The sequence below is a fragment of the Silene latifolia genome, chromosome 7, assembly GCF_048544455.1.
Source record: "Silene latifolia isolate original U9 population chromosome 7, ASM4854445v1, whole genome shotgun sequence".
NCBI lineage: Eukaryota > Viridiplantae > Streptophyta > Magnoliopsida > Caryophyllales > Caryophyllaceae > Silene > Silene latifolia.
The window spans coordinates 3,909,756-3,981,844 of NC_133532.1; the positions used below are offsets into that span (position 1 = coordinate 3,909,756).

General features: G+C 37.6%; 5 protein-coding genes across 5 annotated transcripts; 2 read left to right on the forward strand and 3 right to left on the reverse strand.

The window, feature by feature from the left end:
* Nucleotides 1–3,878: 3,878 nt before the first annotated feature.
* On the forward strand, nt 3,879–6,516 carry LOC141590824 (uncharacterized). The gene is made up of 2 exons (XM_074411371.1): nt 3,879–4,020; nt 5,502–6,516. The coding sequence occupies exons 1-2, from the start codon at nt 3,985–3,987 to the stop codon at nt 6,306–6,308; spliced, it is 843 nt and encodes a 280-aa protein (XP_074267472.1). The 5' UTR covers nt 3,879–3,984; the 3' UTR covers nt 6,309–6,516.
* An 8,832-nt stretch (nt 6,517–15,348) lies between these two features.
* Nucleotides 15,349–18,002, reverse strand: LOC141590825 (uncharacterized). Its single transcript, XM_074411372.1, has 6 exons — nt 17,856–18,002; nt 17,694–17,765; nt 16,771–17,129; nt 16,595–16,692; nt 16,380–16,445; nt 15,349–15,524 (listed from the first exon to the last, which is right to left on the reverse strand). Exons 1-6 carry the CDS (start codon nt 17,910–17,912, stop codon nt 15,391–15,393), a joined length of 786 nt encoding a protein of 261 aa, XP_074267473.1. The 5' UTR covers nt 17,913–18,002; the 3' UTR covers nt 15,349–15,390.
* Nucleotides 18,003–19,410: 1,408 nt separating this feature from the next.
* On the reverse strand, nt 19,411–21,730 carry LOC141591431 (glutelin type-D 1-like). Its single transcript, XM_074411747.1, has 3 exons — nt 21,378–21,730; nt 19,952–20,672; nt 19,411–19,830 (listed from the first exon to the last, which is right to left on the reverse strand). Exons 1-3 carry the CDS (start codon nt 21,571–21,573, stop codon nt 19,680–19,682), a joined length of 1,068 nt encoding a protein of 355 aa, XP_074267848.1. The 5' UTR covers nt 21,574–21,730; the 3' UTR covers nt 19,411–19,679.
* A 1,394-nt stretch (nt 21,731–23,124) lies between these two features.
* On the reverse strand, nt 23,125–34,436 carry LOC141591432 (UDP-galactose/UDP-glucose transporter 5B-like). Its single transcript, XM_074411748.1, has 11 exons — nt 33,990–34,436; nt 32,717–32,830; nt 32,474–32,566; nt 32,327–32,392; nt 25,747–25,845; nt 25,563–25,642; nt 24,800–24,912; nt 24,512–24,600; nt 24,315–24,401; nt 23,927–23,995; nt 23,125–23,829 (listed from the first exon to the last, which is right to left on the reverse strand). Exons 1-11 carry the CDS (start codon nt 34,098–34,100, stop codon nt 23,716–23,718), a joined length of 1,035 nt encoding a protein of 344 aa, XP_074267849.1. The 5' UTR covers nt 34,101–34,436; the 3' UTR covers nt 23,125–23,715.
* Nucleotides 34,437–36,808: 2,372 nt separating this feature from the next.
* On the forward strand, nt 36,809–38,431 carry LOC141591430 (glutelin type-D 1-like). Its single transcript, XM_074411746.1, has 3 exons — nt 36,809–37,114; nt 37,222–37,942; nt 38,037–38,431. The coding sequence occupies exons 1-3, from the start codon at nt 36,919–36,921 to the stop codon at nt 38,188–38,190; spliced, it is 1,071 nt and encodes a 356-aa protein (XP_074267847.1). The 5' UTR covers nt 36,809–36,918; the 3' UTR covers nt 38,191–38,431.
* The last annotated feature ends 33,658 nt before the right edge of the window (nt 38,432–72,089 follow it).

The window sequence follows — 72,089 nt, forward strand, 5'->3', positions numbered from 1 at the left end:
TGATAATAGACTGACCCAATACTTTTTAAGACGTTTATAAATAATAAGCCAATATTTTATACAGCGTATTGGATCACTTTATATTTGGGCGTAACTTAATAAGTAGCACATAAATTATTATATTAGGGCCATGTTTTTTACATATTCCTTCAGCATGGCTTGTAGCATATCTGACATGACAATAAAATCGAGGACCTTTGAAAATAGAGGACTGTTTAACCCATTTTGCAATTAACTTTTCACAAATTCTCATTTGTGACATGCACTATCCGTCACTTTGGAGTGACGGATACCATTTTACCTTACAAAGTACTCACTTTTTCTCTCTCTTCAACACTGTTCATGTGGTCCCCTTTCTCCACTAACCCATTTTATTACCATTTTTACTCACAAATTATCCGCCACAAATAATAACCCGTCACAAGGGAGACCAATTGTTAACTTTTCCTTACATACAATTACTAATAGTTTGTCAGCTCATATGCCCTTGTACGCAATTGAGGTTAAAGCCTTTGTAGCGATATTTTTTTCTCTATTTTTCGTTATGTTTAATTCCCTTGGTTGCCGTGAGTAAGCTAGTATGGTGGATAGCTTCCAAGGCAGACTATTTATGGGTCAGGTGGGTCAATCAAATCTATATAAAAAATGACTCATGACAAGGATATAGCCCTAAAACTGATGCTAGCTGGTATTGGAGAAAACTATGGAAGATCAAAAGTACTCTATCAGACTATTACAATCAACATCAGTGGACAACACAAAGAGGTCAGGAATATACAGTGGCCAAGGGGTATGAATGTCTCAGGGATAAGGGAGATATTGTTCCCTGGAACAATATAGTCTGGTCAAAGTGGACACTGCCTAAACACGCCTTCATCTCGTGGTTCTATCATCATAAGGCCATGAATACAAAAGCAAAACTTAAAAGATTGGGAATTTGTGAAGAGGATACATGTTACATTTGTGGCAGGACCAGTGAAACAATAGATCACCTTTTCTTCGATTGTGAATACAGTAGAAGACTCGTGGACTGTCTAAGTCGGTGGATTGGAGAAAGCTTACCTACTCAAGACATTCTGGAATGGAGATTACGGTTGGGAGGATCAAAACTTCGAAAAGACTTCATAACCACCATTTTGAATGCATGCATCTATCAAATGTGGCACCAAAGGAATTCTTGCAGATATGAGGCAAGGATTCTGAGACCGGAGAAAGTGATGCAATTAATGATTGATGACATGAGAATAAAATATTCTGGGTTTCGCCATCAATTATCAGATGAGGATGGGAGATGGATTCGGGCGATTGGTTTGCAGTAAGAGGAGTTTCAGATCGAAGGAAATGAGGTTTGAAGATTGATGAAAGGGAAAAGTATAGGAGTATGAAGACGACATCTGATTTTTGTTGTCACCTATTAGGGCATTAGCAATAGAGGTTTGTCAAAGGGTTTGTAGAATGACGTGTCAATTATTTTAGAGGTTTGTCTACAAACCCTCTATTGTTGGACATGGGTATTGAGGTTCATGGATGAGAGGGGTTACAATATAGTATACAGGTTTGTGGAGAGAGAAGGTGAGAGAAGAAATAGTATAGTGGGCCATATTATGAACCTTGGAGAGGTTTATCTATTGTTGGTATGAGGTTTGTGAGTAAATGAGTTTGTATATTGTCTTATGTGGCATGAGAACAAACCTATTGAAGGTTTGTCTATTGCTAATGCCCTTAGGTTTTGTGTTGGGCCGTCGTTTGTTTGGCTGTCTTTGTATGGGTTGCTAGGTGGGTTCGTCCTAACTCAATCCAAAACCGATGTATTTTGTTATCCGATCCTTAATATATTTCTTACGTTTTATCGAAAAAAAATAATTCCCTTGGTTTTATTATGGCTTAGCATTTAGTTAAGGAGACTATGAAATATGAAATGAAATTGTACAATCATAATTTATAAGAGCAAAGTATTAGCTTAAAGGAGAGCGTTACTCTGTTGTGCGAACAAAAGTCTATTGTAAGTTCTTGGCAAAGCGATTGCATTTAACTCACTATTATTTGAAAATTTGATGTAATATACCCCTGATTTTTTATATGGAAGTGTATTCACAATAGGATTAACTCGACATTGCATTCAACAAGCAACAACTAAAAACTCGCTCCTCCCAAAGGTGAAGTTCTATAGAAATAAAGTTGTACTCCGTATCTTATTTTAATTTAATTACTATCTTTTGAGGCAAATACAAGAGAAACGAATGAACTCTCAATTATATAACAATATAATTGCGTGGATTAATTAATTAAAAATACTTTTGACAAAAATTTATAAATTCACGAGTATTTGATGAGGTTTTATTAATAAAATCAATTTTTGCAAAAGAGGAAAAGATCGAATTACAAAAGTAGTCGCATTTTTAATATAGTGAGATAAATCTTAGTATACAATCACAATAATAATAAGGTAACAGTGTACGTTAGCATGGAAGTTGCTAACTAGATTCATTGTACTACGACACTACGTGAGCCAAGTTAGTACACCAATTATTTAATTATGGTCAGCCGATTATAGTCTACATAAACTACAATAATCGTAATTTAGTAGCTTTGTCGGTTTTCTGAAGTAAAGTTAAGCCGCTAATAATACGTAGACATACATTCAAAGGAAGCACACTCTTCTGCTTTTGCAACAATAATAATAATGATTTTGACCAAAAAAACAATAATAATAATAATGATTAGTGTATGAACAAAATTAAGAGGATAACTTAATTAACTTAGTTAATTATCTAATCAAAATACACTGCGTTCGTGAGCTTGATTTGAAGAATTGTTGAGATGAATACTACCTCTGTTCCGGTCATTTGTTGTTATATTCCATTTTGGGTTGTCTCAGTCAATTATTATCCTTTTTATTTTAAATAGAATGAATTTGATGAATAATTTTATCATTTACACTCAATCTGGTCCACTTGTCATTTAGTAATTTTAGGTTATAGGTAAAGAAATGAGAAAAGTTGGTAGGGTTTGTCCCCATAGTAAAATCAAGGAATATTTAAGCAAGTCACATAAATAATGTGGTGGTTGGTTTCTGTTATCTCGGGCAGTTAACCTTGCACCTGAAGTCCCTTCCGGCTGCGCCTCCCGCATTATCCATTGGATTAGTATAAGTTTTATTATAATTGTGTCAGTTAATTATGCACTTAGAGACGACATTAACCTCATAGGCTATTGTTATTTTGTAGTACTTATGAACACTTTGATCAACAAATAAGGAGTTGTATCGGTGTAATCAGAGCTTTTGAGTTTCAGTCCTAAGTAATGTGGTAGTGAACTTAAATCGCATAAGTTATCGTTCATGTAATTTCATCCGACCTAATTTCAGGTTACTTCAGTTCAGTTCAGTTCAGCTCAGCTCAGCTTCATTCGATTCAGTTCAGTTTAGTTCTTCTCTTCACAAATTCTTAATTCAGTTCAGTTCAGTTCAACTCTATTAAATTAAGTTCACTTCAAACAGTTTTAATTCAAAAGAATAGGACGGAAACCAAAAAATATAGGAAAAAAAAGTCAAAAGACTAGAGAATGCAACTCACATGAGAAGAAAATGTTGACATATATAACCCATAGACAAAGTAGCATGAAACAAGGGGAGTGTTTACCATAAAAACACCCTTACCTTAATTAATCTAACTCCTATTAAGTAAGTTTCCTATTCTTCAAAATATTAACCTATGAAATTTTAATAATTTTTAGGTAATAATGTCTTCCTACCTTAAATAATTCTATAAAATTTCTATTTATAAAATCGGTGATATGAATTTGGTCTGCCACTTATTTTGTCCTTATTAGACCTTCATTTCACACTTGCATTTCTATAAATAACTCAACTTGTCAATTTCTCCAAACCCTTCAACTTTTCTCACTTCATTTCTCCTCTAAATTTTCTCACTTTTCTCTTAATTTTTAGTCTATTATAACTTGCTTAATAATTGAAGAGCAACAATGGAGGATTTTGGTCATGCATGGACATTTCATGAGGTGTGTATTTCTTTTTTCTTTTTTTTTTTTAACCCTTACCCTTTCTGCCTCGGTCATTTGCTTACATTTTGTATTTACTGTGAAATTTTTTTTAAGTAAAGGCAAACAAATGAATGGGACAAACATACCATTTCGTTATGTTTGTAATTTTTTTTGTTGTATAGGTTTGTAATGTGTCTGAAGAATTAAGATAATACATGTTAAAAAAGACGATAAATTGTAGTAAAATGGTAGTTTTATGATTTGCATTTTCAAGTTAACACCACCCGTACTTTAATTTAATTTTCTTATTCTCCTCGTAAATTTGTCATTTTTATGCACTAGTAATGGTTTTTCTATCTAGTGAAATCAAGTTTTCTCAATTGCTTGGATATTCAAAGAAATCAAAAATCCATGGGTTCAAAACATATTAACATAATGTAGAAATTAAATTAATGCTTTAGCAGATTGTTTTTTGTTATACTCCGTATTTTTTATCATCAAATTTGTTTATCTTAAGACCTAAGAGCTAAATTTATATTATAATTTACATTTTAATAAATCATTTTCACATCTCAGACACTCACCTCAACTTTCAATTCCTATCAAAATACACGGAGAAAATATTACAAAACATATATTCATATGAAACTAATGAAAGCGATATTCTAAGAAATGTAGGCCCTGTTTTGCAAACAGTAGAACCAGATTCATGATAGCGGATAACGTTAGCAGAATACGGTTAGCAGATTTCAATAGCATGTTTTACTATCAAACAAATCAGCAGAATTAGAAAATAGTGTTTGATAAATAGCAGATTTTAAGATAATTAGAATGATTTCATGAATAAAGTGAATATGCTTATGCAATATGCTGTTATTAACACCATATTCAAAAACAGTAGATTCTGACCAATATCTATCAGAATACGCCGTTTACCAAACACATGAAAATAGTAGATTGTTTGGTCAAACTACTAATTAGGTCGGAATTTACTAATTTCGCTCAATATGTTGTTTACCAAACAGGGCCGTAATGGTGAAGTATTTATAATTTTGAGCAATAATTACTTCGCAAAAACAAAAATGTCATGTATATATACTCATATAAAATGGAGTGAGTACCAATTATTGTTGTCAATTTAAATCGTATATGAAATTAAAGGTACAAAAAATTGGCAATTTTACAATGTCTGATAAAACAAAAACAAAAAATACTGATTTGACTTAGATTAACTATACAAGTATCTTTCATGGGTCCTTTTATTCAATGATAAGATCTCCCCTTAAAGATTTTTCTTTTTGATGAAAGTTACATTCCATATAATATAATTCAAAATTTGTCCAATTTTTTGGTTTTTCTGAAGTACGAAGTACTATATTTACAAACCCATGATTAAAACCGTCTAAAATAAAATTACACTCACAACCGAGTTAAATATGCCTAACCGTCATAAGCAAGACCTACTGATTAACTAATACGCCCCATTTTTTTCTTAACAGAGTGTTGAAGAGCTAAAACATAAGCTGGAGTACGTGACATATGAGCTAGAAATGACACGAAAGATAACAAATGAAGAAATAATGAAAAACAATGAGAATATCAAGAAACTTGCTCAACTCTTACGTATAACTTGTATGGAAAGAGATGAGGCAAAATCCAAATTGAACAAACTCCAACAAATTTTAGCATTTAACAACAATAATAAGCCATTAAATGTTGATCAAATTATAATTCCGACGACACCGTTTTCACCTGATACTCCTCTTTCGACGAATCATCCTTCCTTAGCTAAATCTAATAGCTCGTCGTTCGAGATTGAAGATTGTGGGACCCCTTCTAGTAACATTTGCTTTGGTGGGGCCGTTTCTCGGGAGACCAAAGTCGTCGAGGAGCCTACACTGATAATTGAGGGTTTGGCAAAGGGTAGGCCTCGGCCACATCAAGGGAAGCTCTTACAAGCCGTGCTTGAAGCAGGACCGCTTTTACAAACATTGATGGTTGCCGGGTCACTTCCACAATGGAGGAACCCGCCAGGCATATTATCCCAGCAAGTTCCTCTTGTGCAACCTAAGTGTAATTCAAATGTGGTTGGGTTTATAAGTCAAAATAATAAGAAGTTAGTCAACGGGTCGGGTGATATACGGTTTTATGGTCAGGTTACGGGCGGGTCAATGGGTGTTAGCCCGAACCCTATGTTGAATTTCGGTAATGGGTCATTTGGTGGGTCTTGTTTAGTAGATAGGAACATGATGTCCTCTAATGTGAGTTTTGATTGTCCGACTCCTAAGAGGCAGAGAATACTATGAACTTGATTTCTTTTCTCCTTAATAATATTCTTGTATAAATTTTGAAGTGCTTGTAAATTTATGATTTTAGAATTATGATATCATATCGGTTGAAGTCTACTTCCTTTGTCCCGGTCATTTGTTGTCCGTTTGAGATTATTTACTGACTAAGTAGTCTTGCTTAGGACGGGGATGTACGTTTTCCATAAAATGAATTCAAATATTATCACGTGATGCTAATAGGGACAAAATCTTTGTCATTTCTTAGGCTACCTGTTATATAAATTGTTATGCATGTATTTGTCCTGCTTTAAGATTACACAAATTCTTGTTTGTGACGGCACCTATCCGTCACAAACAAGAGACGGATACCATTTTACCTCACAAAGTACCCACTTTTTCTCTCTCTGCAACACTATTTATGTGGTCCCCTTTCTCCACTAACTCATTTTGTTACCATTTTATCTCACAAAATATCCGTCACAAATGGTAACCCGTCACAAGGGAGACCAATTGTTAAGATTAAGATTTAAGACGAATATCTCCGTCTTAAACAAGAATTTGAGTTATTTCAGCATGTATATATCGTTCAAATGTGTGTCGGCATGCAACCTTTTAGACTTGATTACAATATTCAAACATCCAACTTTATACAAGACTTTAACACTTATTATTTCCACAAGTGTAGTAATCTTTAGAAGAATTATTCTAGCTCGATGCTACTCTTTTTAGAAATATAACTTTATTGTCTTATGAAAATTGAATTAATTAATAAGAAACTAATTAAGAAAGTAAAACTTTAGGGAAAATCTTTGACCATTTTCATCATTAAAGATGAAATTTTGGAGGGGCCTTTGTGCTTCAAAGTTATTTGACTGGTTCGGAAGATAGTTGGTGTTTGGTTTGACTTTAAGTTAGTAAAGTGATTATACATTTATACTTGTATAAGCAAGGATAATTAAGATGAAAATATATCGGAGGGAAAAAAGTGTAATTAATTAACGGAAATTAAAGGATGTTGACGAGATAATTTTGTTTTTTGACAACTAAAAAAATGTAATTACATAATGTAAGGACTCACTAAACCCTTTTTTCACTCATACTGTAATTTAAAACCGGGTGGACAATAATTATCTTTCATTGGATAATTATCACAAACAAAAACCAATGCAATACTTCTATTTTTTCCTTCCATTAAGTTACCTTTGTGTTAAAATTGGACAACTATCTTACATTGGATGTATACATCACCTCTGTTGGATTAATCTCCCAAAAACTCCAACAATTAAATGTTGAAATAAAGTGCTAAATGTTTCATAAGCTAATACGTAAATTATTTACGTTTTGGAAGAAGAAATATATAATGCACAAAAGGTTATGAGATTGTTTTAATGAAAACAATTAATGGTTTACTAGAAGTTATGAGAACTTTTAGTATAAATTGATGTTGATGCTAATAGTTTTAGTACACAAAATCTGTCACTTTATTAATTTGCCGTCGACAATTAATCGGGATGGAGGGAGCATAATATTATTATCACAAAATCTCATTGAAGACGGCACGTATCCGTCACTTTGGAGTGACGGATACCATTTCCTCTCACAAATGACCCAAATAGAGGAGAGAGGGAAGCACATGGGGGTGTCCCCACCTTGTCCCCCCTATCCGTTTTGTGAGTTGCATTACCCGTCACTTGCTCCGACCCATCTTCAGCAAGACTTGTTGTATTATTATAGGTATGCCTACCTACGTTACATGGGATGGCCGGCTAAATGGCTAATAGTCTAACACTGCTAGACTGCTAGTTACTACGTCTCCCATGTGCAGCCGCATAACGCGATGTAAGGACTATCACCTACTCTTAGACACTTCCTTTTTTTATTCTTAGGCATTAATCGTTCTTAAAGTTAAACTTTAAGACGGGTTTAGTATCATATCATTTGGGTATATAAGATACATATATTGTTTTTCCTATGCATTATTATATACACAAATGATATGTACTTAACCCATTTAAGTTTAAAAGTTAAGACATATATTATCGTCTTAAGACTTAAGAGAGACTCACTAGATATCTTAAACTCCGTATAACTAGGATAACTATTCTCTAGCTAATTTTGCACTTTATGTTACTCTACCGACTCTTGTCGTTTTATGGTTGAATGAATGGTGTTACTGTATTGCAGTTGACGAGCAGTAATAATAAAGTTAAAACGACAGGTAAAGTCGTTACACCCGTTGCGAATCCTACGGACTTGTCTCCACTTTTAGGGCCATCTTTAGGTGTTACCACTTACCAGTTACCACTATAATTATTTTTTTGTTTTTTTGTTTTTTGACAATAATAAACCTTATATACCACTATAATTAATACATCCATTCAAGTCAAACATAACTACAGTGAATTTAGCTTGTAGTAATAACCATTATAACTAATAGAAATTGATACTCGGAAATCTTTCATATATTATTTTGGTTGAACCAATTGTACGTAATACACACATATGCTAGGCTATTTATACAAGCTAAGAATCTCGTATTTACGGAAACAAACTACCTCACAACAGCTATATTTACATAACAGCTATATTTACATATAAGGCAAATATCAATCAAGGTGAATAAGGATCCCTTGATTGTGTGTATGTGCAACGGCTGTTTAGAGAAAGGAGTTGTGGTTTATTACCCCCCCCTCAAGTTGGCGCGTGAGGATCTGAAACGCCCAACTTGGGTAGTAATTCTTCGAAAGGAGCACGACCCAAGGCTTTAGTAAAAATATCCGCGAGTTGGTGCTTTGTATGGACGTAGCTGGGAGAGAGCATTCCTTTTTGTATTTCATCACGAACAAAATGGCAGTCGATTTCTATATGCTTGGTTCGTTCGTGAAAAACGGGATTGCGGGCGATGTGGAGAGCGGATTGGTTGTCACAGTGGAGTCGGATGGGGCGATTTTGAGACACACCAAGAAAGTCGAGAAGACCTTTGAGCCATTTGAGCTCGCAAGTAGCATGTGCCATAGAGCGGTATTCGGCTTCGGCGGATGAAAGTGAAACCGTTTTCTGTTTCTTAGTCTTCCACGATATCGGGGATGTGCCAAGGAGAACCAAATAGGCTGAGATTGAACGGCGAGTAGTTGGACAAGCCGAATAATCAGCATCACAATAGGCTTGCAAGCGGAGGTCACTGGCAGTTTTGAGAAGTATGCCTTGGCCCGGCGCAGTTTTCAGATAGCGCACAACCCGGAGTGCCGCGTCCCAGTGTTCCGTTGTGGGAGCGTGCATAAACTGAGCTAGGATATGGACCGAGTAAATTAATTCAGGACGGGTGATTGTTAAGCAAACAAGGCGACCCACAAGACGCCGATATGGCTGAGGGTCTTTAATTGGCGCGGCTGTGGAGATGCCCAATTTGTGATTGGGCTCCATAGGAACATTTGCCGGTTTGCAGCCTAATAATCCGGTCTCCGTTAAAATATCTAGTGCGTGCTTGCGTTGAGAAACGAATATCCCGGTGTCATTGCGTGCAATTTCAAGACCGAGAAAATATTTGAGAGCCCCCAAGTCTTTCATGTGAAAGCATGTACTCAAGTACCTCTTAAATGTGTCGATAACAGTAGCATTGTTTCCACATATGACAAGGTCGTCGACGTAAATTAAAACATGAATCTCAGTGTCGGCTTTAAGCATAGTGAAGAGGCTATGATCATACGGACATTGTATAAATCCATAGGAAATAAGAGCGGAAGCAAGTTTTGCATACCAACATCGAGGGGCTTGTCGGAGGCCATACAATGACTTGCGCAGACGACACACTTTCCCGGTGGTGTCGGTCGAGAACCCAGGTGGTGGCTTCATATACACCTCCTCGGAGAGGTCACCATGTAAGAACGCATTATGAACGTCCATTTGATGAAGGGACCATTTTTTGGCAGCTGCCACGGCGAGTAAGGTACGGACCGTGACGAGTTTGACGGTGGGAGCAAAAGTCTCAGTATAGTCGATGCCTTCAATTTGTTTGTTTCCCACGACAACTAACCGAGCCTTATATCGCTCTATCGATCCATCCGCATTATATTTGATTTTATACACCCACTTGGAGCCAATTGCCTTCTTGTTTGGGGGAAGTGGCTCAAGTGTCCATGTATTGTTTTTTCCAAGGGCGTCAATTTCGAGACGCATTGCTGCCTTCCATTCCGGTACCTGTATAGCTTCATTAAAATGTCGAGGCTCGTAATTTTTGGTCACGGCCGATAAGAAGAGTTTGTGGTTAGTGGAAAAAGTAGCATAATTAATAAAATGAGTAATAGGAAACGGGGTACCTGACGATGTTGATGAAGCTTGTGAGGCGGGTGAGGGACGTTTGTGTTTGACGAAGTCTTTGTGTCGGGAATTTGGGAACTTTAAGCGGTGGCCGCGTCCCATGTCTGACTCGGGCTGATTTGGGTCAGGTGTATCGTGATGAGCGAGGTCTGATTCGGGAGAGGTAGTGGTGGTAGTGTCGGCATTTGTTGAAGTAACGATGGTGGTGGAGTCGGGTACGGTATCCGTGGATGGTGTTGTGGCGTGTTGATTTGCGTTGGTAGCGGGTGTGGAGATGGAGGAGCTGGTAAGGTCGTTGTGTGCTGGAGTGTTATTATCAGTTGGTGAATTAATTAAGGCAAGCTCGTCTATGGGAGTGAGGGCATCAGATATAAAAGAGTCGGTGGCATCCAAGTTTTCATGAATATTTAAAGAATGATATGGAAATTGGTCTTCAAGAAAGACAACATCACGGGACTCAAAGTAAGCCCCGGTATCAAGATCGTAAAGACGCCACCCCTTTTTGCCGAATGGATAGCCTATAAAAAGACATTTACGGCTTCTAGGGGCGAATTTGTCGCGAGAACGATTAATATTGCGGGCGTAGCAAAGACAACCAAAGACACGGATATTTTCCATGGATGGTGTTTTATTAAAAAGGGCCTCGTAAGGAGTTTTACCATGAAGGAGTTTTGATGGGGTGCGGTTTATTAAGTGTACCGCAGCTAAGACGCATTCGCCCCAAAAAAATATGGGTAAGCTAGCTTGAAATAATAAGGCACGGGCAACGTTTAAAATGTGGCGGTGCTTACGTTCGACGCGGCCATTTTGTTGAGGCGTGTCAATATTAGAACTTTGAAAAAGAATACCATTAGTAGTGAAAAAATTTTGAAGACATGTAAATTCGGTGCCATTGTCGCTACGGAAAATCTTAATTTTCTTTTGAAATTGACGCTCAATCATAGCGAAAAATTTTTGCAAAGTTTGTTGTGTGTCACTTTTGCGACGCAATAAATAGACCCATGTGGAACGGGAAAAATCGTCAACAATAGTTAAAAAATATTGCGAACCACATGGGTCTGGCCTTACCCACGGTGGAGGAGAGAAGTCTAACTCACAAGCCCAAGAATGCTCTTATCTCCCAAAATCAATTGGCAATGGGAGAAACACCCCTAGGCCTTATAAGATAGACAATCTCGTGAGCCCACTTAAAGATCGGTCTGGAGGGACTGGACATCCTCACAGCCGTCACAGTGCTCACTCGACCCGAGGGACTGGACTTCCTCATGCTGAAACCGGAGGGACTGGACATCCTCACGGCGGGTCGGTGCACATAAAGGCTCAGTTTTAAACACGAGACCCAGGTCTTTTTTTTTTTTGCCTTGGGCTCTGATACCATAATAGAAATTGATACTCGGAAATCTTTCATATATTATTTTGGTTGGACCAATTGTACGTAATACACACATATGCTAGGCTATTTATACAAGCTAAGAATCTCGTATTTACGGAAACAAACTACCTCACAACAGCTATATTTACATAACAGCTATATTTACATATAAGGCAAATATCAATCAAGGTGAATAAGGATCCCTTGATTGTGTGTATGTGCAACGGCTGTTTAGAGAAAGGAGTTGTGGTTTATTAATAACCTCATTAAAATATTAAATTATGGGTGCGTTTTATATATACACAAATTTTTTCGTTAAAAACTCTATGTGGTCATTTTAAATTTATAACAACGGGCTAAATTTCATAGCTAACAACTTTGAATTTATCATTCCTTATAACTTTCAGTTTTATCATTATAAATAGAGAGTTGTGCTTTTCTTATGCAAAGTAGGATTATAGTTTAATAACAAGTTCTTAGTATGATGATTTCGTAAGACTTGTGTTTTTTTTAGTTTTAATTTTGACAACTTATTAAAATAAGGTAAAAACTCGAGATTTTAAGATGAAAATTTGTGTTTTGGGTGGAGCGAGTGTAAGATTGACGTTTGTATGTTTGCTAGATGAATGATGACAGCAGCGGTCTCGTGCATTAGGGGCGGTATAGTGTTGAAGATACGAGTTGCTGAAGGTGTCAATTACAAAGTCGCTCCATATAATTGGTTTTTATTTCTTTTTTTCTTATTTGATATTTTGGGCTTTTAGTTAAATGGAATGGTCTCATGATATAAAACCGTCTTATATAACAATTTGTGTTGTCGAGTTGTATCACTCATTGTAAATTTGAGAAGTCCACAATGTAAGATTGCTGGACAAATGCTCATTCCATAATATACAAGCCCAATAAGATCGAAGTCACCCGAAATCCACCACCATTACTTAACTCTTCTCTCTAATATGGCTCCATTAATTGATTAGTCAAATATCATAATCCCTTAAACAAACATTAACCAATCGTCCCTCCAACTATTTAACTAATCTAAACTTATCTCACTCATTCGAAAGGATGAAATAGGTTGGTCATACCCATGATCAATCTAGTTTTCCAAAAAAATAAAAAAAAATAAAAAAAACTTGCCAATAAATAATTGTTCAAAAATCGCCAAAATTTGTCCCATCACATCCCTTTTGTTCCCCCGTAATTAATTCCTTCACCTCATTTCACTCCATTTCTCTTAAGACATTTAGATGCGTCTATTTCAAATCATTTACCTTTTTGATTAACCTCAAAACATTTTTATATGGTGTGCAATAAATTGATGTGCGATTTACGACGCCTTTTATTCCAAGGTCGAGTTGGCTCGAAAGTGGGTAATAGAATCTCAGTATTGGCAGTTCAACGATAACTTTAAAATCGCTCACGATTTTAGGAGTACATGGTTAGAAGGGTTATTATTATAACTTAAAATGACTATGTGATGGTTTAGATAACAAGTTATATTAAATAGTCATTTATAACTGTTCTACGGAAGCGTGAATACCTTGTGTTGGGCCTCTGCTGCTTTTGTGTCCACTACCCATAATAGAACGATATTGTTCGTTTTGGGCAAGCCCTCACGAATTTACTCTTGGGCTCCTTCCTCAACGCCTGGTCAAGTGAGTGCCCTCACATGCTCCTGAGCCTGCATGTCCATGTACCCTTCTTGAGAATTTGCTACACATGCACACCGAACATCCTCTCCATCCAATATACACATCATCTCCATCAATATACCCTGGACCAGGTCTGCCACTTCAAAAGTCCTAGAACACAAACGGTCTCTGGGATCCAACCTGGAAAGGACCCACCAGACCTATGGCATGCACCTAATCTGATAAGGGTCCACCTGATCAACAATTCTAGTACAGAAATGGTCTTTGTCCCCACAAGACTTATGACGCTTTTCATCTATTTAGCCATGGACCGGGCTTGCTCAAAGACTCACCTCGAGCTAGGAATTACATGCCTTACAGTGTACCCCTTCAAGTCTTGGGCCTGCTGATTCATCCTCGTGTCTAGCCCAAGTCGAACCTTGGGCTCTAATACCACTTGTTGTGCAAAAGCGTGAATTATTCAAATCAGATAATTAAGCTTAGGTCCACATTCGTACTTTCCATCCAATCTGATAATTAAGCTTTTATTTTTTTTAAAAGCAAGCTCAGCGGCCTTACAAATGAAAAATCTAACATGATAAAACTTGAAAAGAAGTGATTTTAAGTGTTAATAATAGACATTATTTATTTCACTTACCAAGTTTAAGAAGTTATTTAAATATGGTTGTATTATTGTGTTTACCAAAATATAGTTTGCTAGTATAGTTCTTGTATTAGAGTCTTGTATTTGTCAAGGGTTGTGTTAGAGAAAGTTGTAACTAAAATATTGCCATTAAACATTTTATTAAACATTTTTACATTTAATAAATCTATTATTACAAAGTTTTGTATTTAAGAGTAATTTTGAATCACCTATAGTAGTTGAGAATTAATTTTTTGTGTTTTTTTTACGAAATTAGGCCTAAATGTGAGTTACATAAAAAGTATTTTAGATGTCTAATATTTTATAGAAAGTTGATTTGGAAAAAAATATTTAGAAATTGATTTAAAAAATTAACAAATTACATCCCTATATTTCTTGATTTTTAAGATAATAAAAAATTATTATAAATGGAATAAGGTTAGTCAGAAAGATTTTATAAGAACAACATTGAGTATTTTTTAGCAAGATTTGGGCCCACTTATTTCAATAGTTAGAATTTGTCAAGAGTAATAATAACATTGAGTAAGAATTTTTAAGTAGTGTGAATCTTTTAGTATATAGAGGATTATTGATTTTTTTTTTTATGAGGATCAGTTGAAAAAGATCGTATCACATGTACAGGAAGTTTAAGGAAAGTATTGTGTATTAATTCCAATTAGCGTATTTTTTTCTCAAAATAGACTAATTACAATATTTTTTTGCTGAAAATAGAAGCGGTTTAATTCCAAATAGAAGAGGATATTTATTAATTGACTACAATATATTATTGCTGAAAATAGAAGATGATATTTTTGCGCAAGGAAATAATTGAGCAGGAAAAATTGAGCGTGATTACTCTAGACTTATTAATCTTTTAGTCTATAGGGATTACATAATGGCGAAAACTCCATTATCCTATCATTTCTCACTATTCACCAAGTCAGTGGCGAAAACTAGTTCTTATTGAAAACATAAATTTAAATGGAATTCGTGATTTTTCACGGGGCACAAAACTAGTTCTTATTGAATACGCTAGGATGATGGATTGATTAGACCTGGAAAACGGGTCAAATGGGTTAGGTTTGGGTCGGGTTATTTTGGGTACTTTTGATCGAGTCATTTTCGGGTGAGCTATCCCTAATTCTTCATTGCTAATTCTTCATAACTGTTGGGGAGAGCCTCTTCACTAGCCATCCCTAATTCTTCATTGCTAAAATGTGGATAATATTTGCCATCATATGGGAGAGCTTGGCCATTGATAAAAGGATCCCCTAATCAAAGAAAACAAATAATATGATAAATAATAACGAATTATAAATGGATTCAGATCTAAAATTCAGAACTATGTAATGCAGCCAACAGGCCTGTCCACAACACCATAGTAGTCAAAATTCCGATGCAGATCGCAAATTTGTACAATTCTACTACTGATAAAGTCAAGCCCTATCCCCATCCTAGGGCATAATACACAAAGCAACTAACTACTATGTCATTATTAATTTACATTTTTGTGTACATAAGGGGGTTCGAAATATAATCATTCACGATAAGGTAGTGAAAGTAATTAATAGAACCGTCTTATACTGATCAATTGGTATTAATTTACATTTTTGTGTACATAAGGGGGTTCGAAATATAATCATTCACGATAAGGTAGTGAAAGTAATTAATAGAACCGTCTTATACTGATCAATTGGTATTAAGTTGAGGATTCATGCTTGACATAATTACACACTTTGATTGACTTTATTATTTGCTTAGTTTTAGTTCTTTCGATTCATTTAACCGACAAAATCCCCCCCCCCCCTAAATTGGTTACTTTACATTATTACACACTTTGATTGACTTAGTCAATCCTTGTGAGTTCGACCCTTAATTTCGCTATATTGATATTTTAGTAGTCTAGTTTTTTTTTTTTTTTTTTTTTTTTTTTTTTTTTTTTTTTTTTTTGAGTTATATTTTAGTAGTCTAGTTAAATAAGTAATTATAAATACATTTGATAGGCATACGACTTTCAGCCTCTCAAATACTCCCTCCATTTTCCTATTTTCACCCCATTTAATTTTAAAGGTCAAAGTTTCCGACAACTATGAATTAGCTAAAGAGAGAAGCGAAGAAATACTTACATGGGTACCTCCTCTCTTTAATATCCACAAACTCATCGGGATGGACAGCACTAACATTTGGTAGAGCTGTTAAAAGAGAGAGGGAAAAAAAGGGTATTAGCAAGATTCCTTTCTTTAATATTCACAAACCCATGGTTATATGTTAACAAAAACTTATTCACATCAATGACATGGATGACACGGGTGATAAAACTAGTTCTGCAATAAAAAAAAACCTTTGAGAAGCTCGGCTATGTGGGGAGAAACTTTAGCGCCAAAAGCAAAGTAATGTCTTGTTGCGACGGAATATATTCTCTTGACGGCTTCCTCTTCGCTGAAACACGAGAATCAGTTAAGTGCCAAATTGCGGTTTTAAAACGAAATGAAGGAAGTAATTGGGAGGTACCCGTACCTCATTAAACTCATAGTTTGACAGAGAGTTTGAATATAGTAGCGGATGAGATCGGGAGAAGAAGCAGAGGCGCCGTCAGATAAGGGGGGTTTTAGAAAGACTCTAAAGTGCCGAAAGTCTCGACCTCGACCAAGGGTATTAGCAATACTCGCTCTCATTTCATTTAATTTACGCGACATCATTGAACCAGGGTAATCAGGGACAAGAAGGGCAGCTTGCCATGCTATTGACTTGTCCAAACCCTCGTAACGTGGATCGGGGATATAATTGCTGCCGCTCACAGAACGTTCGTCCTTTACTATTGGGACGCAACGTACGCCCTTCATTACTGGGATGCTCACCAAACCTCTCATATTCATCTTCAAATACACAAAACTCATATCAACACTTAACTCATAATACCCAAAACAAAACAAAACAAACATCCACTTCAAAACTAACTTAAAAATCAATATATTACTACTCCCTCCGTCCCGGTCAATTGTTATCTTTTGATTTTGGCAAAAACAGGGTCGGACCCAGGATTTAAAGTATGGGTAGCAAAAAAAAAAATTGCCGAATATACACTTCATTGGAATCAAACTGAGACCATTGGTGAGAAAACAAAGTTTTTAACACTGAACCACATGAGGATTGTCATATAATTAATGCGCTAATATGTATTTAACTACTCCTACTATTCTACAATATTTGGGGCAGCAAAAATCAATCCGCTCCACCGATTTTTTTTACGTTTGGGGTAACGGACGCCACCCCTTGCTACAGGTGGGTCCGCCCCTGGGCACAAAGATCAAGGAAAAAGAGAGGGGTCAATTATAAGATAACAAGCTGATCAAATTGGGTGAAATACAATTTTAAAATAGAAAGGACAACACGAAAGACAACAAATAACCGGGACAGAGGTCGTTGGGAGGGAGTATTACCTTAGGAGCTACGATTGGATAACTGACTTTGAATCCTACGCTTGAAGGGATCACCAAATCTCTCGTGTCCATCTTATTCATGCAGAAAACTCATATCAACACTTAATTTACTCATATACGTTCAAAAACAACTTATAAATCAATATATACTACTTGTATTACCTTAGGAGCTACCATTGGATAACTGAATTTGAATCCTACGCTTGAAGAGATCGCCATTAGTTTTCCTCTCTCTTCTCTTCCTTTTTTTTTTTTTTTCTTTTCTTGTCGGCTACTCTTCCTTGTTCTTACTACGATTTGATTTGAATCCTACGATGATTTCTATTTGTAAAGAAGATGTTAGACGGTTAGTCCTTTTGTAAAGGTGTTAGACGGTTAGGTATAGAATAGAGTTGTTTATGGACGGGACGGTTTAATGGGCTTAGACAACGTATTTACCCACTTTAATTTTACATTCTATCCTACTACACAAATTGTTCTATAGGGACCAATTTACCAATAAGACCAGCCCAATAACCCAAAACCCAATTAAAATAGTTAATATAGTTGTACAATTTTTTTTTATTTTAAGAACATAATATTATAATTTGATAAGTTACACATTTTAACATGTCTGTATTTATCTTAATATGTCGGGTTATCAAAATAAAATTAAAATGTAAACAAAATTAAATATTGAGTGTGGGCTATTCTCCTATTGGGTCAGTCCTATGGTATATGACGGTCTTATAGGAGAGTTGCTGATCCTACTTAGTTCGATCTTATTGGGCTTTGTATATTATAGTATAAAATAGAGTTGTGTGAATATTAAGTCTAACGAGCGCTTTAGGGGCGTTTGTCATTAAGACCTCTAATAAGGAATAAAAAAAATAAAATTGGGACAAAGGGAGTACGGAATTGACAAATAAACCATTACCTTAATAGTGATTGCACAAAATCTCATTGAACGCACACTCATAAGGATCGAGATAATATGATTGTTTGTTCAAAATCATAATTGTTTGTGTTTGATGCCAATTTATAACTATAGCATGAGACATCTCATATTAATATGAGACGGTATGTAAAAAAAACAACTCAGTAACTATAGATGAAAATCTTTTTTAACAAAAATGGACCGTTTCATGATGGTGCGTTGGAAAGATGAGAAGTATAGTTGAAGGGATTAGAAAAGATTGTACAAGATGCCCCGTGCGAAATACGAAAGTAAAAAGTGGGTTATGGGTATACATACTAGCACTGTGCCACGATTACTGCAATTTACCAGTACACAGACATTATATTCATGGGCTATCTTCTTCAGCAAATATCCGGCTGAAATCATTAAAGCATGTCTTGAAACACATTAAACATGTTGCGAATAAAGAACCCCTAATAATATGAAGGTCTCTGAAACACATCCAAGGTACTAGCTACTTGGTGATCAGATCTGGTTCTTACCATATGGTCCACCGCCCCCGAGAACAGGAATGATCAGTGATGAAAATGAGTCCACAATGAGCAATTTCACCGAAAACTGTACCAACAGTTACAAATGTCAACCACGCTACCGTAGTAGTAATGGACTAAAAGTGCCAATACTGCCAGCAACCAAAGTCAGTAACATGGATGGTTGTTAAAAAAGCATTGCAGAAAAAAGATGCTCAATTATAAGAATACAACACCAGTAGTTGCAAAAGCATTTCAAGACAAAACACTGAAACAAGCATTTGTGATATTAGAAAAGGCTCTATTATTATAATTATAATTATAATATGGAGTAATAAAACAACCAGTAATAGTAAAATATCCTTCTAAATGCCATTTTTGAATGTAAACTAAACAACTCAGCAGATGAGTATGACACTGCTGGTCCATAATCTAAACACAACTAATTGCATGAAACTGCAAAATCCCAAGTATTAATCTAATTGAAAATGCTATGGCATTTTTATTCCTTGACAAAAATAAATAAAAGGCTGGTGATAGTATGTGATGTGTCTTGGACTAATTAGGTGGGAAGAAGATGGCATCAGATGTCCTCTTTGATCGGAAAAGCTTCTCCATATCAGTTGGCACATTGAAAGCAGCCTCCAGTACTTCTGCCGACAGCGCCTTCCACACTGATGTCTTCCCTGCTAAGTGTGTGAACACAGGGCTGCCATTCACAATTTACAGCATTCATAAGTCAGTCAAGTTTCCGAGTTATGTTATAATGAAAGACAAATCTAATATTCGTATGTGAAAATATTTATAAGAAAGTGAATGAGGATTCTTACTCAGGGGTAGAGATGATGGAGAACCAGTGCATGCCATCATTGTCAGCGATCTTCGAAACCACAAAGAACCTAGGCACGATAAACAAGTCTCCAGCCTTAAGGGTAGTTTCCAAGACCCTCTTACCATCAACTCCGACAACCTGAACTCTACCGCTTCCTCTGAGAATGTAAGTCACTTGAAGGGCAGAGTCACACGAGAACCCGGGAGAGCACATTGACTTTCCATCGATCCTGACAAGGTCGGCACCAAGGCCAACCTCACCCACCAAAGGCAAGTTCTTGGTGTTCAGCACAACAACCCTACCACCGTTCTTAATGTCAACATCCAACGGGGCTTCCAAACAGTTCAATGCCATGCCATCGCGGTGCTCCTTCTTTGGTTCAGGCATCTTGTGGGACGCGGGTAGCTGGACGATCCCATTGCCTGTTTGCTTGCTGACTAGGTTCTGGCCTACATCTTCTGGCAAGTCCCAGGCCCGACTCACAAACTCGGATGAGAATCCATTGAAGATTCCATTAGAGCCGGTTAGGAAGAAATCAGTGAATTGTCCTGATTTGTGACCCTTGGAAGTGTCACCCAAGAAAAGAACGGTCAATTCAGTGTCGTCCTTGTTGTACCACCAAGTAACCACTCCGAAAGGAAGCGCAATTGTATCTCCCTCTTTGATGGCAATCACCTTCTCCTCTTTTTCAGGAAGAACAATCCCAGCTACTCCTTGGCCTGAAGGACGGAATACAGCATTTAGTATCAGATACTATCACATGAATAAGAATATAATGTCTCTAGAAAAAAACGATTATAAAATAAACAAACGATTGGGACGGAGGGAGTAATTTTATAGCATTGAAGTCAATGAGATGATTGTGAGATCCCATCAAAGACAGGAAGTGCAATAATCATTAATTCAAAAAGTAATAAATCCGAAAATCACAATCAAGTACATTGATGATTAATCATGAATAAATAATGATCACTAAACTGAATTTATGAAGAGTTGCTGTAAAACAAGAATTCTGCACACAACTTCCTGAATAAAATACATTGATGATTGATCATGAATAAACAATAAACAATGATCACTAAACTGCAATAATTATGAAGATCATTAAACTATAATTAACCAAAAAGAGTAGCTGTAAAAACAAAAATTCTGCACACAAAACTAAAGATCACATCTTGAAACACTAAAATTCACATGACACAACATTACCCACGAGTCAGATGTACGCAGCCTTATCCATGTTAGCGGCTTAAAACAAAATCTAACACTTTTATCAATCAATGATCAAAAAACAAATTAAACTATAAAGACAAAAGCAACAACCGTGTAGGGGGTCAGATGTACGCGGTCTTACCCTATATTAAAAATACAAAGAAACTGTTTCCGAAATTACTAAAATTAAACAAGTGAAGAAAAGATCATACCTTGAAGAACATAAGCGACCTTAGAGGAATCAGAATAACGAGGAAGAGCAAAACCATTCTTGTTCAAACAAAGTTTAGCAGCACCAATGTTTCCATTCTTAAGCATAGGAAGCTCATTTGGACACCATGAATAGTAGGACCCACCTTCTCCTCCATAAACTTTCTTCGCTACTTTTGGTGTTAGATCAATATCCATCTTTTTTTTTCTTAAAGGAATTAGTAAAACAATTATTGAGAAAATATATTGAATTGTTTTGAGTATTTATTTGATGATGATGGGAGAAATTGTGAGAAAAAGAGCAATTTGAGGGGTGTATTTATAGCATGTGGAAGAGATAATAATTTGCATATGTGCATGATTCTACTACTTTTTTTTGATAGTATAATAATATTGGTTTTATCTTGATTTATCCGATTTTTTTTCAGAATTTTAGATTTTAAATCAGTTCAGACTTGCGAGGTTCATCATAATCATATTCATATTTAATTTAATTTAATTACATTTTGGAAATTATTCTTTTAAAAAAATATAATTATATTGGTGATCTTATCTAAGGTAACTTAGGATTAATGGATAAACTAGGATTAATATTTGTACAAATTGTAGTTAGGATTAAGATTTTGATATTTGATATTATCTTCGACACAAATTACCTACACGATATATTTTATCTGCTATAATAATAATTAAACAGTTAAGATTTCTTATCAAACTCTACGTCTACCACATAATAATAATAATAATATCATTATCCAAAACAATTATGAGTTGTGCTGAACAAATACAAATTCTTATCCTTGCCGTATTATATTAATTACGCATCTTTGTACGATCACATTTGATTTAATCTTATTTTACGTAAGAGAAGATTAGAAAACAGTTTAGTTTAATTTTTTTGGGTACTAGAATCAAATACATAAACAATTTTGTTTAATATGATTTTAAGATATTAACCGATGAATATGTACTTTTTTATTTCACTTAGATTATGTTTTGCTCGTCGCATGACGTATTGCCACTTCCAATGTTCATATTGGTTGAGGTACGATGACGTGGTATATCGAGTATACCCAACAATAAAACGGGAGACTCGGTTGAAAGAAATCCTGAAGGGATGATCATCTGCCGTTCTGGCTGTTGATTGTTTCCAAATTGTTTATGAAATAACAAGAATAATGTGCTTATAAATTTAATACTCCATAATCCATATAATACAACTTCCAAATCATCGACTAATTAAACAAAATATTATGTACAATACAACAACTTGCGACTTTGTCAGGTAGCTGCTTTAGCAACAACTGCTAGATCCATTTGTTGTGAAGCTTAGAAAAACGTTAAAAAGGAAAAAAAAAAAATAATACTAAAGCTGTGCACATTTCATCCGAAATAGTATGTCATAGAAAACACAAAGCTAGAGTCTACTAAGGTAACATTTACATAATGACGACTTCCAAAATTTGATCAAAATATCGTAATTCCAATTTTTATGGGTCGATATTACAACATTAACTCAATACCAAAGTAGGCTCAAGGGTTTGTATATGGAACATGACCAAGGCTTCCATACAACTACCTTACCCAAAAAATGCTCACAAAAAAAAACGTACGTACTCCCTAAGTCGTTTGCTTCATTACACCGTATTTTCATGCTAAACAATAGGGTATTTACCTACCACCTCGGAAATGGACAAAAATAAAATAAATAAATCAAAACATGAATGCGACAGAAAATTGTCAACTAGGAGATATTACAACAAGGCCTTAGTCCTGATATCGGAGTTGGTGAATATAAACGTTGAGATGAACAAAGCTGAAAAACAGCCCTTGAATGTATGAGAACTGACAAGGTATCAGAAAACAAAAGGTAGCTTGTCATTTTCTCTTATAAGCTAGCCAAATCTCAAATCATTAGAATTTCCATTACACACATCTAGTACATTTGTGCCGATTGTATTTTCTTCGCTTTTCCGTGTAAGGTTTAATAAAAGAAGACTTGAAAAATGCCTACCGAGTGTGACTACACCTGTTTCCTACTGCTTCCAGCATTAAAGAACTCCCAAAACAAGCATAATATCCCCATTTCCACCAAAAAAAGAGTTGGGTCTCCTTGGACTATGTTCAGATCACTCGAGAACCTGAACTTTGTGTTGAACTAAATGACTAACCTACGTTAGTTCCCACTATTGCATACCCGTGTTCGACACTCACACACAAGTATGACACTTTAACACTTCATTTTAAGCCAAAAATGAATATTTTTCATGAAATAGGCGAGTCCAACATTGGGACACGTACCCGTGTAACATACTTCTAGATGAGTGAGAGAAACATAGCTTAGGGGCCTTCCTTCAGAGGAATTGACTCCTGATCTTGAACATCGGCAGGAGGAAGTTTAGGAGTGTTGTTCCTTAAGAAGGCTTTAGCATACAGTGTACCAAAGACGATTACCTGGTTTAGATCATCGAATAATAAGCACAAGAACATAAATACTTGGGTACTTAGCACGGTTACTCCAATCAAAAGTTCCGAAAGTTAGGTATCTTACTGCTCCAACCATTTGCAATGGACTTAGGGGATGCGCAAACCACAAGCACGAGAGAAGAATGCTCAGAAGCTACAATCAGAAAGACCATTTGTTATAGATAACTATTATGACGTCCCATTTTTTATGTACCTATTTGATTTTGTCCATCATCACATTCCAACTTTGACCATTTATCTCTAAAAATATGTGCACATATAAAATGCAAATTTTGTCTTACAAAAACCACTAATTTCATATTATCATTTGAAAAAGGTTGTAGCTAGTATAGATTATGAGATATATTGGTCAGAGTTTGAATTGTTTAATCACCAGAATCAAATGGGAACAACAAAAATGGACGCAAGCGCAACGAAATAAATAAAAGATACAACAAGAGAAGCAAGTGCACCTGTCTTGTTGTCATTATGGTGGCAAATGTGAGAGCTCCAAAGGTTCGGATTGTATAAGAAATGAAAAACTGGCTTGCTGTAGCTACCTGCAGATACTCTATACTATCAGATCCAACTTTTTGACTAGTAGAAAACCAAAAGACTGAGGAATGAAATAGCACGACAAATTTTGATAGAATAGTTTCATAGGGCTTACTGTGGAAAGTAACGCAATGTCATATAAACAATCTTTGTGCCTAAAAACAAAATCTACTGCAGTCAGAAGTTGCCCTTGTAAGATAAGCCCTGCGAAGCAAAAATCAAGCCCATCAATAAGTGTAATAGACCATGACCTAATGGAATGTGCACAGTTAGCCAATGTTGAATGGCACTGAGCAATTGAATCAATAAAATCAACCTTTGAATATCAAATAATTAATCATATAAGGGATAGTAATGCAGCGAAAGACATTATCGTGAAGGAGACGTATATAGCAAGACCTACCTGACAGACTCAACACACATGAGCACAATGTTGTGTAAAAAATTTGGTTGTGTATTTCCATATTGTAGCCTTTGAATAATTTATCTTGGAATGTGCTCGTGAAGCCATCGAACCTGAAGCACGGAGAAAGAACAATATTCATGATGCTATTTGAGTCAATCATCAAATGTGTGAGGCCCCCAGACGTTTCACAGTGACAAACGAACAAAACTAGCCAACATAAGTTGAACAATCAGAAATATATGATCCAAGCAAGAAATTTTTAGGTACACTCGGTATACCACTATCATCATACATCCCATACTAGTGACAAGAACTATTATAAGTAACAAGGTAGAAGTAAGTGAAATGAAAATGAGTCTTTTCATTTGCTAGGATGTATAAAGTATAATAACGTGGTACACCAAGTGTATCTACAGATCTTTTCGTACAATAAATAAATGCTTAGGACATCAGGAGGAAAATATTGTATAGTTATTCCTTCCCAAAAAGATCCCACAACCCCATGATTCAGCAGCAAACTGCAATGCTGATGCATCTTAATTACCAGGGAATAAGAACTAAAGAAGTATCTTACAAGTAATAACACTAAGAAGAAACTAATAAAATCACAAAATCAGGACAATGTTTTTTGTCTGGGAATGAGACCAATTCAAACAATGACTGCAAGCCAAAAGTCCAAAATCCATAATGGTGGAAAACAAAACGTGATACTCCTGAGCTATCTAATTCAAAAAAAAACAACTGGTGTTCAAAATCATACCCAAGATAACCAACCATGAGTGATACACCCCAAACTGAGCTCTCTTTTCCATTACTGTATGGGTTAATATCATCAGCAGCCTGCAACAACCACAAACAAGTGACTGATAACTTGATCACAACAGGTAAAGAACCGTATAAGGCCATAAGACAACTGAAAAAGGTAAAATGGACGAAAAACTTACCGGGTACAGAATAAATACAGAACATCCAATGGTAACAAGAACTGCCCACAAATAGTCAAGCCCTTTATACCTCTTCTGCATAATTAATGTTCCCCAAACCTGCCAATACGGAGTCATCAAATGCCATATGTGAGTTATGCAAAAGTGCTATTCTTAAGTAATTCTTCTCAAATCCTACATGAAGCCTCTAGCCAACAGATAATCGCCAGCACTTTGTAGATCTACTCCCTTGGCAATAAATTGTGTTAATCCTCTCGAGATAAACAAAAGCAACCACAAAATAAATTATAAACAGTCACTAAACGTCTAAACTGCCTTTAGGTGGCCACATAAGGGTATTTGATTCTAGGTGATGTAAACTAAAGATAAGAGAACTAAGCTAGTCTTAGAGATCACCAACTGTAGTTGTTATTCGAAATATGCGAAAACAGAAGGAGAATAAATATACCAGTCGAAGACGAAATTAGAAGCGATGAGAAAGAATAAACCCGAATGTAGTGCCGTGTATAAACCACTGCCTTGAAAACTATTTCTCCGGTACGACCGTGGTGGCGATCAGCTAGTGCCGGTAGTTCCCCAAGGTTAACACTACAGCCTCGACGCAGTTCCGCCCACTCGGAACTGAGAGACTTGGAACGAAATAATAGTAGAACTTTACCCAGAAATTTATTAGAAGAGCAAAAGAGAAAGAGAGAAGATAAGTGTGATAATTGATGTGTATAAACTGAGAGGGGATGCTCTATTTATAGCAAACATAGAGCAACAGAGGAGCAAAAACGGTTCCCCATAATCAGAGGTCAAAGACGTGATTAGTGGAGATTAAACAGCTCCTTAATCGCCCCCACTAACAGTCTTATTTGACTGATTCTCAAAGCAGTTAAATACACAGCCCACTTCACACTCAAAAGCCCAAAAAGGTAAAAGGGGGCCTTTGGCCCGCACCGCAGGTGCTCTACCCAAACCCAAACCCGAGCCCGAGCTCGAGCCGGGCCGGGCCGGCGCGCGCGCGCGTGTGTGTGTTGGACCCAAACCCACTGGCCCAACAAACACACACAAAACCCACCTTGGACCAATCTCTTAGCCCATCAGTAGAAGGTAGCAATATAAACAACAAGAAGAGGGAGTTTCCCACCGATGTGGGACAAACTCCAACAACTATTGTTGCTTTTCACTGCATCACTTCCAACAATCCCCCACTGATGGAGAAGAAAAGAACTAAGAAAAAACTGGGTAAAGGAAGGATTGGATACTTAGGTATCAATATCTTTCGATTTGAATTGACACTTTAGTGCAATGAGGAAACAACTTACTTACAGCGAGAGAATATCTTGCGATTTGAATTCCTAGCTGAGCTTCGGTCGATACCCCCCACAACACATATCATACCTTCATATTAGGATCGTTCCGCGAAAGTGCAACGCGCTCTTTTAGAGTTATGCGTTTACCTCGGTACTAATAGATGTGTTCAGAAGACTTCTCATAGTCTAATGATTGTTACACCTACGTAGGTGACTCAAGTGCTTCTCAATAGCACTTCTCACATGAGTCATTAAGGACATAAGTCCAACCTGGTGTATGATTCATCAAGTGCGTCTCAAAAGCACCACCATAGAGGCTATGAATCATACAACGCCATAGAAATAGAAGCTTTAGACCTAGTCAAGTCTCACTCTTGACCTAAGGACTTAAGCCCCATTCCCCTCGACGTATCAACGACTAGTCTCCTAGCTTGACCCTTTAGTAAAGGGATCAGCAAGATTGTTTTCGGACTTCACATAGTCCAAAGCAATCACTCCGTTGTCTTGGAGTTGTCTAACTGCAGCATGCCTTATTCGAATGTGTCTCTTCTTTGAATTGTAGACACTATTCTTTGCAACACCAATAGCAGCCTGCGAGTCACAGTGTAGGGAGACCGGTGTTAGCCGTCCGCCCCACATCGGTATATCGCTAAAAGGTTTCTCAACCATTCGACCTCTTGTCGCCAACTCAAGAGCTATGAACTCGATTCCATGGTAGGCGTGCGATCAAGTCTGCATTTTGAGGACTTCCACGATATAGCACCTCCACCCATGGTAAAGACATAACCACTAGTAGAACAGATCTCATCGTTACCTGCAACCCAATTTGCATCACAATATCCCTCTAACACAAGCAGAAATTTACTATAATGCAAACATAAGTCAACTGTTCCTTTTAGGTATTTTAGTAAACGACGAAGAGCATTCCAGTGTTCATTACTAGGGTTATGTGTATAACGACTCGCCTACTAACCGCATAAGCAATATCCGGTCGAGTACGGTTCATTAAAAACATCACACTACCTAGGATTTTAGCATACTCTTCTTGGGAAACACTCTTGCCCAAGTTTTTACACAAGTGTACACTAGGATCATAGGGTGTTCTAGCAGACACATCATCAAAGCAGTTAAACTTTCTCAACACTTTTTCAACATAATGAGATTGACTTAGGCAGATTCCATTGGGGTTTCGGATGACCTTAACTCCTAGGATAACATCAACTTCTCCTAAGTCCTTCATCTCAAAGTGTGATGACAAAAATTCTTTGGTTCTAATTATCACCTCTAAATTATTACCAAGTATTAACATGTCATCAACATAAAGGCATATAAGCACACAATCGGATTCTATTACCTTTGAATAAACACATGAATCGTAATTGTTAACCACATACCCATTACTTATTAAAGTGTTGTTAAATTTCTCATACCACTGTTTAGGTGCTTGTTTGAGTCCATAGAGTGACTTGTTGATTTACACACTTTACTCTCTTGACCCTCAATCACAAAACCTTGAGTTGAGACATATAGATCTCTTCCCTTAGTTCACCATTCAAAAGGCGTTTTAACATCCATCCGATGTATAACAAGGTTATGAATAGCGACTAAGGCGACAAGAGTCCTAATAGTCGAAATTTTGGTCACAGGGAGAGTAAGTATCAAAATAATCAATACCCTTCTTTTGTGTAAAGCCTCTAACTACAAGTCTAGCTTTGAACCTCTCTATTGTACCGTCAGGTCTCATTTTCTTTTAAAGATCCATTTACTTGTAATGGGTTTACTACCTTTAGGTAAATCGGTCAACTCCCAAGTCTGATTTGACACAATAGAGTCAAGTTCACTTTTAATAAAGATCTTTCCAAAAATTAGCATCAATGGATTTCATTGCCTCACTATAAGTTTTGGGTCATCTTCTATTAAAAAAGTGAAACAAACTCATCACTAGCACAAACAAGTGTATCCTAGTTCGAACAACATAGTTGTATCATAATCATCACCAAAGTTCTTTGGGCATCTAGGTCTTTTACTTCTTCTAGGTTCAACAGAAACATCAATAGAAGTGCTACTACTACTAGCATGTGAAGACAAATCATGAGATGCAACAGATAAACTAGGAGATGGTACAACAATTTTACGAAAAGGAAAAACATGCTCAAAAAATTCGGCATCTCTAGCCTCGGATATAGAACGGTCACTCAAAGACATAAATCTATAAGCAGAGCTATTTTGAGCATAACCTATAAACACACAATCATAGGTCTTAGGTCCAACGGTAGGTCTCCTAAAGTCAGGTAAGCCCACTTTAGCCAAACACCCCCACACTCTAAGGTAACTTAGGTTAGGAGGATAGCCCTTCCAAATCTCATAGGGGGTCTTGTCGATTTTCTTATGAGGTACACGATTAAGAATGTGACAAGCGTAAAGTATTGCTTCCCCACATATCGTCAGATAGGCGAACTTAAAAGCATAGCATTCATCATTTCTTTTAAGGTTCTATTTTTACGTTGAGCTACACCATTGGATTGGGGTAAATAAGGTGGACTAGTCTCATGTATTAAACCGTTTTGCGACAGAAGTCGGCTAGATAAGCGGATTTATACTCACCACCTCTATCGATCTTACCCTTTTAATTTTTTTCGTCAAGTTGGTTCTCAACTTCATTCTTAAAGTTTATAAAAGAGTGTTGAAACTTCATCTTTAGTCTTAAGCAAATAGACACGGGTGTATCTAGAACAGTCATCTATAAACGTAACATAATAATTCTTGCCACCTCTACTTGCAACATTTTTGAAGTCAACTAGGTCGGTGTGAATTAATTCAAGAAGACTCGTGTTCCTAGTAGTCACAGGTTTACTAGGTTTCTTTGTAAACTTAGCCTCAACACAGCTAGCACATTTAGAGAATTCTTGACTCGTCAAACTCGGAATTAAACTCATAGTTCTAAGTTTTTTAATATAATCCACATTCACATGACCTAACCTACCATGCCAAATATCAATAAACTCGATATAAGCGCGAAGAAGACGATATTATTAATAAGCGAGAATCGAGTTCAATACAAAAAGACCCCCTTTAAAGATAACCCTTGCCCACAAATTCCCATTACGCGACATTACCACCTTGTCGGCCTCAAAAACAAGTTTCAAAACCACTTTGTTTAATAAGGCACCGGATACAAGGTTTCGACGCAATGAGGGTACAAATAAAACATTGCGAGAGCAAGTGTTTTCCCGAGGTGAGTTTGAGAAAGATCTTGCCTTTGCCTGTGATCTTTGCAGATGAAGAATTACCCATGTAGACACATTCCCCATCAGCAACTTCCTCGAACTCAGCAAATAAACCCCTATCAGCACAGAGGTGTCTCGAAGCTCCAGTGTCCAAGACCCATTCAGCAACATTACCCACCAGGTTAGCTTCCACAACCACAACTGCAATAACATCATCATCACAAAGAACATTGGCCTCAAAGCAGATTTCTTCTCGAGCATTGGTAGGCTTTGTGCCAGGTTTTCCGCAGACATAGCGGACATAATAGGACCCTTAGCGACTTTCGAATCTTAGAACGGTTTGGTATGCTTCCCTGGACCATTCTTCTTAGCAGGACCCTGGTTCTTACCCTACCAACCTTGGCCTTACCCTTACCCTTATAATTCTCAAAGCATTAGACGGACCACGGACTCAACCAAATTAGCTTTAAAAGAAGAAAGCAGAAAAGTCACGCAGATTGGGCGGGAAGGTCTTTAAGGCGATTAGCCCTCCTCGGTCCTCATATGTCCTATAAGTTCTTTAAGGGACAGGTCTTTCTTTTTATGTTTGAGTTGGTTTCGTGTAATCGGACCGAGGAGGAGGAATTTCTCTAGCAGAACATTAGCTACGAAAATATCATCAAGTTTCACGCCTCATTGACAACATCAAAGACATAAGTTTTCATGACATGGACTTGATCCATGATAGGTTTCCGTCGACCATCCGAAATCCCAACCATTTTCCCACAACATACTTCTTTTTCCCAAAAGCATCATCGACCCCATACTTAGTTTCTAAAGACTCCCAAATAAACTTAGCGAGACTTATTCACAAAGAAATAAGTCGAAGAGGGTGTTTGTCATATTATTCGAGAATATGCCACCTAGCGTTTTGTTATCCTTTACAAATTTCGCAATGTCCTCTTCATTAGATTTAACATCTTTCGCGGCGGGAGGGGTCGTCTCAACATCGTAGGGGGTGATAGGTTTAGGCGGGTCATTAAGTAAAACATAATCAATTTCTAATCGCTTTCAAAATACATGAAAAGTTTCGGGACCAACGCTTATAATTGTGACCGTCTAACGACTCCAATTTCGCGATTCAGGAGCAATTTTCGACATAATGAGACATAGTTCAAAGAACTAATAGTTTTCAAATTGTTATTCGAAATATGCGAAAACAGAAGGAGAATAAATATACCGATCGAAGACGAAATTAGAAGCGATGAGAAAGAATAAACCCGAATGTAGTGCCGTGTATAAACCACTGCCTTGAAAACTATTTCTCCGTGACGACCGTGGTGGCGATCGGCTAGTGCGGTAGTTCCCAAGGTTAACACTACGGCCTCGACGCAGTTCCGCCCACTCGGGCGAGAGACTTGGAACGAAATAATAGTAGAACTTTACCCGTAAATTTATTAGAAGAGCAAAAGAGAAAGAGAGAAGATAAGTGTGATAATTGATGTGTATAAGGCGAGAGGGGATGCTCTATTTATAGCAAACATAGAGCAAAGAGAGGAGCAAAAACGGTTCCCCATAATCGAGGTCAAAGACGTGATTAGTGGAGATTAAACACTCCTTAATCGCCCCCACTAACGATCTTATTTGATCGATTCTCAAAGCGATTAAATACACAGCCCACTTCACACTCAAAAGCCCAAAAAGGTAAAAGGGGGCCTTTGGCCCGCACCGCAGGTGCTCTACCCAAACCCAAACCCGAGCCCGAGCTCGAGCCGGGCCGGGCCGGCGCGCGCGCGCGTGTGTGTGTTGGACCCAAACCCACTGGCCCAACAAACACACACAAAACCCACCTTGGACCAATCTCTTAGCCCATCAGTAGAAGGTAGCAATATAAACAACAAGAAGAGGGAGTTTCCCACCGATGTGGGACAAACTCCAACAACTATTGTTGCTTTTCACTGCATCACTTCCAACAGTAGTGATTAGTGAATAGACATCATCATCATAGATGAATTGCTTAGTACACAATACAAAATTATATACGAGTGTTGCAATTGCAGCACAGTGCACACTTACCATAACAGGTATCATCTTCGCACATTTTGCTAGAGTCTGAACAGGAAAGCTGACATACTTAAGAGCCTGAAAGCAAGTAGAGGAATTAGTTCAAACCCTGATACTTCCACAAAAACCCTTTTATACTCCCTCCTATTGTTTACTTACCTCGTACTGGCATGTCGTCGTAAGAATATTTGTTACGGAGACCAAGCCATACTTATACACAGGGGCAACAGGATCTAAAGCTTTCTTACTAGCCTGAACAGAATATAAGAAAATGCCACAAGTCAAAATAGATTATACTTCAGCAAAATACAAACCAACAACAAGAGTGTATATGTAAAGAATAATAAAAGACCATTCCATTAGCTACAAGTAAAATTTCAGTGAATTCAACATCATCTTTACCAGTAAAGCACCAGCAGAAACAGCTGACGTCATAAGACGATTGCAAAATACTAAAAATAACGAATACTTGAAAAACTCTTTGTTTTGCCCATACGGAACTCTCATGATCTTCTCCTGCACAAGTACAACACTTCAGTTAAGCACAATCACTGTATAACAGCTCACGGCATTGTTTCACACAAAATTCCGTACATTGAACATAAACGAAAACCACAATCAGAACCCATACAACAATAGAAATAACCTCGCCGATTTCTAAAATCACCAAGAACAGTTTTCCGCGCTCCCTTTACTGACATTCATACCCTCCACATCAATTACTTCATAAATGTCTTCCAAATCATCACAATAATGTTCCAAACCTCGAAATCCCGTCCTAAATCATTTAGATTCTCCCAAATTAATGTACCACCATACCAAACATCCACATTTCAAAGTTGACATCTATTTATACTAACGTTTCAACTCAGCAGCTTAGTTACCCCAACATGAACAATAGAAGGGAAAAATGAACACTACATCAAGTTGACGAGTTGGTCTTGCGTAAAATGACACCAGGCACAGTGGTGGAGCTAGGGGGGATAGCAGGAGCGGTCGCCCCCCTGGCGGATGAAATTTTCAAAAGTTTTAAGTTAAATTAGTCGTCGCCCCCCCCCAACAAAAAATTTTCGCCCCCCTAAGTTCAAATCCTGGCTCCGCTGTCAGGCATAACCTTTCCTGTTTCTGTAATCACCAAAAGCAGGTTTTCACACTCCCATTACTGACATTCATAGCTCTCCACATCAAATACTTCATATATGTCTTTCAAATCATCATGACGTTGCTCCTCCAAACCTCGAAACCTCGTCCTAAATCATTTACATTCATCCCAAATTAGCGTTCCACCATACCAAACCTCCACATTTCAAAACTTCACAGCTATTCATTACAACCTTTCAGCTCAACAGCTAACTTACCCTAACATGAACAACAGGGGAAAATAAAAGGAACACTACATCACGTCTGTCTTGTATAAAACCGTCTTACACTCAATTAGTCTAAAACCATTCATTAAAAACATATACACCCCTCACTAAAACATACTCCCTTCGTTCCGATCATTAGTTTACCTTCAATTAAAACACCCCTTACAAAGAACAAACTAGTTAAAACAAATGATCGGGACGGAGGGAGTAAATAGGCTAGTATAAAACCGCCTTACACAAGAATTTATGACATCACATAAGAAATAATAAAAATGTTGAATTAAAAATGTAATAGGGTTAAAAACTACCTGTAAAAGACCGTAAATAACAAGAGTAACCATGATTCCGGAAACAGCAAAAACACCTTTCATGAGCTTATTATCTTTTACCGCCACCACCGGAGATGATGTTTCCATCATTAATCAACTAATTACAACACTAATTACACTAATCTTCTTCTTTAATTATCACTTAGCTCATTCTTAATAACGATTAAACCTTCGAAATTAAATAAATTAGATCCAGTGTGATTTGTGAAGTTGCTATGAAATCGTAATTTCCACCAAATTGAAAACCCTATCGATAGAAATCGGAGAATAATGTGAATTGATTTATGCGAAACCCTAGAAATTAGGGATTAAATTAAACAGTAGTTGGGAAATGTCGCCGTGTCGATTACGCCGGCGAGTTTTTCTCTATTTTAAATTTCTCTCTCTTGTTGGCTTTAATTTGTTTCCCTTTCTTTTTTGTGTTACGGTTTTTCGGGTGGTTTGGTTCCATACCGCCAAAAATATTCGGAGCACGACTTGCAGCCTTTTTTCTTTTGGACTTAATTTCGATTTAATAAGTTGATTGATTGGTTTTCCAATTCGATTGATTGATTGATTGATTCAATTGATTCGATTGATTGATTGATTTGATTTGATTGGATCGATTGATTGATTGATTCATATTAGTTTATTTCAACATTACTATTATTATTCTTATTGATATCATTATTATTTTTATATTAATGTATTTACTATTGTTATTGTTATTGTTATTATTATTATTATTATATTATTTTTATATTTATTATATTGTTATTATATTTATTAATAATTAATTCGTATTATTTATATTATTATATTTATATTTAATAAATTTATTATTATTATTATTATTATCATTATTATTATTATTATAATATATTTATTATTTTATTAATATATTTATTATTATTAATATTATTCATAACATATTTTTTATTATTTTTATATTTAATATTATTATATTAATAAGTTATTATTTAATATTTATTATTTTATTAATATACTCATTATTATTAATATTATTAATCACATATTTATTATTATTATTATTATATTTAATATTATTATGTTAATAAGTTATTATATTAGACCTATTATTATTATTTATTTTTTAGTTATTATTATTAATATATTATATTATTATTAATAATGTTATCATTTATATTACAAATATATTATTATTATTACTATATTTATAATTATATTAATATTTTATTTTTTATATATCTTATATATCTTATTATTATTATTATTATTATTAGATTATATTAATTTATTATTATTATTAATGAATAATATTATAATAATATTTATTATTATTATTGGTATTATTTTTATTATAATATTTATTATTATTATTATTATTATTATTGTTAATATTATTAATATAATCTTTTTATTATTATTTCAGTTCAGTTCAGTTCAGTTCAGATCAGTTCAGTTCAGTTCAGATCAGTTCAGTTCAGTTCAGTTCAACTCCATTAAGTTCAGTTCAGTTCAGTTCAGTTCAGTTCAGACAATTTCAGTCCAAAAGAACATGGCCTTATAGAGTTATCGGTTAGGACTTTTGAGACGGTTTCACATGTAAAATACTCGTATGTCGTGTAAATAAATCGCGCCTTGATATAAAATGTGATATGTGGTTTGTATGTATAATATAAACAGCCTTAAAATGTGGTTAGTGCAATGATTTGTTTTATGCAAATATTAATTGCTTAGTTAATAAAGTTATAAGAGGTGATTTTTATGATTTGAGTTCAAATCTCGTCGGCATTTAAATTATCTTTTGTAATCCGTTTACACAAAAAGAAAAACAACCGTGATTTGACATATACTCTGTAATATGTTTGTTCAAAAATCAAAACTGCCTAATTAAATCTGATCAAAGTCGTGGAATGGACAATCTCCTTAGAATTGAGCATTGACAAATGTCAATCTACCTATATAATTATCTATGTGAGAACTAATTTTTTCCGCCTTAAAATTATTTTCAATTTATTCATGCAAGGCGGTCTTAAACAAGAAAACCGTTTTATAAGACATAAACTGTTACTTCCTCTCATTCTTTAAATCGGTTTTTCTAACGTGTGCCCGCGCACATATTAATAGGCTTAATATAGAAAGAGTTGCTACAAAGATGCATGATACTCGTAATATAATATGGAAAGGATAAGAATTTGTATTTGTTCAGCACTACTCATAATCTATTTGGATGATGATATGTAGTGGACGTAGTGTTTGATAAGAAGTCTCAACTGCTTAATTATTATAACAGATAAAATACGATTCATGTCTAATTTTCGTTTATGGCAATTCAAAATTTGTTAATCATCAACATATCATTAGGTAATTTGTGTCGTAGATAATATCAAATATCAAAATCTTAATTCGACCTACAATTTATTTTTTCAAGAAGTCTAGTACAAGTGTGTTTTATCTAAATATAACCAATATACTTCTGTTAAATTTCAAATACATTATCCAGAATATTTGTTATTGATAATAATAATCCACCTTATCTAGAAACTAATCCAGGATTTGTAGAGATATTAATCCTAGTTTATGCTGTTTATCCATTAATCCTAAGTTACCTTAGATAAGATCAATCAATATAAACGTAAGCAAATAAGCATATTAACCTCTTAACTAATTTAAAAACTAAAATCCTACACCATCCAAAATTCTAAACACTAATCTATTACTAATACTCCTTCAAAAAAATTCGAATAACTTAAGATAAAATTAATATTATATACAAAAAAAAAGTAGTAGAATCATGCACATACGCAAATTATTATCTTCCACATGCTATAAATACACCCCTCAAGTTGCTCTTTTTCTCACAATTTCTCCCATCATCATCAAATAAATACTCAAAACAATTCAATATATTTTCTCAATAATTTCTTTAAGAAAAAAAAAGAAGATGGATATTGATCTAACACCAAAAGTAGCGAAGAAAGTTTACGGAGGAGAAGGTGGGTCCTACTATTCATGGTGTCCAAATGAGCTTCCTATGCTTAAACAAGGAAACATTGGTGCTGCTAAACTTTGTTTGAACAAGAATGGATTTGCTCTTCCTCGTTATTCTGATTCCTCTAAGGTCGCTTATGTTCTTCAAGGTTTGTTCTTTTCGCAAATCGCTTCTTTGACTTTTTTTTTTTTAACATAAGGTAAGACTGCATACATCTGACAATTATACTAAATGTTGTATTATTCCGTCTTTCAGGCCAAGGAGTAGCTGGGATTGTTCTTCCTGAAAAAGACGAGAAGGTGATCGCCATCAAAGAAGGAGATACAATTGCGCTTCCTTTCGGAGTGGTTACTTGGTGGTACAACAAGGACGACACTGAATTAACCGTTCTTTTCTTAGGTGACACTTCCAAGGGTCACAAATCAGGACAATTCACTGATTTCTTCCTAACCGGCTCTAACGGAATCTTCAATGGATTCTCATCCGAGTTTGTGAGTCGTGCCTGGGACTTGCCTGAAGATGTAGGCCAGAATCTAGTCAGCAAGCAAACAGGCAATGGTATCGTCCAACTACCCGGGTCCCACAAGATGCCTGAACCAAAGAAGGAGCACCGTGATGGCATGGCATTGAACTGTTTGGAAGCCCCGTTGGATGTTGACATTAAGAACGGTGGAAGAGTCGTTGTGCTGAACACCAAGAACTTACCTTTGGTGGGCGAGGTTGGCCTTGGGGCTGACCTTGTCAGGATTGACGGAAAGTCAATGTGTTCCCCCGGATTCTCGTGTGACTCTGCCCTTCAAGTGACTTATATCCTTAGAGGAAGCGGTAGGGTTCAGGTTGTTGGAGTTGATGGTAAGAGGGTTTTGGAAACTACCCTTAAGGCTGGCGACTTGTTTATCGTGCCTAGGTTCTTTGTGGTTTCGAAGATTGCTGACAATGATGGCATGCACTGGTTCTCCATCATCTCTACCCCTGAGTAAGTATCCTTATTCACTTTCTTATAGTTATAAATCTTTTAACTCGGAAACTTGACTGATTTATGAATGCTGTGAATTGTGAATGGCATGCAGCCCGGTGTTCACACACTTAGCAGGGAAGACATCAGTTTGGAAGGCGCTATCGCATAAGAAATCTTTGGAGGCTGCATTCAATGTGCCAACTGATATGGAGAAGCTTTTCCGGTCGAAGAGGACATCTGATGCCATCTTCTTCCCACCTAATTAGTCCAAGACACATCACATACTATTTATCACCAACCCTTTAAATTTTTGTCAAGGAATAAAAATGCCGTAGCATTTTCGATTGATTAGTACTTTAGGATATTGCTGTTTCTGCAATTAGTTGTGTTTAGATTATCATTTGCTGAGTTATTTAGTTTAGATTCAAGAAATGGCATTTAAAGGAGATTTTACTATTGCTGGTTGTTTTATTACTCCATGTTATAATAATAGAGCTTTTTCATATATGGTTCTTTTTTCTATGCTTTTAAACAACCAACAATCCGTGTTACATGTTTTCATTACTTCATATATGTAACGCAAGGAGCTTTTTTAGTATTTTGATCCATTTTATTTATCTTTTTTTCTATGCTTTTAAACAACCAACCATCCATGTTACATGTTTTCATTACTTCATATCAGGGGCGGGGGCAGGAATTTTTAGTAAGGGGGCACCCAAAACAAAAAAAATTAATCTGATAAATAAATATTTTCAATTTTTTCCTCTTAAACTAATGTTGTATAAAGTAAAAGTGAAAAGTAATTGATCCGGTGTTATTTTGTAATCTGATAAATAATATACAGTATTATTTTGAATTTAAAATAAATGTAGTTATAGTTAATGATAAATAAGATCTTGTATTATAAGTTATATTATTTTCTAGTACAAATATAAATAATAAACACAAGTGGCTCAATGGTTCATAAGTTAATCTACTACCTTGAGATCTAAGGTTAAAATCTCATAACTATCAATTTTTGCCTACAGATTATAACTAACGATGAGATGGGCTTGGCCCAATAGCAAAAAAAATTATTTTGGCCCAATAGCAAAAAAATTATTTCACAAAAAAAAGGACACCATGAATTGAACCTGGCACCTGTTCTTTCATAAATATTTATTTCTTAAATTTCAAGGTGGGCACGTGCCCACCCGGGCCCCCTGGATCCACCCCTGCTTCATATTATGTAACGCAAGGAGCTTTTTTAGTATTTGGATCCATTTTAGAGATCAAACGAATACTCCGTTCTAAACTAGACTTGCCAAGCTTTATAAAGCCATAAGTAGTGGTATTCATGACTTGGGTTCAATCCTCGAAGCAATTTTTTTTGTTTAGGCTCAATTGGCACTAGCCTGGCTCTTATAGTCTTGGACAAGAGCAATAGACGGTGTACACAATCTAATGAGAGTCACGACTCACAAGTCTCGCGACTAAATTTGAAACTCATTTGTTATAAGATTTCTCACCAAGTACATTATAGTCTTCTTAACATAATGTCGATAATATTTTGACGATTGGATAAAAGACTGTAATGCCCCCAATCCATATATTTAATTTGATGACTCGATAAGCTTGACCCGACCCCCCAAAAATGACCCGAGACCCGTAAACAATTAATATGAGCCGCAAGCCTAAAGCAAATCAGTCATGCTCAATTGTTTCTTGTTACTAGGGATGACAATGGGTAGGGTCTGGGTAGGGTCCGCCTAGACCCGGACCCGACCCGAGATTTTCCCTTTGGACCCGTAACCGATCCAGACCCGCAAGGGTCTAAAATTTGAGGACCCATACCCGGACCCTATGGGTAAGGGTAGGGTTTGGGTCTACCCGAGGGTCCGATTTCAGCCACTTTAGTAACAAGATTAACAGATATGAGGTCAATAATATTAAAAAAAAAATTCATACTACTTTAAAATTATGAGTTTATTTTATTAATCTGCCGTTAATGGTGGTTGTCGGTCGCCGGCTATTAGAGATGTGGTTGTCAGTCGCGTATCAGTGCTATGGTGGTGGTTTTCTTGTGACAGTGGTGAAGTGGTAATATTGTCAGAAGAGTTTGGTTGAGTTTTATCACTTGATGGGATGAGAGAAGAGAAAGAAACTTTAATTGAGTTGCTACAGTCTGCCAGTATGAATTTAGAAAAGTTGTAATTTTGATTTTTTTTTTCTTTAATAAAGGGTCTAAGGGTCGGGTATGGATCTTATAACTTAGACCCGGACCCGGACCCGAAATATTTTCTTAAGATCCATACCCGACCCATACCCATTGGGTCTGAAAAAATGAGACCCATATCCGACCCATTAGGGTCCGACCCTCAGGGTCTGGGTCGGGTCTCCGACCCACTGCCATCCCTACTTGTTACCTAGTGATAATTAATCCAGCCCATTTACCACCACCCAAATATTTGAAACAAAGACCCAACAAATCTAACCAACCCTAACCTAATCCTAACACAGCGTCCGCCGTTTCTCACACACTTTCTCTCTCTGCCTCCATATTCTCTCTCCCTAAAATTCTCTCTCCCTTAAAAAATATGAAGGTTCCAGAAGGTTTGAAGGAAATTACCAAGCGCGTTGCTTGTAGTTGGGTTCGGAATGTGGGTACGGCGAAGTTGGGTTGTATTCGGTGTGGCTTGAAGACTAAGAAAGTGGCTGGAGAAATGGGGAACAATATAAAGTATGTTGGATCGGCTGCTATTAGATGTAGGAATGATCTGACTCCGGAGGTGGAGTATTCTGCATTGACGAATAAGCTAGTGGCTCTAAAAGGTATGAATTTGAAAGAGGAGAGGTGTAGGTTGGTGAAGAAGCTACTAACCCTATTTGCTGATAATGGGAAGGAGAAATCTGCATTGGGGAGAAGATAATGGTTTTTGTTGGGTGTGAAGACAACAGGTAGTCTATTTCTCCCCCTTTAATTGAATTTTAATTGAATTTTATTGCAATAAATTTGTAGAAGTTTAACCCGAGGTTGAAGCAGTTTTACTCTTTTAATTTATTTCGTCTTGTTGGATGTCGATAATTTCCCTCAGTTAGTCAACTTTAAGCTTATATACTTGTAAATTTGAATGTTTATTTTCAATGCTAGAAGAAATTAAACAATTTCATAACTTGAATGTTTATTTTCTGGTTTAGATTTTTTTTGCATCGTGCTCTATTTTTCGAATTTTTTTTCCAAAATGGGATTTAATAACAAACTAGTTCTATTACCCGTGAAATTCACGGGGTTAGCTGTATTGTCACGTTGGTGGTGTTATACAATCCTGGATTTGCGGTCGCACTGAGTCCTATTGACAAAAAGGACTCCTAAGAATTTTTTTTTGTCAATCTATACTTATACTACCATAAAATATTGTCAATATATTATCAATATATATTATCAATATATATTTTCTACAATTTACTAAACGTTTGCCGTGGATTATTAATATTTTGCCACGAATATTGTTACGTTTATTAGTGTTTTCTCACGATTATTGTTATTATTGTTATTGTCTTCAATTTTGTTTAGCTATGTAATTAATTCAACCTAAAAAAAATTCAAAATAGATTTTTGGGTAAATTGATTATTAGTCCCTTATATAATCCGCTTTTTGAAAGTTACTCCCTTTTATAAATTTTTTTGAAACTTACTCTCACTATATGTAACTTTCATCAAATATTGGTCCCATTTAATTATTCCGGTCATATAAAAGAAAATATTTCATCTAAAATTTGAAATTTTGGGTAATAACTTTCAACAAATCCCCATTTTGTTAATTAATTTGCTTTTTAAGCCCTAGTTTTGAAAAAAATTCCTATTTTTCCCATTCTATGTAACTGACTAACTGGGTTTTGTTCATATATTAAGACTTCTACAAATGTTAATTATTCTACCCACAATTCATTATATGAACTTAACGGTGTTAGTCTCGGGTCCTTAACCGTAAAGTTTAAATGTGAGTACCTTAAGTGGAAAAATTAGCGAAGTTCGGGTCCTTGTCTTACCCTTAACTCATTTTTTTTATAGTAGATGTTGTTAAGTGTAGAATTAATTAAAGGGAATCCTCTTCCTTTCCCCTCCTATCCCTTTCTTGATTCATTTACCTTTCTCGTTCTCTATCTATTGATTTTATTAATGTCAATATATTGTATGATTTATTTTTCTTAATTTATAACACTCTTTTCATGATTTGTTTATGGGTCTTTTTCTGCTAATTTACCTTAAGACTCCTTCACTTTGTTTTTTGTCTAATTTTTATTTGTTGTTACTTGTTAATTTCATGCTTAGATAATGATTCATGGGTGTTGTCTTACTAATTTTCACTACTACAGATACAGGCTATAACAACGGTTAAAAACCGTTGTTACATAAAAAAGCGGACGTTGTTAAAGCGTCCGTTGTAAAAGGTTTTAAAAACGGTTGGTTTTATTACGGAAACCGTTGTTAAAAACTATTAACAACGGTTTTAAGTATCAAAACCCATTGTGGAAAGTGTGACTCAATTTTGGTGGGAAAGTTATAACAACGGTTAATTTACAAGGAACCGTTGTTATAACTAAAGACAACGGGTTGTATCTACATAACCGTTGTTGTTTGTTTTTACAAAATAAAAAAAAATTAAATTAATATTACTAGATGCATGCATAATTACAGGGCCCGTTATAATTCCGATGCATATAATATCATGCATTATTACTGCCATCCCTGTATACTGTGCATATGAATGGACAATAATATATGGAATGAGAAGGGTTTACATTAGATTTGAAGCAGGGAGATATGATGATTATGGCACAACTTCCTAAACATGCATATATTATATTAATTAACAAACAACTCAAAGGACACATTACTTAGTATAAATACATACATTATCTCATCAACCACCATTCCATTATCTAACTATATATCTTCAAACCCTAACTGCTCCTGTATACTGTGCATATGAATGGACAATAATATATGGAATGAGAAGGGTTTACATTAGATTTGAAGCAGGGAGATATGATGATTATGGCACAACTTCCTAAACATGCATATATTATATTAATTAACAAACAACTCAAAGGACACATTACTTAGTATAAATACATACATTATCTCATCAACCACCATTCCATTATCTAACTATATATCTTCAAACCCTAACTGCTAAAACAATCTCCAACCCCTAATTAATCTTTCAAACTAACAACTCCAAAGTTCATCAACAAAATGAACGATTACATCCTTAAAACTCTTACTATGACCGAGAAAAATACTAGCTTCATCCGCTGGTTGCTCCACATCGAGGACAGTTTTAGGAGCTATCTTGTGGATGCTCAAGCCGCACTCAAGGACGCCAAAAGAAATGGCTTGACAGAGAAAGTGCGATTGTTGCGGCTATATGACGATATAGCAATCACTGAACGAAACCTCCAAATAGCTAAGGAGGAGAGGAGGGATATCATAGAAGAGAATAAGACTCTCTATGAAAATATAAGAATTGCATTTTTAGAAATGTAATTCTTTTTTAATTTATGTATTTATATATATATATATATATATATATATATATATATATATATATATATATATATAGAGGCAAGATCCGGTGAGTTTGACACTTTTCGTGAGTTTCCCCTACATATATATACAATTGACCTAATAAAACCAATTGCTCACAATCATACGACAAACAAACTAAACTGCTCTCCCCCTCTCTCTCTCTCTCCTCTCACTGCTGCTACTCTATTACGTCAAAAAAATTGCACAAAATTTCTTCAAAATTGATCGATGAATTGATCGATTCTTCACTTTTTTTTTGAAAATTCCAGAAGTTTACACAAAATTCATTCACAATTTCGATTAATTCAATCGAAACTATCAATTTTTTCTTAATACTCAAATTTCTGAAAACCCTAACTCTTCAAATCAAAACGAAGGAATGAATATTTCTTACGATTTCATATTTAATACTCAAATAACTGTAGTATTTGAATCAAATAACAAATTCTTATGATTTATGTGTGTTTTTCCGTGATTAATAACATTAGTATTTCGATTAATTGTATATTTTTTTGGTGATTTGCAGGTGGAATGATGTTGAACAGGGATAGTTGATGCTTAATGGAATAATTGAAGACGTGTAATAGAATAACTGGTGTTGTAGGATAGAATAATTACGTTACTGTAATAAAATAACATGTTTAGTGTAAATGATGTTCTCTGGTACATATAGTTATTTTAATGTAGAAACTTGGTTATTGTAATATAGAAGCATAGTTATTTTATAGTTAAGTCAGTTGTTTCATCGAGAACAATGTTCTCTCGGTATTGATAGTTATTGTAATGTAGAAAGCCAATTATTGTAATGAAGAACTCATGTTATTGTATTGGGTTGAAACTCAAATATAGCCAACTTTCTATCTTTTGTTTGTTTTCATCTTGTTTAATTGAGTAATCGACCATTTTCAATAGAATAATTGATTTTCTTCAATGAAAAGATTAAGATTGGTTAATACAATAACCAAGCTAATAAACCCCCTTCTCGATTTATTGAGCGTGCTTTAGAACAAGGCGAGGAAGATGAATAAGAAGATGGATGATAAAAAGAGGATGAAGTAGAAGTAGAATCTGAATTTGACAGAAGCAATACAGATTTACAACATAAAAATAAAGTAATTGCATTAGAGTCGTATAATAATTGTCTTAAATTATTACAATAGCCGTGATTCAACTTTACAATAATCATGAGTGAACTATAGCGAGAAAGATGAATAAGCTAAGGAGTTGGATGTTAAAAAGAGGATGAAGATGAATTGAAATCTTAATTTGACAGAAGCAACACTTGTTACAACATAAAAATAGAGTAATTACATTAGAGTCATATAATAATTGCCTTAAATTATTACAATAACCGTGATTGAACTTTACAATAATCATGATTGAACTATTGAAATACTACAATGATTATTACAATAATCATGATTGAACTTTACAATAACCGTGATTGAACTTTACAATAACCGTGATTGAACTTTACAATAATCATGATTGAACTATTGAAATACTACAATGATTATTACAATAATCATGATTGAACTTTACAATAACCGTGATTGAACTTTACAATAACCGTGATTGAACTTTACAATAACCGTGATTGAACTCATGTGTACTTTGTCTCGGACTTTATCCTTGGAGTTAATCATTAAGAAGAAGTTGTCTTGCTCGTGTTTTCACCTTTCTTCCCAATGAGAACCGTGTCTAGCCTATTGATGAGGGTTGAACCAGGATAAAGCGATGCTCGCTGAAAGAAATAAAAACAAAGAAGACGTAAGTTGAAAATAACTATGCAACTCAAATACAATAATCACCCATAAGTATTGAAATAATCATAAAAACACTATAAAATAATTGGATATATTAGATAAATAGAAGCATATTTTGTCAGGATGAAGTTACTAAGCAAAATGAAATACAATAATCCAACTAATACATTGAAATAACCGCAACAACACAATACAATAATGAATATTTGGAGAAATAATAATGTACCAAAAAAACTCAACTACATCAGACGCACCATTGTTAGCAACATAAGATATCGTAAACAACCTCAAGATTCTTTCACCTATCTAGATTCATAATAGTTTGATTGAACAACCAGAAAGAACAACATCCAATTCCAAAATCAGGTGCAAAATCGCAAAATACAATTACAAAACCCTAGAATTATGCGAAAACGGAAAAAAATGTCATTTAACAACATAAACACAATAAATTGAACAACATAATGAAGATAACTGAATAAATTGAAGATTAGAAGCACAACAAACATTAAATTGAAACAAAGAACATGAAGATTGAATGCGAAATTGAACACATTCAACGAAAAAAACAGTATAAAAAGAAGAAATTTATTACCTGATTACACGAAATTGAAGACGAAGTAAAATAATTGAGCACGAAGAAGGAGCACGAAGAACAATCATGAAGAAAGAGCACGAAAAAACACAGTGGAAGATGAATATTAGAAGGAGATTGTAAAGAGAGAGAAAGTTACTGGAAAAATGGAGAAAAAAAGAAGTTAAACGCCTAATACCATCTTTATATACAAGATGTAATATTTAATCTCAGCCATCCATCTTAGATTAGATCAATGGTCCAGATTCAGAGGGGTAACTCACCAAAAAAACCAAACTCATATGATCCTATTTCTATATATATATATATATATATATATATATATTAATGAATTATTAATTAAGTTTATCATGCATTCTTCTCTATCATCTTGCTTCTTCTTTGTTTTATTTTATTTAATTTGTTTTACGAGCTAATAATTAAGCGAATAATAACATAACAATGATCGATAAAAACCCATCATATATACATGCCAATGAAATAATTAAAAAAAGAACACAATGACGATGAGATGAAACCAACAGTGAGTGCGAGATTTACCTGATAATTAGAGAAAGTAAGAGACGATGAAACCAACAGTGACGGCGAGATGATAAAGCGACGATGAGAAAGAGAGAAAGAGACGATGAGAAAGTGTGTTTGCTGTGTTTGTGTTTGTCTGTGTTTGTGTTTGTGTTAGGTTATGTATGTGTTTTGTGGCTGTAGCTGATCTGCGTTTGTGTGGTTAATAGTATGGAAAGTATTGACAACGGTTGTTAAACAACAACCGTTGTTAAATAAGTTTTAACAACGGTTGTAAATCAACAACCGTTGTCAAATAAGTTTTAAAAACGGGTTTAAAAATACCCGTTGTGATTACTTTTCACTAACTTTGCGCCAATTTTGCGCCAAATTATTAACAACGGTTGTGCAAATTTAACCCGTTGTTAAAATGTATAACAACGGTTATATAACCATACCCGTTGTAATTAAGTTTAGTAAAAATCGCGCCATACATTCTACAACGTCTATTGTGATTTTCGTGCATAAACGTTGTTAAAGGGGCGTTGTAGTTGCCTGGATTTGTAGTAGTGTTTGGCTTGCTTGAGTCTTCATCAGGCGAGAGGAGTCTCAGGAGCAGGAGTGCAGACTAGGAGCAAAATTTCAAAAGATGATCTTGCTTATTTTTTACGAGGAAGATGGTATTATGTAACTAAGTAATGGAAGTACTCTCTAATGTGGATCAGCTTTTGTAAGTACGTATTTTAAGTTTGTAAGAAATTTGACTCTTTGAGGAGGTTAGAGACTTAAGTTGAGAATTGAGAAATAGCTCAGTCCAGCATCTCTTAATATTTGGCACTCAAACAATTGCTAGTATGGGGAAATATTGTGGGATATTGCTTATGTTCTAGTCACTGTTTTATCATTCACTCATAATTTAAGTAACGCTGTCAAAAAAAAGTGGATCCAAGACCAGACCCAAACCTGGTGGGTTGGACCCTTATGGAGCGGCTTTGGGTCCAATTTTTTTTCAGTCCCAATGGGTATGGGTCTGGTAAAGGTCCTCTAATTTAATTCATGCCCAGGTCTAGGTTACGGGATCCGAGCCGTAGACCCTTTATTTTGTTTTAAAAAAACTGTTTAAAATCAAAGTTAATTTTTGAAGTCAGCCCACGTTTTTCTAGTGATTTCATGTTTACTAAACACAAAGCAACTTAGTAAGAGCATCCACAATGGTAAGCTAGTTGCTACTAGCTTACCATTGCCACATAAGATTTTCAAGCTACAACATTTTTAAGCTAGAAACTACTACAATGGTAAGTTAATAATGTTGTGGTTTAGATGAGCTCATATGCACAACAACATTTCTGAAAATGCAATTGTACTTCATGCCTATTTCCACGTGTATTAGTTTAGTTTGCAGATTTTTTTTGTAGGACCATTTGAGCTACTAGCTCCATGGAGCTAGTTGTTCAATTTAAGCTAGTTCAATGGGAGTGCTCCAATGGTTAAGCAAGTAGCTTGAAATTTTTTTTATTTGCAAGCAAGTCCTTTTGGGTAACCATTGGAGATGCTCTAACCAGTAACCGTCAATAGTCAGCACCCACTAGACCTGGCAAAACGGGCACTCGGGTCGGGTACGGGCCAGGTCATTCAGAATTGCCCCCATATTTTGGGTCGGGTGGGGTCTCTTTCGGGTTTCGGGTCAATTTCGGGTGACCTGTTGTCGGGTCTTTCGGGTCAATTTCGGGTGACCTATTGTTGGGTTATTCGGGTGACCTATTGTTGGGTTATTCGGAGAAGAGAAATTTACCAGAGGATTGATTCTTCAAGTATTCTAGAAAGTTGTAGAGAGAGAGAGATAGATTCCAAAGGAAGAAAATAAGCAGGTAAGACAAGTTTTAGGTTAAACTATGGACATTCGCATTATTTATATGACGACTATGTGAGTCGGTGGTCCGTCAATTTACGGAATAAATTAGTGGATTGGGCCTTTTTGGCCTTTTTTTTTTAGGGGGACACAACTAATCCACTTGATATGGATAAGTTGGCCGGTTTGATTAACCGAATCGTTAAAGGCAACTTGGTTCAGTGAACCGAACCTGAAAAACATGAGGTTTTTCGGTTTTACGGTTCGGTTTTTTTATGAACACCCCTACTGCTAATCCACTAGCACTCTTTAATTTTTGACTTTCGTCAATTATCGTTTGCCAATGTAGTCTCAAAATACACTTGAGTCGATTGGTTAAACGGAACAAACGGGCGGGTCGGTGTATTTTGGGTTTATAAATTTTGGATTTGTTATCCAAACAAAGGATTTTAAATCATTTAGAGCATCCACATTGAAGAAGATTGATCATCCTCTTAGATGAGAGATGGTGCTAAGAGGTATCCAATTGAAGGAAATGTAGATTCATATACATACTAACATACTCATATATGTCTAAATAATTTGTCATAAAATTAAACATTGATTTTATGCATGCAAACATAAGATAAAATAGAGGAGAAATCATATTCTTACATTGGATTTCGATTTAATGGGCACAAGAGAGATCACCTTTCTCTCTTGTTCTTGAGCTTTCCAAGTGGAAGAACAAGGATTCAAGTATAGAATCCCTCCCAAAAGCATATACCCAAGGAATCTCTTAATAACCAATATTATTTAGATCTAGTAATAATATTAGTTTTACTATAAAATTGACACAAAAATTTTGTCTCTCTTGAAAAATTTCGGCCAAGAGTGAATGATTTATGTGGTTTTTCTTTCTCTAAAAATGTCTCACCAAAAATGTAGAGAAAAACATAATAATCTTACACTAGAAAAATTATGTAGAGAAGTAGTGAATGAATAAAAGAAAAGCCCCTTGTCTTTTCTAGGTAGAAACCGATTGGGAGGGAAGGAGAGCCCAATGCATGGGCTTATTTTTCTACCCAAGAAATGTAGGCTTGCATGGCTACATATAGGTAGATCATCATTGTGTTTTCTCTTATTAAAATAATTAACACAATTTTTCCACTAAAACCCTCTTAATATTTCGGTACTTATAAAATGGAAAGTCCATTTTATATTTTGTCATTTGTCAATTTTGTCACATGTTACATGTTACATGACATGTTACAATGCAATGTATTTTTATCATATTAAAAATCAACGTATTAATAAAAATACGTCATATACAAAAATCGACTTAGTAATTCATAATTACTTGCACCAAAATATTTTACCAATCTATAAATCACAATAAATTGTATTTATAATAATTCATTCAATTCAATTGTTTCCTTAAACAATAATTTCATCTGAGTAATGAAACAATTCGATTACTCAGACCGTATCTTATTTAATCATATTTACAATAAGATACGTAAATTATACTCACAAAATCATCCGTCAATTTTTAAGCAATTTAATTAACTCGTATCGGCATACGATTAATTAAATAATCAATTAAGAGTATTTCCTATAGGTATGACCTAAGGGGATCAATCGATCACCACCGTCGCACGACGATAATGTCAAACTCTAAGTCACCAATCATTACCGATATGTGTGGACCAGTTGACTGTAAAATATTACATCCCATATGTATTCTTTAAATGAGATTTAATAATGATATTTAAATCATGTGAGCGCACTATTGTTGAGGACACATTTCCCAACAATCTCCCACTTGTCCTCGACAAGTGTGCGTCACCAATTCTCTTGTCCTATTACTATCTCCCACTCAATGCAAGGTGTCTTTCAGGTCGTACTTGCAAGTGATCATATCGAGAGTGGTTTCCTCGATCTGGAGAATAACTGATTGACCGGATTTATCCACTCTGGATACCTTCCGAGCGTGGCCACGCATTTCCAGTTCATTACTCCTCGAGTGGCCCTGAGATATTGTTTTAACCCTGACAAGGGGATGGACAATTCCTATCGCACTCATTCCCTTCGACTAGCCACAGCCATCATAACCCAAAATATGCCCATTTGACCCCATTTACGAAGGTCGTAGTAACACAAATCAAAGTTAATCTGAAACTGAGCCATCTTAGGTAAATAGTCTTTAGTCAAAAGAATCGACTCATTTGAACACTATAGCAGCTCTCGCCACGACCAGGCTATATAAATTTGCCAGAACTCTATAAGCGGTCATTAGGCCCGACAAAAAGTTCATAACAGTCTGCCTATGTGATCGACTAGTCATCTCACATGACTCCATGGCACTTGAACTTGCCATCAATTGCATCACACTCTAGTCACTTCGAGATGTCACCTCATACAAGTGACTATGGGCGAATACAATGTTAATCCGTGTTCACTTTAACGGGGTTCAATTGTCACTACAACCCGTTTGGATGTAACAAAGTATAATAGAAGAGTTTTAAAGTAAAACTCGAACGACAAATGCGATTATCACATATGAATAGTCAATGCCTGATTACTATTTCATATTCTATAATCTAATTTGATCTTGTATGTAGTTGTTCATTTCAATTCAATTGAAATGACATGACTCATCATGTTTAGCCTTTGAGAAGGCTTTGGTTAGTAGGTTTTATCAACTTCTTGTACCTTACTCAACCTTACTACATATTCATTTTCCTTTGTAATGTATACATTTGCATCACAAAACTTTCTGAGTACGTGTCGAGATCCAATCAAGACATAGGCCCTCTTAGCCTAAGAATAGCTCCCATTGTTTTCACGGTGTGCAAAGGGACTCATCCTCTTGCACATCTCATGATTGCAAGTGTACTCAATTTCCGTTATAAATATCTCTCATTGTTCTTTATTGCCTAGAACGATTCTAGAAAATCTACTTCTTAATTATCATAGCCACAATGGTGTCTTAACCATCCTAATGTGTTTTGATTATGGTTTTGTCGGAAACCATGCGCAACCTCAATTGTCAATTGTCACTTGTGTAACACCCTTACACAAAATTGCATCATAAACACTTTGCTTTACTTCCTTAATGCTTCTGCAAGCACTTAAGGGTAATCTTTATTTACTAGGTAAAGATTACTTAAATTCGATTTTGAAAACAATTCATCATACTCAAAGTATATGAAGTGTTATACATCATTACTCATTTAATTGATCCGGCAGCGGAAGCAAATGGAATCAATCAAATATGTTCAATTGAATTGAACTAGTCATGAATCTTATCAACATAAGACTTCTTACTGACGCTAATATCATGTGGATTTATCTTCATAAATCCGGACATTCAAGATGTATTATATTACTCCAAAAGTCTTAAATCATTCTCAATGATCAATATGTCATCCACATATCGGACTAATTAAAATTTCCGTAACTCCCACTAAACTCCATGTATAAACACAACTTCTTGACTTATCGAGAAATGTTTTATCACATGATCAAAATGTTGATTCTAACTCATTAATGTCCTACTTAAGACCCTCTCTTAAGTTTCACATTATCTTAGGATTGCAAGAATCTACTAAACTCAAGACGTGTATTGAATACATTCCTTCTATTGAAGAAGTGGGTTTTAGATTTACTTGCTATGTATTTCATAACCTCATAATGAAACACAATCCCTAAGAAGATCCAAATAGACTTAAGCATTTCAATTAGTGCAAAACCCTTTGTCACTAATCAACCAATCTTGCTATGAAATATCTCTTTATTAGTGCAAAACCCTTTGTCACTAATCAAGCCTTTTATTTCGGACTTTTATGGCTCTAAGCCTTGTATTGAGTTGTGACTTAAACACTCTTATGTAAGTCATATGTTCATTACTTTCCAGAAGTAATCAATCTGGAATCAAACAATTTCTTTGTAAGTTATAAGCTCTTTACTTTCTTAAAAGTAACATGAATTCATCATTTTTAACAAGTGACGAATTTTAACCTCCTAGGTTTTGAAGAAACAATGTCTTACACAAAACGTCTCATGTAGCCAAGAAAGACCAGTTTCTTGCGACAACGTTTTACACAAAACATCTCACGTAGCCAAGAAAGACCAGTTTCTTGCGACATAACATCTTTGTGGCTCTTTGAATAATTTCTCCCACTCTGTCTTCTAGAAATAAACTTGTATTTTAGAAAGACAGCTTCATGAGCCGCAAACCCGTCGTACTCGTGATAATTGAAAAGGGAAAAATGAGCATTTGTTTCTTGTGAAAACTTACAAACATGGTACCCTTACCATTTCATATCTCATATGATTCGTATTAGTGGAAAAATAATTTAGACAAAAATGATAAAAACCCCAAAAGGATCAAGTAACTCAAAGTAACTTGATTGAAATCCAAACCATATCGAATAGCGTTTGATTTCTTATCCATCCACACATTATTTCATAATGCGTGCTAAGAGAGATTAACTTGTGATACTATATCACATTTCCTTTGGCTTATATCAAAGTCTTCACTTTGATAATCCCATCACGACTCAATCGTGATTCCTTGAACTCTTTGAAATTCTTCAAAGATTTCTCTATTTACCTTATTAAGTGAACATATTAGTGTCTACTTAAATCGTTGGTAAAAGATAATGATCAACCTATTTTGGATCGATGATATACAACCTCGATCTCCTTTTCAACCAAAAGGCACGAGACATCTTGCTTTGAATACAAGATACGCATAAACCATTAACAATCTAATGGTTTCAAGAGTACTCGATAACTCTTTGCGTTTATCATTCCAAAATTTAAGGTTTGATCTGGGTTAACAATTTGAGTCTTGCATCATCTTCATGATATATTATTCTAGTTTGGTTTAGAATATATTCACCTTGATAATGGGCTAGCTATACATCAACTCGTGGTGTATAGGGTCACAAAAGTGAAACCTCTTTTGTATCTTAACAAGTTTATATTCTTATTTAGAGTTTATGCACTTAATAGTCACAATTAAGTACCACTTTAAATCCAAAAACTAGATTGAGTACACAATTACTCTATCTCTCGACTTCATTGTTGCTAGTCGTCATATTCTAATCATCCTATGTATCCAACATAATGATGAAAACCTCCACTGGTTTCTAATATTGACGAAGTCGTACTAGCAAAATTTATGTTTAATCAAATAAACACTTAAAGAAGAAGATCCCATTAGATGTCCCACAACTAATCTTGTTGATTCTTCAATAATTTTGGGTAGTTTCCTTTCAAGTGTCCAACATTTAAGACAATGGAAACTTTATTGGTCGGTATTGATAGGTTTAGTATCGTCATTCTCAACAACTTTACCTTTTACATTACCTTGTATCAATTCCATTGTAATCTTTACTTCTTGAACCTCGTTCTCATCTTAACGGTTTAAGAGAATGCTCCCACTTATTTCAATGAGTCTTTGCTTTGAGAAGCAAAATTGAATTCATGAAGATTACTCTTCATTTGTTCGTTTTAGTCTTAAAACTTTCATTGAAGTGGTTGCGATATTTTGGTCAATTACGAATTCTTGACAAAACTAATTACCAATACAATTTATCGCTTCAAGGTACTTAATTCATTTAAGTACATGGAAAAATAATCCATTGTAAGTAGATGTGTTAGTCAAGAATCAAAAACCTGTTTGATAATGAATAACTTTAATCTATACTCTATACAAGAGATCCTTAGCAATGGTTCATATGAGGTTTTAGAAGCAAATTCATATTTGTCTTTAGCTACGATGTTTTAATGGAGTTTTGAATCAAAAACGAAATGATATCGTATATGAATTGTGGTAAAGAAATAGAACAATATAAAAACGGAATAGTGGAAAACTTAACATTTATCATTTTATTAATACTTGTAAACAAGTATAGCATTTACATAGTGACCTCTACCCAACTATGATAAATGATTCCAAGATCCAAATTCATATTAACTTGGGCACGGGGTAGCCGATGAAACCCTTATCAATATAACTCGGTGGATTAACTCTTTAATCGATTCTACTTTTAGAACTCTCGGTCGATAAAATTACTCTAATATTTATCTATAGCCCAAAACACATCAACAAGGGCACGGGGTAGCCGATGAAACCCTTATCAATTACTTTTGTTGAGTTCAATCCAAATTTCGAATAAATGTGTCCATTATCCAAACCCACATTAACTTAGGCACGGGGTAGCCGATGAAACCCTCATCAACATGAATTCGGTGGATTAACATTTATCACCCACTTCCCCTACGTAACAAGGTTTGTACCCCGGGGTAGCCGAGTGCACTCCCTCGCGAAATAGGTTTTCATGGTTTCTACTATTTGGTAAGGCTATGTCTCAATTAATTGTTTTAGCGAGAGGTCATGTCAATTTATTATCTATCACGTTTTAAGTGAACTAAAGCGGTGAACTACGATAATTCGAATTGACACGGTCGATAAACTCGATGAAATGACAATGCATGTTTAGTTATGGCGATTTAGCGATGCATGTGACATAAAATAAAATGCAAGCATAAAATAAATAAATCCTAGTATGGGCGTATGGCCTTTCCTAAAATAGAAAAACTATTTAACTATTACATATTCGGAAACCAACTCTATTGGTCCCTTGAACTTCGGTTGTGGCACGCATCTCGAGGTAACACCGTCTTTATGTGTCGCCATTCTTGAAGAAATCCGTCTTTGGGAACTCCGGAATGAATAAAATTACATAATAAATTACATAATTTCCTATTATACATTTGTAACTAAAATAAAATAAATCTATTAAATTACAAAACGGTGATACGAGATCACAATAAAAATTACAACCGAATCGGTATTCCCATACATTTCGGGAAATACCAATTAAAATCTAAGGCCATACTAAGTAAAATTACATAATTCAAAAATTACATAAATTAAAAATTATGACAATCATAAAGAAAAGCAGCATTATAATATGTATGAACATGCTCAATTTTATGCTAAATCGCCTTTAAATTGCCAATATCGTATATTACTCGGTTTTTACGGATTTGCGTGATTTCAACATTTTACAATCACAAGAATACATAAACTCATATTTATGCATAAGTTAATTACCCTAACCCTCTTAGGACTCAAAATTTAGTCTTCACTAATAATTTGACCATAATTAACCCATATTTTATAAAATTGTTCATAAATGGACCAAAATTACAAAAATAAGCTATTAATCTTCAAATAAATCACAAAACTTCAAATAAATTCAAAATTTGAAATTTAAATTCATGAACATTCTGGAAAAATACCATGACACTCATAATGTTCAAAATCTTAGGTTAAAAATTTCGAAAAATTTACCGGAAAAACAATGTTGCGGTTTATCGATTTTTAATAAAATAATCATAAAAACATGGAAAAATTATTTTCATTAACTTTTCAATTTTAGATCTGAAAAAGATAATAAAATGCAACATTAGACGTTTTTCCCAAGTCATAGATTATGTTTTATTAATTTTCACTAATAATGTCACTATTTATGCTATTTTTTTCTTCAAAAATTCATAAATCATGCTAAAAGACTTCTTTATAGCCAATTATTTTACACACATCTTGTAAAATTGCATGTGACAACATATTAATTTTCTATGACCAGATTCGAAATTTAACTCATATTAACCTATTTTTCACTTAAATCCGAATTTAATAATGAAAAATTCATTTTTCGAGCATAACAAGTCCAAAAATTATGAAAATTTACAGGTTATCTCAAAATAATATATGTAACAACATATCCAAAAACCAACTTAAAATTCGAAGTATAGCTAATTTTCGACCAAAAATGACATTTTTACTCATAAAATCACATTTAAATGCCATTATTGTAAAATATGAACAATAAAAATCCAAAAAATTAACCAAAATATCCTAAAACATTTTAGGACCAGAAATATTAACATGCATGTAATAATTTCGTGATATATCATAATAACACAAATTTTACAAGTTTTATTTTGTTATTCATATAACTCGGAAAAACTTTTAACCAATTTGCATGCAAACAACCTGGCTCTGATACCAATTGAAGAGAAGAAATAATAATTCACTCTATAAGCGGTGAGTATTGCCCTTTAGGTTGATATATAAATAAAACAAACTTTTAACCAATTAACATACTCATATATGTCTAAATAATTTGTCATAAAATTAAAACGGATTTTATGCATGCAAACATTAATATAAATAGAGGAGAAATCATATCCTTACATTGTAGATTTCGGCTATTAGGGCACAAGAGAGATCACCTTTCTCTTCTTGTTCTTGAGCTTTTCCAATGGAAGAATGAAGATCTAAGAGTAAGATCTCTCCCTAAGCTTAATACCCAAGGCTTTCACTTAATCTAATTAATATCACAATACTAGTATAATATTAATCTTAGTAGAAAATTGAACCAAAATTATTTGGTTTTATGCTCCTAAAACCGGGTAGGAGAGGAGAGATTATGGAGGATTTTTCTCTTTCTAAAACTCTTATTTTTGATGAATAATGATAATAATTCACTAGTTTTTCTCTAAGTGAATAATAGGTAAAATAAGAAGAAAAATCACTAGGATTTTTCTCTTCCCAAAACCGGTGGGAGTGGAGAAGAAGGAGAGTCAATGCATGCCCATATTTGTCTTCACAAGATGAATAGGGTTGCATATTGAAGGAAATGTAGATTCATATACATACTAACATACTCTTATATGTCAAAATAATTTGTCATAAAATTAAATACGGATTTTATGCATGCAAACAATAATAAAAGGAGGAGAAATCATGTCCTTACTATGGTGATTTTCGGTTTTATTGGGCACAAAAGAAATCTCCTTTTCTTTTGTTCTTGAGCTTTTCCATATGGATGAACAAGATCTAAGTATAAGATCTCTCCCAAAGCTTTATACCCAAGGCTTTCTCTTAATCTAATTAATATTATTTGAGCTAGTATAATATTAATCTCATGAAAAATGAACCAAAATTGTTTGGTTTAAGCTCCTAAAACCGGGTAGGAGATGTGGAGAGGAAGAGGTTTATTTTTATCTCTCTAAAAATAATTTTACATGGTTGAATGAATAATAATAATCACCCACTCATACATATGGTGAATGATAATTATTTTTAAGTAAAAGAACTCTTGTTCTTTTCTATGTAGAACCGATTGGGAGGGAAGGAGAGCCCAATGCATGCATACATTTGTCTTCACAATGTTTAGTAGGCTTGCATGGCTACTAAAGCATGTAATGATTGTGTTTTCCACTTAATAAAACAACCACAATATTAGCTTAAACCTCCTCTTATTTTCGGCACATATGTTAATATGGTATCCATATTATTTTTGTCAATTGTCAATATGTCACATGTCATATGTGATATAAATTTGTTATGTATTTTTAACATATTAAAAATCAACGTATTAATAAAAATACGTCACATACAAAAATCGACTTAGTAATATCATAATTACTTGTGCCAAAATATTTTACCAATTTATAAATCACAACAGATTGTATTTATAATAAATCATTCAATTCCGATTGTTTCTTTAAACAATAATTTCATCCGAGTAATGATACAATTCAATTACTCAGACCGTATCTCATTTAATCACATTTCAATTTGATACGTAAATTTTACTTCCAAAATCGTCCGTCAATTTTCAAGTAATTTAATTAACTCGCAACATTACACGATTAATTAAATAATCAATTAAGAGTATTGCCCTTTAGGTATGACCTAGGGGGTCAACTGATCACCACCGTCACACGACAGTAATGTCAAACTCTAGTCAGCCAATCATTACCGATATATGTTGACCGAGTTGTGAGAACAATATTACTTCCCAATCGTATTCTTAAAATGAGATTTAATAATGATATTTAAATCATGTGATCGCACTATTGTTGAGGACACATTTCCCAACAATCTCCCACTTGTCCTCGACAAGTGTGCGTCACCAATTCTCTTGTCCTATTACTATCTCCCACTCAATGCAAGGTGTCTTTCGGGTCGTACTTGCAAGTGATCATATCGAGAGTGGTTTCCTCGATCTGGAGAATAACTGATTGACCGGATTTATCCACTCTGGATACCTTCCGAGCGTGAAAAATTGACGGACGATTTTGGAAGTAAAATTTACGTATTTTATGCATGCAAACAATATTTTGGCTAATAATATAAATAACATACTATTTTATGCATGCAAACAAATTTAAATGTGTAAGAAAAATCCGGTCAATCAGTTATTATTTTGGAAATGTAGATTCATAAAATCAGTTATTAACTCGTAATTGAAGGAAATGTAGATTTTGGAAGTAAAATTTACGTATTTTATGCATGCAAACAAATTAATATATGAAGGGTATTTCGGCACACCGTGCCCTAAGTTGATATGAGTTTGGATCATGGACACATTTATTCGAAATTTGGGTTGAACTCAACGAAAGTATTCACGACGTATTTCCGGATGTGTTTCGGGCTAAAGATAAATATTAATGTAATTTTATCGACCAAGAGTTCTAAAAGTAGAATCGATTAAAGAGTTAATCCACCGAGTTATATTGATGAGGGGTATTTCGGCACACCGTGCCCCAAGTTAATATGAATTTGGATCTTGGAATCATTTATCATAGTTGGGTAGAGGTCACTATGTAAATGCTTTACTTGTTATTTACAAGTATTATTATAACGATAAATGTTTTGTTTTCATTATTCCGTTGACGTATTGTTCTATTTCTTTACCACAATTCATATACGATATCATTTCGTTTTTGATTCAAATCTCCATTAAAATATCGTAACTAAAGACAAATATGAGTTTGCTTCTAAAACCTCAAATGAACCATTGCTAAGGATCTCTTGTAAAGAGTATAGATTAATGTTATTCATTATCAAACAGGTTTTTGATTCTTGACTAACACATCTACTTGCAATGGATTGTTTTTTCATGTACTTAAATGCATTAAGTACATCGAAGCGATAAAATTGTTTTGGTAATTAGTTTTGTCAAGAATTCGTAATTGACCAAAATAACGCAACCACTTCAATGAAAGTTTTTAAGACTAAAACGAACAAATGAAGAGTAATCCTCATGAATTCAATTTTGCTTCTCAAAGCAAAGACTCATTGAAATAAGTGGGAGCATTCTCTTAAACCGTTAAGATGAGAACGAGGTTCAAGAAGTAAAGATAATAATGGAATTGATACAAGGTAATGTTAAAGGTAAAGTTGTTGAGAATAACGATACTAAACCTATCAATCCCGACCGATAAAGTTTCCATTGTCTTAAAATGTTGGACACGAGAAAGGAAACTACCCCAAATTATTGAAAAATCAACAAGTTAGTTGTGGGACATCTAATGGGAACTTCTTCTTTAAAAATGTTTATTTGATTAAACATAAATTTTGCTAGTATTACTTCGTCAATATTAGAAACCGGTGGTGGTTTTCATCATTATGTTTGATACATAGGATGATTAGTGTTCCGGGTATGAATTCCGAAGCAGGTTTGTTTACCACGCTAGCTTTGTCGAATAATGCCTCTTCTAGCCTTGACTGCTCTCCTCGGCCTCTCCTGCGACAATGAGCAAACTGAGGGCTTGGCTTTGTGCCAAGCGTACTCACTCCGACGCTCAAGTCAGTGAACTTACTGTGATTAAGTAGTATGTAACTTGATTACGTGTATTGTAGAGAGATGAGAGAGATAATACCAATTTAAGTGGTTCTTAGGTTGGATCCTGGATCCCTTCCTCAATGAGGATTGAGGAGTATTTATAGACTTTCACCTTTTGTCACGTAGTGGCCAAGTGGGCCAAGTGGCACAGCAGGTGAAAAGACTGATCTACCCTCGGCCGAGGGACCTATGGCAGGCCGGCGAGCCTGGTTGACTCCATGCCGAGGGTTCTTGGATATGAGTACGCGGGTAGGTGCCCCGGCTGGTAGGTTGCCATGCCGAGACCCAGGCTGGCAGGCCGGAAGGCTGCATCGGCTGGGATGTCTAAGTCATTGGCTTGCTGTGGATATCTTTGACCTCGTTCAATATGTTGACTTGGTCAGCGGGCACAGAATATGCCCCATCAATTTGCCCCCAGCTAGAGCTGATCATAGGCCGGGCTGGGCCGGGTTTGGGCCGGGCCTATGCTTAAAAAACAGCCCAGACATGCGGGCCGGGCTGGGCCGGGCTTAGAAATTGGGCCGATTCTTTTAGCCCAAGCCCAGGCATATCGGGCTGACACGGGCTTTCGGGCCAAATCGGGCTTTTTGGCCCATTGTGATACAATTACACATTTGATTTTCCGCTTATTCATTTCACGAAAATTAAAATCAGTAACTTGTCCAAACATTGAAATTGCAAAGAGCGGATTGAGTAGATTCAGTCATTCAACCACAAATAAACAAGATTGCTTTACTAGGAAACTAAACACCGAGACTTTGAACTTTGAACTATGGTAGTATGAGAGATGTCAAAAATAAACCAAAAAGTCTAAAATATGACAGTATGAGAGATAAAAAAAGAGTTTTTTTAGTCGAGTACATTGTTCCATGGTGAATTGGGGAGTTGAAAATTATGAACAGGAGGATTGCAGAGCAAGGAATGATCTTCAAGAGAGCAACGTGTTCTAGGTTATACTGTTATAGCATTAATAGGAATATAAGGCAATTTGGGAACAACTAGGAAATAAGGATAAGGGATAGTTACATTTTCTAATTAAATTCTCCGTATGATCTCGACTTTTGATATCCCACTACTACGCTTATTTGTTGGGAACTTGGGATCCATTAACATACTCTTAATTACTGATAGACGAATGTCAGTGTCACACTTTCCATTTGGAGTTTGGATGTTTATTTTTCCTCGATTTGGGCCGGGCCGGGCCAAATTTCGGGCCTTAAGGTTAGCCCATACCCGGCCCTAAATATACAACGGGCTTAGTTTGGGCCGGGCCATGGGCTTTTTTGGGCCATATCTACAGCCCAAGCCCGACAAAAAATCGGGCTGGGCCGGGCTGGGCTATCGGGCCTGGGCCGTTTGATCAGCTCTACCCCCAGCGTAGTCTATGCCGTGGTATGGGCTCCGATGTATGCTGAGTATATATTCTGTGCAAGTATTTTTTTGCAAAATTTCTGGTATCGGCTTCTTCTGAAGCATCGGCGTGGTTCTTGTTAGGCCATCAGTATCCCCCTCCACATGGATGTGTAATGGACATCAAAATGTGGAAGAGAAGGTCTTGCTAGCCGAGGCGGACCCAAGGTTGAGAGTGCGGTGTATTTTTGATTGCCCGGCCGGTGCTACCTAGCTTGGTTAGTCGTGTTGCGGCGGAGAATAGATACTTTAGGAGTTTTTTGAGGAAGGTGAATAGGCAAAGGGATATGAAGGGGCGTGTTGAAGACGCTTGGTTTCTTGTTGCTTTGATTGACATTCAATGTTGTTGCGATTGACATTCCGTGTATGCATGCCGACATGTGTCTCTTCGTTGATTGGCCGACGTTTCACGGGGCGCGTTTTGATTGGTCCTCCTTTATGGGCCTTTGCCTATAAATACCAGATCTTTGAAGTGAAATTGGTTAACAATTTCATTCATTCTAAAAATTTTCTTCTTTCCAAAATTCCAAGTCTTTCCCTCTCTTCCGATCTTCAGAATTTTTACGTCGGCGTAGCACTTTTCTTCAAGGTAAACAAAAAAACCTTTTCAACTTTTGTTTTGTTTAAGTAATTGTTGTGAACCATGTCTTCTACTGACGCCGGTCCCAGTACCCGTGCGCCGGGGGGTTCCCCGTCGCGTTTTGATGAGGAGGAGGCGGTAGCCGCAATTCCGTTAAGGTCGAGGGCCCTAGGTCTCCTTCCCCGAAGTTGACCGCAGAGTTCGGAGGAGTGGGAGGATGATGACGATGATGAGGAAAGGAATCCTTCCGGTGCGGAGAGGGCGACAGTCTTGCATCATTACGATGCCTGTACCATCGGCCCCAATCGTGCTTGGACCGATGGGCTCGCCACGCTCCGCTCGAATTTTTCGAAGAGCACTTTTCTTTTGGCAAGGGGTACAACATTGTCATCCCTAGAGAGGATCAGACCGTCTGTTGCCCTCCTCCGGGTCACATCGGTGTATATATGAGACACCTGGAGTATGGTCTCCGGTTTCCTCTCAATATTTACGTCTCTACCATAATACAGGCGATGAACGTTGCAGTGGCGCAGCTTCACCCGTTTGCCGTTAGGACTATAGTCGGCTTTGTGTGGCTGTGCCGCTTTAGGGGGGTGATCCCAACGGTAAATTTATTCCGCCGGATGCATTTCCTTCGAATGAATGTTCAAGGCGGCCGGGGGTGGTATAGCGTCCAGACTGAGCCAGGCTATCTCACCGTGTCTAAGCTCTCCTCCTGCAAGGGCTGGAAAGAACGGTGGGTGTATGTCGAGGTCCCAGATGATTTTGTGTTGCCTCGGTCCTTTGAGCATCGCGTCAACTTGCGGTGCGAGAGCAAAGGGGAGCGTGAGAAGATGATCCCCAAGGGCAAGAATAAGATGGACGCCGCGAATGTCTATCTTAATGAGGGACGAAGCGTGCAAGAAGCTTTCGAGGTCGATGATGATGGGGGGCGCCGAAGGTTTGGTTGCCCCCGACGCAAATCATCTTGATGGACGAGCCGCTTTGCTATGTCGGCCTCATACCGGCCCTAGCACAGGGTGAGTGGGGTCGGTGTGAGGCCCATTTCTGCTTTAATGTTTTTCGTTGTTTGTATCTTGACATGTCCCTTTGTCTAAGTTTCACTTCGTTTCTTTTACAGAGCACTTTGGTCCCGTTCTGTCTGAGCAATTCCTCGAGAAGATGGGGCTGGACAAAGACGGAAATGTTACGGAGAAGAATCCGAAGGTCGATGTGAATGACCGCCGTCCGTCGCCTCGACCTCTCGAAGGGCTTGGACGAGACGGCGGCCCGTGCCAAGGTAGCTGCACGCCTTGCCTCGCCGGGTCCGAAAAGCCAAGTCTAAGGCGGCGACGGTGTCACCCTCAGTTCCGCCTCCACCAGAGGTGGAGGTCGTTGACATTGTCGATGGAGAGGATTCCGATGCTGAGGGATCTCCGCTTAGGCGTAAGAGGAAAAGATCTCCCCATGCCACCGATGCTTCTGCTTCCGTCGCTCATGTTAATGCGGTAGCCGAGGAAACGGGTCAACCGGCCAAGAAGAGCAAACCCTCCGCATGCAGATCTAACTTGCGGCTCATTTAGCCGGCTCATTAGATATACCGATGACCGGCTCTCTGGTATGTCCATGAACGTTGACGTGGACTCTTTGGTTGAATTTTTGTAGATCAACCGGCGCGATCATGTCCCGACATTCGAGCGGCGAGTTGAGAAGAGGCCCATGCGGGCGGCGGGAAAAATGTCGACTCCGTACTCGCGTCGATATCCAACGACCGGCTCATAGCGGAGGGTACAAAGCTGAGCAAGAAGATTGGGATTTGGTCCGATCTGGCCGGCTCTCGTATTAGGGAGCTGGAAAGGGCCTTGACCGAGACGGGACCGTTGATAGAGCAGCTGAGGCTCGATGTTGTTGCCGCAAATGGGGTGGCCGGGAAGGCTAAGCTTGACCTCCTTGCCGCACAAGCGCGGGTCGTGGAAATTGAGAAGTCTGCTTGTCGGCCGAGAGGGCCAAGGTAGAGGGCGATTCGCCGCCGCCAAGTTGAAGGAGGAACGGGACAGGTACAAGGGCGGCTACGACGTTGTTGTCGCCCAAAGGGAGGAGTCGAAAAGGGCGTATCGGCTCCAAGCAGAGTCGCATAGGGAGACTAGTGCTATCCTTGCCCAAAGGGAGAAGGATATTGAGACACTTCAAAGCACGATTCTCCCCCGCATGTGTGCCTGATATAGGGACCTAACCGAAGAAGCTTCGGGAGGTGATAGATGAGGTCTATCCGGATGGCTCCTTTCTGTGGACAAAATTTGACGAGTTGTTCGACGATAGGCTCGAGGCTAAAGAGAAGGCTGCGGCGGATAAGGCTGCCGAGGATGCGAGGGCCAAGAAGGAGGAGGAGGCGACCACGCAAAGCGGCCCTTGCAGAGAAGGCATTTGAGGATGCTAAGGCGACTAAGAAAGTCTGCGGCGGATAAGGCATTTGAGGATGCTAAGGCAGCTAAGAAAGCTGCGGCGGATAAGGCAGCTGAGGATGCTAAGGCAGCTAAGAAAGCTGCGGCGGATAAGGCAGCTGAGGATGCTAAGGTTGCCAAGAAAGCCGAGGATGCTAAGGCTGCCCAGATTGCATCTAAGTCGCTCACCGAGGGTAACGCGCGATGGCGGTAAGGGCAAGCGAACGGGCATAGGGAGACGGGCGGTCGTCACCGGGCTCACCGGCGTCTCGGATAGCTTCACTATTCGGGGCCAACTATTAAGCCTTTTCTCCCGCCATCCTTTTGGCGCTTCAAAGAACCAGTCGGTAACCTTTTGCTTTACTTTTCTTTGTATTTTGTAAGACCTTGGTAGGTAGAGTCTTGGCTTATCCCAAAGGGGGGCCGTCGTCCGTATTTCTCCTTCTTGTGACCTCGTTATCTTTTCCTTAATGAGATGAGATTTTGCTTGCTTTGCCTCTGGCTTGGCCGAGGCCTTTTGATTTATTCCTTCACTTGTCTTCTTGCGTTAATTAATTGAGCGCTTTTCGTTTTTACCTTTGGCTTTAGCCGAGGCGGTTAGAATGCGTATCTCAACTGTGTTTAACGTCTTTAAGCTCGGTCTTAATTTGCCGAGAGCGGTTGCGTTAATTAATTGAGCGCTTTTTCGTTTTTACCTTCGGCTTGGCCGAGGCGGTTAGAATGCGATATCTCAACCTGTGTTTAACGTCTTTAAGCTCGGTCTTAATTTGCCGAGAGCGGTTGCGTTAATTAATTGAGCGCTTTTTCGTTTTTACCTTCGGCTTGGCGAGCGGTTAGAATGCGTATCTCAACCGTGTTTAACGTCTTTAAGCTCGGTCTTAATTTGCCGAGAGCGGTCGCGTTTCACTCGTCTCTTCCCGGCCATTCGGGCAACGGAGTTTACGTGTTGACCGCTGTTGAACGTATGTTAGCATATCGGCTCGTCCCCCCGTCACTCCCGTTAAAGGCCGGGATGATCGAGGTTTTGGCTCTGTCACTGTGTACATATGTTAGTATGCCTTCGATTGGGGTGGATTAACACTTTGATGAAAAACTTGGATGACTCCTCATTAGATATGAATATGCATTGGGGTGTCAACAATTGTTTTGGGCAACCCCATTGTTATACAAAGTATTTTCTCGAGATTGTCGGTGTTCCAATGGCTCATCAAAGGTACATCTCCCATGTCCGTCAGCCGGTATGTACCCGGCCTCATTTCTTCAACTACCTTGTAGGGACCCTCCCAGTTGGCCGTCAACTTGCCATGGATGTTTCCTTTGTTGGTGGCGGTGACTTCCTTAGACCAGATCTCCTACTTTTAAGTCCCTTTTGTGGACTCTTCGGTTGTAGGCCCTTTTCATTCGGCTACGATATTTGCTAAGTTGAGGCGTGCCGTATCTCGGCTTTCTTCGACCAGTCCGGGGAGGTTCTTAGGCCTTCCTCGTTTTCCTGCAGGTTAAAAGTGGCCGTTCTCAAGGTCGGCACCGTTGCTTCAATCGGCAGGATCGCCGGACCGTAGACTAGGTGAAAAGGACTGCACCCGTTGCTTCTTTCTCCGTGGTCCGGAGGGACCATAGAACGCCGGGTAGCTCATCGGCCCATCTTCCCTTGAGGTCTTCAACTGTCTTCTTCAAGCCGTTGAGGATCGTTTTATTGGCTGCCTCCGCCTGTCCGTTGCTCTGGGGGTGGCAGACGGAGGAGTATGCGAATTTTATGCCGAGTTCTTCCAACCAGCTCATTATTGTGTCACTCCAAAATTCTCGGCCATGGTCGAACACCATGACTTGGGGTAACCCAAAACGAGTTATGACATTTTCCCAGATCACCTTTCTTACGGCCGCCGCAGTTTTCGCAGGCACTGCCACGGCCTCAACCCATTTGGTGAAGTAGTCGACGGCGACGATTAGGAACTTTCTTCCTCCGGATGCCGTCGGAAATGGCCCTAGTAGATCCATTCCCCACTGTGCAAAGGGAAGGGGATTAAGCACTGGTTGCAGGTCTCGGGAAGGTGCGTGTATCACCGGAGCGTGCATCCGCGATTGTTGCATTTTTCGGTTTTGTTTTGGAATCCTCAAGCATGGTGGGCAGAAGTAGCCGGCTCGGAGAGCTTTGTGGGCTAGTGTTCTTGCCCCCATGTGATGGCCACAGATGCCTTCGTGTATTTCACAAGATTAGCTCCGCATCTACCGGACCGACACATCTTAGGAGTGGCCTTGTTGCGGACCTCCTATATAACTCTCCTTCAAACACCAAGTACCTTGCTGCGATCCTCTTTATCTTTTGTGAGAGGTTGCGGTCCTCTGGTAATTCATTTGACAGTTTATACCCCTTTATCGGAGTCATCCATGTTGTCTCGGTTTCCACGTCGCACACCATGCCGATGGTTTCGTCAATGCTTTTAGCGTTCTCGATGTCCACCAAAGACGGTTCTACTGGTGATATTCTTTATGGTTGAACTGGCCGCTTTGAGAGAGCGTCGGCCGGTTGTTCTCGGACACTGGTATGTGTCGCATTTTGAATGATTTCAATTTTGAGGTCTCGGCTTTTACCTTTTCCAGGTATCTTACCATCCCATCGTCCCGAGCTTCGTACTCTCCTTCGTATTGGTTAGTCACCAAGAGAGAGTCTGTTTTCAAAATGATGTGTTACGCCCCGGCCGGCCTCGGCTAACTCAACTCCGGTTATCACCGCCTCATATTCGGATTCGTTGTTTGAGGTCGAGAAGGTAAATTTCAAAGCGTACTCGAACTCGTCCCCGTTTGGGCTGATGATAAGGATGCCGGCTCCCGAGCCGTTCGTTGTGGAGGATCCATCGGTATATACCTCCCACATGCCGGGACACGATTCTTCCTGATACGTGCACTCGGCCAAGAAGTCTGCCGGCGCCGCCCTTTTATCGAAGGCCTTGGTTTGTATTGAATGCCGGTTTGGATAGCTCCACCGCCCATTTGATAAGTCTGCTGATTGTTCGAATTTTTCCGGTGTTTTCTCCAACGGCTGGTCGGTTAAGACCGTCATGGGATGTGCGTCAAAGTAGGGTTTCAACTTCCTTGCGGCAACAACCACGGCAAAGGCGCTTTTTTCAATCAGCGGGTAGTTTTCTCTCGGGCAACAAAGTGTATGGCGATAAAGTATATTGGGTCTTTCTTGCTTGTTTTCTTCTCGACGACGATTACGAGATCGACCGTGGCCGAGGTTCTTGCTAAATATAGATATAGCGTTTCCCCAGCGTCGGGCCTGGACGGGGGGTCGGGAGAGTTTGCGGATGGGCCTTGAGTTGTTTGAAAGCCGTGCTCTGTTCCTCCCCCCAGAAGTCTTTATTCCCTTTTAGCACTTTGAAGAATGGGGTGCTCTTGTCGGCCGACCGAGAGATAAAACGGGCAAGGGCCGCCATCCTCCCTGGTCAAGATCATAACCTCTTTGCGATTCCTTGGCTCCGGCAGGTCTAGAATTGCTTGGACTTTCTCTGGATTGGCATCAATTCCCCTGGCGCTAACAAGCACGCCGAGGAATTTCCGCCCGGACACCAAGTTGCACTTTGTAGGGTTAAGCTTCATCTTGTATTTCCTTAGTGAACAAAATGTCTCGTGTAAATCGGCTAGGTGCTCGCCGTCGGACTTGCTTTTGACAATAGCATCGTCGACGTAAGCCTCAATGTTTCGCCCTTTTTGATTTTGGAACACTTTGTCCACCGAGTCTTGTGTAAGTCGCGGCGTTTTTCAAACCAAATGGCATCATCTTGTACATGTAGGTGCCGTGTATGGTGATGAATGCGCATTTAGGCATGTCTTCCTCTGCCATGAATACCTGATGGTATCCTGAAAAGCGTCGAAAGCAGGCTCGGATTGTGTAGCCTGCCGTTGCGTCTATTAAACTATCTATCCGAGGCAAGGGGTAGCAATCTTTCGGGCATGCTTTATTAAGTTGCGTAAAATCAACACACATCCTCCACCCTCCTGATGACTTTTTAACCATTACAACATTAGCTAGCCATTCAGGGTATGTACAAGGGATGATAAAGCCCGCATCTAACAACTTATCGACCTCGGCCTTGATGGCATCTTCCTTCTCGGCCGAGGAGTTTCTCATCCCTCGCTTCACGGGCGGCGGCGGGGAGTACGTTCACTTGTGAACGATGACCTCTCGGCTTACACTGGCATCTCGGCGGTGAGTATGCAAAGACGTCTTTGTTCCTTCTCAAAGCGGGTCTAGGAGATCGGCCCTGAATTTTGGTTCCGGCCGACACGCGAAGCGATTACGGTGCGCCCCTGGACCAATCTCTATCTGTTTCGGTCTCAACCCCTTCGACCATGGCGACGTGGTTGGTGCTCATCGGTTCGTCCTCCTGTCTTAAGGATGGGTTCTTCCCTTTTTCCTCTTTCTTTGCCACTTTGAAGGATTGCATGTTGCATCCTCCGCCGATATTTGGACGTTGACCACCTCGTCTTTTCGTTCTTTGAGACGAGTTTATGAACCTCCCGCGGTCCGAGATATACATCGTGTCGGGCCCGGATGGACATTACAAAGATCGACCTCACTCAGGGTGACACGGCCGATGAGAACGTTGTATGCGGATGAGCCGTCGATGACCACGAACTCGGACATCACATTCTTGGCCGCGTCGGATGGCCAACATCACCGTAACCCGATAGACCCGAGGGGGACCAAGCCTGCCCGGAGAAGTGTACAATGGGTTGGTGCATGGGCTAAGGTCCGCAATTTTCGTGCCGAGCCCCGAAAGCACTCCCTGAACATGATGTTCGTGTAAGCACCCGTGTCAATCAGGCATCTCATGACCAGGTGGTTAGCTATGTCTAAGTGGACTACGAGTGGGTCGCTATGTGGGGCGATGATTCCTTCGTAGTCCTCCTTCCCGATAGTTATGTTCGGGATGTTGGAAGCGCGCGGTTGTAGTGGGCACGAAGTTGACGGCCTGATACAGTCCGTTTAGGTGCCGTTTGTGTCCGCGAGCGGATCCGCCGTTCTCGTTTCCCCCGATGACAACATGAATTGTCCCTATCCGTTCAAAGACGGACTTTTTATCTGAGCCGCCGGTGTTAGTCTTTTGACCTCCAGCAACATATTTGCCGAGGCTCCCCTTCCGGATCAGCTCTTCAATGGCATTCTTCAAATGCCGGCGATCGTTGGTTAGGTGGCGGTGTGGCCGTGGTACTGCATGATGCGGGCTCGTGTCACCGTCCCCCTAGGTTTGGGGGCCTTTCCCACTTCTCGCCCCTCGTTTCGCTCGGGAGAAGACCTCGGCGGCCGATACAACCTGTGGGGGTGTGATCCTTGTACTTCTTATGGTAGTACGGACTGAACTCCCCGGCGTCCGCCGGGTCCCGCGCTCGGCGGGCTGTCGGTCCGCGACCTATTATTGTCACGGCGCCCTTCATCCGGCTTATCCTCCTGGTGACTCTTTCTTTCGAGTGCCGGCCTGCGCCGTGGCCTATCCATATTTTGTGATAGTCTTCGACCTTAATGGCTTGGTCGGCCAATTTCCTGGCGGACTCAAGGCTCGTGCCACCGCACTTGATGAGCTCGTTTTTCAAGTCCCCCTCGGGAGGCCCTTCATCGGTGCGAAGGCCGCTAGTTCGTTCGGCTCCCTAATCTGGCCGAACCCGGCATCGAACCTCTTCACATAGCTTCGGAGTGACTCGCCTCCTCCTCGCCGATGGTCGGAGATCCGATGTCTCGACGGCTCTCCTTTATTGGTAGAGTCATCGGGCCAAAAACGCGTCTCTTAGGTCGGAATAGGAGTATACCGACCCATCGGGCGTCCCTTGTACCGGCTTTGCGCCATTCCAACCAAGGTCGTTGGGAAAACTCGGCACGGACCTCGTCGGGTTGCTCCCATACCGACATGTGAGATTCGAAAGCCTCGGCATGATCGGTTGGGTCGCCCTCTCCTTTGTATGATATAGACGGTAGCTTTAGCTTTGGCGGCACTGGGGTCTCTAGGACGAGGCGCCGAGGGGTCTGTCGACCACGTGTCTAATGACACGCGGCGATCGGCTCCTCGCATCCCTAGTCCGCCCCTCTCCCGTGGCGGGAAGGGCTTCTTCTCCGACGGTGAGTCGGACTCCTTCTTCGACTCGGTGAGTCGGACTCCTTCTCCGACTCGGTGAGTCGGACTCCTTTCGCTCGTCCGGGGCATGCCTCGTGGGCGTCGCGGCGACATCGTCCTTCCGCGAGTGCGGGAAGGGCTTAGTTCTACCACCGACACTCACGGGCTCCCCGGCGTCTTGGTAGGCTCGGCCTCTCTTAGTGCTTCGTTCGGGTTTCTCTGAGTCACCTTTTGGGCCCTAGCTTCGGACGGGTCCCGCCGCTCTTGTCGGTGTGTGTGTGAGCGCGCGACAATTAGGTCCAGGAGTCGCTTGACTTTGCTTTTTGCATCAACCACACGCCCATGACGGTGACTGGTCGGCGGGCGTGGCGTATCGGGGCATTATTGGCATCCCGAACTCCGGTTGAATTATCCGCCTGGTGGAGGGCCGCACAACCTGCAGAATTGTGGACGGTATCTTCCCGGGTGGAGGGGCTCTTGATTACGAACACCTCTTGTTCTTTTGACATCCTCTTAGCTTGTTGGGTGGGTTTTTTTTTTTTTTTTTTTTTTTTTTTTTGGGAATGACTAGCTTCTAGTATCTACTCCCCCGAGACGGCGCCAATTGTTCCGGGTATGAATTCAAGCGGGTTTGTTTACCACGCTAGCTTTGTCGAATAATGCCTCTTCTAGCCTTGATTGCTCTCCTCGGCCTCTCCTGCGACAATGAGCAAAAACCGAGGGCTTGGCTTTGTGCCAAGCGTACTCACTCCGACGCTCAAGTCGGTGAACTTACTGTGATTAAGTAGTATGTAACTTGATTACGTGTATTGTAGAGAGATGAGAGAGATAATACCAATTTAAGTGGTTCTTAGGTTGGATCCTGGATCCCTTCCTCAATGAGGATTGAGGAGTATTTATAGACTTTCACCTTTTGTCACGTAGTGGCCAAGTGGGCCAAGTGGCACAGCAGGTGAAAAGACTGATCTACCCTCGGCCGAGGGACCTATGGCAGGCCGGCGAGCCTGGTTGACTCCATGCCGAGGGTTCTTGGATATGAGTACGCGGGTAGGTGCCCCTTTGGTAGGTTGCCATGCCGAGACCAGTGGCGGGCAGGAAGGTCGATCGGCTGGGATGTCTAAGTCATTGGCTTGCTGTGGATATCTTTGACCTCGTTCAATATGTTGACTTGGTCAGCGGGCACAGAATATGCCCCATCAATTAGAATATGACGACTAGCAACAATGAAGTCGAGAGATAGAGTAATTGTGTACTCAATCTAGTTTTTGGATTTAAAGTGGTACTTAATTGTGACTATTAAGTGCATAAACTCTAAATAAGAATATAAACTTGTTAAGATACAAAAGAGGTTTCACTTTTGTGACCCTATACACCACGATTTGATGTATGGCTAGCCCATTATCAAGGTGATTATATTCTAAACCAAACTAGAATAATATATCATGAAGATGATGCAAGACTCAAAATTGGTAACACAAGATTAAACCTTAAAATTTTGGAATGATGAACGCAAAGAGTTATCGAGTACTCTTGAAACCATTAGATTGTTAATGGTATGTGCGTATCTTGTATTCAAAGCAAGATATCTCGTGCCTTTTGGTTGAAAAGGAGATCGAGATTGTAAATCATTGATCCAAAATAGGTTGATCATTTTCTTTTACCAACG

Coding starts and splice junctions, on each gene's coding strand:
- LOC141590824 (XM_074411371.1), top strand. CDS start 3,985: ATGGAGGATTTTGGTCATGCATGGACATTTCATGAG. Junction 4,021..5,501: donor ATGCATGGACATTTCATGAG/GTGTGTATTTCT, acceptor TTTTCTTAACAG/AGTGTTGAAGAGCTAAAACA.
- LOC141590825 (XM_074411372.1), bottom strand. CDS start 17,912: ATGGCGATCTCTTCAAGCGTAGGATTCAAATTCAGTTATCCAATGGTA. Junction 17,130..17,693: donor ATCCAATCGTAGCTCCTAAG/GTAATACTCCCT, acceptor GTGTATTTGAAG/ATGAATATGAGAGGTTTGGT. Junction 15,525..16,379: donor TAAAGAGAGGAGGTACCCAT/GTAAGTATTTCT, acceptor TTCTTTGATTAG/GGGATCCTTTTATCAATGGC.
- LOC141591431 (XM_074411747.1), bottom strand. CDS start 21,573: ATGGATATTGATCTAACACCAAAAGTAGCGAAGAAAGTTTATGGAGGA. Junction 20,673..21,377: donor GGTCGCTTATGTTCTTCAAG/GTATGATCTTTT, acceptor TCCGTCCTTCAG/GCCAAGGAGTAGCTGGGATT. Junction 19,831..19,951: donor TCCATCATCTCTACCCCTGA/GTAAGAATCCTC, acceptor TGTGAATGGCAG/CCCTGTGTTCACACACTTAG.
- LOC141591432 (XM_074411748.1), bottom strand. CDS start 34,100: ATGATGGAAACATCATCTCCGGTGGTGGCGGTAAAAGATAATAAGCTC. Junction 32,567..32,716: donor TTTCTGCTGGTGCTTTACTG/GTAAAGATGATG, acceptor TATTCTGTTCAG/GCTAGTAAGAAAGCTTTAGA. Junction 25,643..25,746: donor CTGTATTTATTCTGTACCCG/GTAAGTTTTTCG, acceptor TGGTTGTTGCAG/GCTGCTGATGATATTAACCC.
- LOC141591430 (XM_074411746.1), top strand. CDS start 36,919: ATGGATATTGATCTAACACCAAAAGTAGCGAAGAAAGTTTACGGAGGA. Junction 37,115..37,221: donor GGTCGCTTATGTTCTTCAAG/GTTTGTTCTTTT, acceptor TCCGTCTTTCAG/GCCAAGGAGTAGCTGGGATT. Junction 37,943..38,036: donor TCCATCATCTCTACCCCTGA/GTAAGTATCCTT, acceptor AATGGCATGCAG/CCCGGTGTTCACACACTTAG.